We start from the raw sequence: 72,089 nt of genomic DNA on the forward strand, positions 1-72,089 counted from the left end.
TAGTGTATCTGCATACATAACGTTTAAACTGCTGCCGCCATCTATGAACACTCGAGATACATCGAATTCTACAATTACTGCTGGTAAGATGAGTGCTGACTGCCCTGGTCGAGGAACTTGCTGTGGATGATCAGCTATTGTGAAGCCAATATCTTGCCCTGACCAGTTAAGGTACTCGACTGTCGGTGGAGGCATCTTCTCTGCCATAAACACCTGTCGCGAGATTACTTTCTGAGCTCTATTGGATGGCCTGCCTTTCTGAATCATCGAGACCGCTCCGTTAGAGTTGGGATCAACATAAGGCGGTGGAGCAGGTGCTGCCGCTATTCTGAGCTGATGTCGATTTTCGTCCGTAATCGTGGGAGGAGGTGGCAAGTGAATCTCACTCCTGGGTCCTTGAGGATTTCTGTGCGCTGCCTGAGCATTAGCATGCCCTGCCCACCTTAACATTGCCTGTAAATTTCGGCAATCCTTTTGCAAGTGTCCTGACTGTCTTTTTCCATTATTGTCGAGATAAAAATGCATCTGACACGGCCCGTTCATCATCTCTTCAGGGGACACAAAAGGTCTCTGGAACCTTGACCCGGTATTTTGCCTGTTGTTTCGAGAGTCATCTCTATTGTCACCTCGCTGCTCGTTGCTCCTCTGGTAATCATCTATGTTGTTTCCTCCGGCGCTTGCTCGGAAGCCAGCCGAAATTTGCCCAGGAGCATCATAACTCGAGTACTGCCGAGGAAATCGTCGCCTACTTTGATAATTTCGGCCGCGGTCCTCCTCTGGTGACCTATGCCGTTTGTTGTGAACGGCATCTTCTCCATCTGCCCATCTGTTTGCTATCTCCATTAATGCGGATACTGTCTTTGGATTGGTCCTCCCCAAATCCTCGACAAAATCTCCTCGCCTGATTCCTGCGACAAACGCATCTATTGCTCTCTCGTCAGATATATTCTCTGCCGAGTTTTTAATGATATTCCATCTTTGGATGTATTTTCTCATTGGTTCATCTGGATTTTGTCGACACGCCCTCAATTCTTCTAGCGATGCAGGTTTTTTGCAGGTGGACCGGAAATTCTTGACGAATATGTCCTCGAAGCTATCCCAGCTGTCGATCGATCCTGGAGGAAGTTTTTTTATACAAGATCGCGCGGCTCCACTCAAATGCACCTGGATGCTTTGCATAGCTGTTGGTCTGGTCCCTCCTGTGAGCTTCACCGTGTCGAGGTAATCAACTAGCCAATCCTCTGGATCTTGTAGGCCATCGAATTTCTTGAAGTTATCAGGCAACTTAAATCCCGAAGGGACTCGAGTTTTTTGGACTCTTCTTGTGAAGCATGGCAAACTGCACATATCCTCGTCGTTTAGTTCCGGGGAATGCCGATGTTCCCTTCTACTTTCTCGTGCTCTGTCCACCCTTGCTTGTGCTGCTGTGTCTCTTGCTCCACTTGTTCCTTCAGGAGCTGCTGCTGCTGCTGCCGCAGGTCGTGGACTATTTTGCCTTGCTGTTCCTTCGGGAGGTGTTGATGCAAACGCCGTTCCCATGGCTCCGACTCCTGCCATTGCCATGTTGTACAGTGCCTCCCTTGGATCTCCTGGAGGTGGCCTGGATGCAAGGATAAAGGCCTGTGTCGCCATATACCCAGCTTCTGGTGTCTTGGGGATGATGTTCCCTCTCGTGTCTATTGACATAAAAGACATGTCGAAGTTTTGAACCAAGTGCTCTCTTTCTCCTTCAGGTATGTTTTGCAGCCTTGATCTTGCTCTGTTCCGAGCTTCCCTGTGGCTATCTCCCGAAGTTCCAGATTGTCGGCTTAACTCCGCTCTTCGCCTGCTTGATGCGGAGGCTGCCTCCTTTCTTCTGTTCAGAGCAGCTGTCTGTTTTTCCAACTCCCTTGCAGCTCGTGCGAGCCTATATTGATATGCTTGCAACTCTTCTGGCGTGGCTGTTGTGGCCATTGGTTCTGAGCCATCCATAGCTCTTGCGGCTCTATCCCATGCTGCTTGCGAGAGTTGAACTCTATCACGAGGCTCAGGTCCGACATATTTGTTGCCTAGACCTCGTCGTAAATCAGAGGGATCGACGTATGGATTTCCCAAATCGTCGAAAGCCTCAAATGTTTCCTCCTGATCATGGCTTGGCTCTCCGATGGCATAAATCTGATGGTATTTTGTATTCAGATATGTGCTATGTTTGGTGACACCATCATAAAGATTGGTGAAGACCTTGCCCACTGTAGTGGATTTGTCGATGAAGTTAAAGCTGTCGACACTGCTCGAGTCATCGCTTATATAGGAGTCCGCGGATGACTCGAAGGACATGTCGCTGAAGATCTTGGCGAGCTTTTCGCTTGCCCTGGTGCTGATGAAGCGTGGCGATGAAGTCTCCTCTTCGCCTGACTCGATTGACGATGTTGAGTTCAAAAAATCGGAATCGACCGCCGACAATCCCGACGAAATCAGAATTTCGAGACGATACGCTCCTTCTTTCTCGACGCGAAAGTGGAATCTTCCGAATGTCATCTCCATAGGCTCCTCCAGATACGCATATGCATCCAAACGGGAGGGCGGGTGAGGAACAAAATCGACAGGACCAGTTGCGATCTGTTTACCTCGATCCATTGCGTTGCTTGCAGTTGATGAAGTCGACGATCTTGAACGTGCCATCGAGATCAGATCCTTGAAGCCTCTAATTCCCACAGACGGCGCCAATTGACAAGGGATTAACTTATCAATGCCTACGGGTTGTAGACTAGGGTTTAGTTGGAAGTAGAGGGCAAGTAGATCTCGAAGGTTTCAGCCGAAAAGTACTCGACGATTATGAAAACTAGGGTTTGAGAGACAATGATTCGATGCTTTCTTTGTCCCTCGACTCCCCCTTATATAGGAGGTGGAGCCGAGGGATTCGTATTGTACAAGTTACAGAGTCCGGGAGGGTTTCCAACTCATCCCGCAAGATTACAAACATCATCTCCTAATACAACTCTAACTTTCCTTAATATCAACTTGGGCTTCCGATTCTTCTTATTCTTCGAGTCGTGGGCCTTCAGTAAACCCCGGGTACTATCTTCGGCAGGCCCATTGGGGATGCCTATGTCAACTAGTAATGTTCTATCCTTTCTCGAGATCGGTTCTTTTTTCCTCACCTCGATATCTTGCGCATCTATTTCCTATTCTGGGCGAAGGGGTGTCTTTCTGGTCACCCTCGCGCTGGGAGTGATTGATGGGGATGGGGGTGGGGGCGGGGGCTACCTTTGCTTGGATTGGGGTGTTCTTCCTTTATTTGTCGACATTTGCAACCCTTGTAGTCTCTGCTGATCCTCAATGTATCTTTTGTCAGCTTGTACAGGAAAGGGGAGACCTCGGTGGTGGTGGGGGGGCAATGGAGCGTAAGGCCACCACGCATGTGGGCAGTTGGCTGAGCCTGAGCTGCGTCCCCAGCCCTGCAAAGCAGGTACTCTGTTTGCTTATCCACTATGTCTGTCTGCATCCTCAATCTGTTCCTGTTCTGGAAAATGCTTAAAGTAGCATATGTCTTCAGCTGTTTGTGCGTAAAGCCTCTGTGACACCATGCTCTATATTCTCTGTATCAGGTTGGTACCTCCAGGTTCCGTGCTGAGACTATGGGGAACGATAGCGCCCCACCTGCTGCAGGAGCATGGCCAGATCTGAAGCACAAGAAGCGAAATGCCACTGCCGAGCTGGGCAGGGACCACCCAGGGGTAATTTTTTTACCAACTTACCATGATGTAGTTTGAATCTAATACTCCCTCAGATCCAAATTAATTGACTCAACTATCTGTAGATACAGATGTATCTAGATTTGTTTTAGCTCTAGATACTACTACCTCCATCCCAAAGCTTAGGGCTTATATTATTTTTAGAAAGTCAAACTATACCATATTTGACTAAGCTTTTACCAAAAATCATTAACATGCAAAATACAAAATTAATATCATTAAATAGGTTGTGAAATATATTTTCCTACGGTATCTACACAATATTATATTTGTTGATAGAATGTTCTAAAATTTTGGTCAAACTTTACTTGTTTTGATTTCTCAAAAATAAATAAGCCTTAAGCTTTGGGATGGAGGTATCTAGACAAAGCTGAGTCAACTAGTTTTTTTTGTCTGTCCATAGCTAGTGTTCATGGTGCAAAAGGCTAAGAGCATCCACTATATGCATCAGTCTATCTCATACAGTAATTAAATATCACTGCCTTTTGTTTTGCTATTCATATGCAGACTGAAACTTTAGGGCCTTTACTCAAAAGGAAGATCAAAACTGCGGCTGATCAGGCTGCCAGTATGTTGATGCCGCCCCCATCTTCTAAATTCCTCTACAAGCACAAGGCCACGCGCCCGCTTGGTGGTGATCTTTTAATGAATATGGTATATTTTCTTAATCCACAAAACATGCCTTGATTTTTCTCTGTTTATTGTCGTTTTTTTCTAATGCTTGCCAAAAGTTTACAACAACAACAACAACAACCAAGCCTTTCAGTCCCAAACAAGCTGGGGTAGGCTAGAGTTGAAGCCCATAAGATCTCGAAGCCAAAAGTTTAGAAACACCAAATTCGTTTGCTTACAATCATCATACAGTAATGTTCATCTACTCTCCAGTTCCCCTAACCCAACAAAAAATGATGTTAATTACGATTTTTAGATTAAAAGAGCACCATTAGGCGCTGTTAATTACTACTTTGAGATTAAATTGTCAATTGAAATTGCTAATTACAATTTTGAGACAAATGATTAGTTTAACCTCGATCTGTTCTGCTCTCCATTTTTCCCAACCGAAAAAATGTAACCATTCCATTCCTCTGAAATGGAACCATTCCATTCCATTCCACGCTGTTTCAGAACCGAACACACCCTTGCATTGTTGTGAACTGTTGTCCATACACAGCCATACCCTTCCACTTACATCCAGCACTATATGCATCAGTCTGTCTCAGAGTCATTCAATATCACTGCTTAGATCTGTTCCCATTCTTATGCAGGCTGAAACTTCTGCGCCTTTACTCAAGTGGATGCAAAATGAGGCTGATGAGGCTGCTGTGAGGATGATGGTGCTGGCACCATCATCCGAAAACCTCTACAAGCACGAGGCCATGGGCCAGCTGGGTGGTGACCTTTTAATGAATCTGGTATATTTTCTTAATCCACATACATGATTTTATTATTATCTGTTTAATTACTGTTGGCTTTGCCTAATGCTTACCAAAAGTTCAGAAACACTGCGTTTGCTTACAATCATCATACACTAATTTTTCACTTTTCAGTCTGTCTCATCCAGTATATAAACTGTTGAGTTCCGTTGGCTTCTTTTGGAATCATTTGCATGGTTGTCAACTGTTGTCTATGCACAACCCTATTTTTCCACTTACATCCCGCACTATTTGCATCAGTCTATCTCATAGATTTATTAAATATCAATGATGAGTTCTGTTGCTATTCATATGCAGGATAAAGCTTCCGTGCCTCTACTCAAATGGAAAAAATGATCCTGATGAGGCTGCTGTGAAGACGATGGTGCCGCCACCATCTTCTGAAAACCTCCTCAAGCACAAGGCCAGGGGCCAGCTGGGTGGTATCCTTTTCAATAAGCAGGTATATTTTCTTAATCCTCATACATGATTTGATTTTTCTGTTTATTACCGGCTTTGTCTAATGCTTACCAATAGTTCAGAAACACACACAACCCTATTCTTCCACTTACATCCAGCACTATATGCATCAGTGTCTCATAGATTCATTTCATATATCACTGCTGATGTCTGTTGCTCTTCAATTTTCATATCTGTTGAAACTGCTAAGCCTTCATTGGTCAAAAGGATTGCAACTGCTGCTGATGAGGCATCTGCAGAGGCTGCCACCAAGTTACTGTCAGCCCCACCTTCTGGATGCTTATATAAGCTTAAGTCCAAGGACCAGCCGGGCCGTAACCATCCAAGGGTTCGGGTATATTTTCTTAAGCCAGATATACATGCCATGATTTATGTCTGATATTATCACCGGCTCTGTCTAATGCTTTTTGGAATTCCGAAACGCCAAATTAGCATGCTTATATTCATCATACACTAAATTTTGACTGTTCAGTTTGTAACATAGTTTTATGCACTCGCTTGTCAACATTTGCATTGCTCTGAACTATGCACTTTACACAACCTAATTCTTCCACTTACATTCAGCGCTACGCACCAGTAGTACCTCCCATGTTTCCTTCACCATCCCGATGCCGAGCTTGCGGGAATATGGCAGGCCCATGTAGATACCCCGCATATAACACCTCCTATGGCTCTATCTACCTTTCTAATAACTCCTTCACAGAATTACAGGTATGTATTCTCAGTGGTTTAGCATGAATTGGCATATAGTAAAGTCTTGTTTTTAGTCTTCCTGCTTCTTACATTAGTATCAATTTTCACCTGCAGACTGTACCTTGTGAACTTCGTCCAATGATTAACCATATGTGTCTGCATGAAGGGTCTTTCACTATGCATGGCAATGGCAAATTGATGAACACCTACACGGTCTATGAGGTGTATGTCTACAAGACGCAGGCCATCACATATTTGTATGGACATGATTGGAGAAAGTTTGCTTTTGACTACGGTCTGAAGAAGGGCGACGAGCTGAGGATCAGAAACTCAAACGGGCAGATATACGTAACTGCTTACAGAGTTGGAGACACTTCCAAATATATAATATGTAACTTTTTTGTACTCATATCCTTTGATTACTGCATTCTGAGCAGTTGTTCTAAACCATTCCCTCTGTTCTAGCTTGCTGGGTTTAACATGATCAATGCTGCAGATCCCCTGATGGAACAGGAGCGGATGTCACAAAGGGCACCCACACCAGCACCGGCACCGGCTTCCCACTCTCCTGCATCAGCACCGGTTCATGTACCAGCTCTGTTTACTGCATCTACCCAGCAGGCCCCTACATCAGCATTGGTTTCTGTAGAGGCCCCATATACTACACCTGCCCAGCAGGCTCCTGCATCAGCACTGGTTCCTCTAGCTGCACCGCTTATTGCACTTGCCCAACAGTCTCCTGCATCAGCACCGGTTCCTCTAGAGGCACCGTTTATTGCACCTGCCCAACAGTCTCCTGCATCAGCACCAGCTCGTGTACCAGCCCAGGCTCCTGCACCTGCCCCAGCCAGATCACCGAGGTCTCAGCTCATTGCTGTGGCCACCCGTGTGGTGACCAGGACGCATCTGAAGGCTATGTTCGTGAGTATATGCCAGCATAACTGCTCTTATCTTGATGTCTTCTCTGCTCAAAGTCTCACATGGTTCAGTCTTCAGTGCATTGGTGCCATTGACTAATTTTTGGTGGTATCTCTTGCTTTGAATCAGAAATTGCCTAAAAGTATCTCCAAGGATCTCAATGCTGGCCGAAGGGGCAAGATTTCCCTCGTCATGGAGAGTGAAGGTCTCACCGTGGAGGGACGGTACTCCGTCGGTCCACAGAGATGGCCGCTTGGTTGTTACTTCCAGGTGGAAAAAGTTCATTGACGGTGCCAAACTTCGCATTGGATCAAAGTTGAAGGTCAAGATCTTTCGATGCCGCTGTGACATGCTGGTCATAAAGTTTGCGGTTGTCTAGTTCTGTTGTCCCATGAGCCCTTAGCAACTGCATTTGTAGTTATACTTATATAAGGTTATCTTATCTCAACTGCTAATTAATTGTATGGGTGGTAAAACTCTGGCAAGCTTTTGCTCTTAGCAAGTATGTATGTATGATCAGCTATTATGATAACTAATGTTTGTGTTCATCTTAATTTGCATTTCCGTTTTAGAAAAAAACTTAATTTCTATTTTGGCTGACCTGTTAGAGAACTATCAGATTGAATCCACAACATGATTCAAATAGATTCATTACACCGAGCCACATGTCTTGACCTTGCTATACACTAGTTCCATTAATCAGTGCAAGAAGGCTTACCTGAGCTGCCTGAACCACGGCAGATTCGAATCCACCTTAGCTATCTAGATAGAAATACAACCTTTGCAGAAAGAGGATTTGCAGTACAGGGAGGCTGCCATTGGGGACCCATGAGCCAGCAGCGTCGTCAACGTTTTAAAGGCGGCAGGAGATCGAAACAAAAAAAAAAGCCAAAAATCAGTTGGTAAACAAAATCCAAGAAATGAAACATTTACCTTTCTGAGAGGATGACATGTGAGACCCATGAGGCAGCAGCATCCTCAACTATTCCAAGGCGGCAGGGGATCAAAATAAAAAAAAGGAAATAGCCAGAAATTAATTAGGGTCAAAAATAAATCTATCAAAGGAAACCTTTATTGTTCATAGAGGATGACATGTGGGACCGACCTGCCAGCTGCGTCGTCATCGTTTCAAAGGGGGCAGGGGATCAAAAGAAAAATGCAAATAGCCAGAAATTAGGGGTAAAAAATAAATCCAACAAAGGAAACTTTTATTGTTCATAGAGGATGACATGCGGGACCCATGAGCCAGTAGCTTCCTCAACGTTTCAAAGTCGGCATGAGATTGAAAGAAAAAGGCAAGTGACCAAATATCAGGAGCCAAAAAAAATCCATCAAAAGAAATTTTATTATACATAGAGGATGACATGCGGGTCCCATTTTGCAGCAGCGGTCTCAACGTTTCCAAGGCGGCACAGGACCAAAAGAAAAATGAAGTAGCCAGAAATCAGGGGGTGAAAAAAATCCGAGAAAAGAAAGATTTCAATTGGGCTGCATCTGGACATCTGGGCCTTCGAACTATCCTGCTGGGCCTTTTGACTCGTACAATTTCAGCCCACTCCAAAATAGGAAAGTTCAGATTTTTCTAAAAAAAACAGGAAAGTCCTATGCTTCGCAAAAACACAAAACAAGGAGATTCAACATATAAGTTTGTTTATGTAAAAATAAAGATTTAATTTATCCGTTTGCAATAGCTCAGAGCGAAATACACTGTTTATTGTCCGCAAAATAATCAAGATATCACATGTTTCTTGTACGGGGAGGCTGACATCGGGGACCCATGAGCCAGCAGCGTCGTCAACGTTTTAAAGGCGGCAGGGGATAGAAAGAAAAAATAAACCAAAAATCTGTTGGTACAAAATCCAAGCAAAGAAACATTTTCGTTCTGAGAGGATGACATGCGGGACCCATGAGGCAGCAGCATCCTCAGCGTTTATTGTTCATAGAGGCTGACATGTGGGACCCGTGAGCCAGCATCATCCTCAACGTTTTAAAGGCTGCAGGAGATCGAAAGAAAAAATAAGCCAAAAATCATTTGGTCAACAAAATCCAAGAAAAGAAACATTTACCGTTCTAAGAGGATGACATGCGGGACCCATGAGGCAGCAGCATCCTCAATGATTCCAAGGCGGCAGGGGATCAAAAGAAAAAAAGGAAATATCCAGAAATTAATTAGGGGTTCAAAATAAATCGATCAAAGGAAAATTTTATTGTTCACAGAGGATGACATGTGGGACCGACCTGCCAACAGCGTCCTCATCGTTTGAGAGGGGGCAGGAGATCAAAAGAAAAAGGCAAATAGCCAGAAATTAGGGGTAAAAATAACTCCAAGAAAGGAAACTTTTATTGTTCATAGAGGATGACATGCGGGACCCATGAGCCAGCAGCTTACTCAATGTTTCAAAGGCGGCATGAGATCGAAAGAAAAAGGCAAGTAACAAAATATCAGGAGCCAAAGATAATCCAAGGAAAAAACTTTATTGTACATAGAGGATGACATGCGGGTCCCAATTAGCAGCAGCAGTCTCAACGTTTCAAATGCGGCTTGAGATCAAAAGAAAAAGAAAGTTGATTGTACATAGAGGATGACATGCGGGTCCCATGAGTCAGCAGCTTACTCAACTTTTCCAAGGCGGCAGGGGATCAAAAGAAAAAGGAAATAGCCAAAAATCAGAGGGTGAAAAAAAATCCAAGAAAATAAACTTTTATAGCACACAGAGGATGACATGCGGGTCCCATGAGCCAGCAGGTTCCTCAACGTTTCAAACGTGGCATGAGATCGAAATAAAAAGGCAAGTGACCAAATATCAGGATCCAAAAATAATTCAAGAAAAGAAACTTGATTGTACATAGAGGATGACATGCGGGTCCCATTTAGCAGCAGCGGCGGTATCACCGTTTGAGAAGCGGCAGGGGATCGAAAGAAAAAGGCAAGTGACCAAATATGAGGTGCCAAAAAAAAATCCAAGAAAAGAAAGTTTTATAGTACATAGAGGATGACATGCGGGTCCCATGAGCCTGCAGGTTCCTCAACGTTTCAAACGTGGCATGAGATCGTAAGAAAAAGGCAAGTGACCAAATATCAGAAGACAAAAATAATTCAAGAAAAGAAAGTTTTATAGTACATAGAGGATGACATGCGGGTCCCATTTAGCAGCAGCGGTCACAACGTTTGAGAGGCGGCACGGGATCGAAAGAAAAAGGCAAGTGACCAAATATGAGGTTCCAAAAAAATCCAAGAAAAGAAAGTTTTATAGTACATAGAGGATGACATGCAGGTCCCATTTAGCAGCAGCGGTATCACCGTTTGAGAGGCGGCAGGAGATCGAAAGAAAAAGGTAAGTGACCAAATATGAGGTGCCAAAAAAAATCCAAGAAAAGAAAGTTTTATAGTACATAGAGGATGACATGCGGGTCCCATTTAGCAGCAGCGGTATCACCGTTTGAGAGGCGGCAGGGGATCGAAAGAAAAAGGCAAGTGACCAAATTTGAGGTGCCAAAAAAATTACAAGAAAAGAAAGTTGATTGCTCATAGAGGATGACATGCGGGTCCCAATTAGCAGCAGCGGTCTCAACGTTTCCAAGGCGGCAAGGGATCAAAAGAAAAAGGAAGTAGCCAGAAATCAGGGGGTCAAAAAAAATCCATGAATAGAAATAATTTTGGTTCATAGAGATGACATGCGGGACCCATGATCCTGCATCGTAAACGGCTCGATCGGAGACCGTTGAACGAGATGGCGCGATCGAGAAAAAAAACCATGCCAGAGAGGGCCCTACATCCTTGGGCGGTGCGGATTTGTGTTGACTCGGCCGGCGAACCCGAGATTTCGAGATGCACCACGTCCCGGGCCACCATACGCGACGTTTTGGCTGTTTTCGTCGGGCTAGGTGGCCTCAAAAACGAGAAAAAAAAACGTTTTGACATGCACAACGGAGAGACCAAAAATCGTCGGCCATGGTACACCAGCAACCACGGCGCGACTTCAACTTCGTCGGCCATGGCAACTTTTCTTGTAGTGTTATAAGAAGGACCTCTTATACTCAATTGTACCACACAATTTGTGTTTGACTATTTTAAGTCATAGAGTGACTTTTGTATTATTACACATATGTTGCGATTTAATTTTGGATTTGGATTTATAAGTCTTAAGTACTTTAATATAGATATCCAAATTGAGTGACCCATATGATTATGTAATAACTACATCCATCAGCTATATGGATAGTTTATTTATAATTGCCAATAATATTAGTATCGAAACATAATTCCACTTATACCAATAAGGTATGTTACATCATATATAATTGATGTCGGGTTGATGGCGCGTGGTCGACACGTCCGTTGGGAACCCCAAGAGGAAGGTGTGATGCGCACAGCAATAAGTTCTCCCTCAGTAAGAAACCAAGGTCATCGAACCAGTAGGAGTCAAGGAACACGTGAAGGTTGTTGGTGGCGGAGTGTAGTGCGGCGCAACACCAGGGATTCCGGTGCCAACGTGGAACCTGCACAACACAATCAAAATACTTTGCCCCAACGTAACAGTGAGGTTGTCAATCTCACCGGCTTGCTGTAAACAAAGGATTAGATGTATAGTGTGGATGATGATGTTTGTTTGCGAAGAACAGTAACGAACAATTGCAGTAGATTGTATTTCAGATGTAAAGAATTGGACCGGGGTCCACAGTTCACTAGTGGTGTCTCTCCCATAAGATATAGCATGTTGGGTGAACAAATTACAGTTGGGCAATTGACAAATAAAGAAGGCATAACAATGCACATACATATATCATGATGAGTACTATGAGATTTAATCAGGGCATTACGACAAAGTACATAGACCGCTATCCAGCATGCATCTATGCCTAAAAAGTCCACCTTCAGGTTATCATCCGAACCCCTTCCAGTATTAAGTTGCAAACAACAGACAATTGCATTAAGTATGGTGCGTAATGTAATCAACACAAATATCCTTAGACAAAGCTTCGATGTTTTATCCCTAGTGGCAACATCACATCCACAACCTTAGAGGTTGCTATCACTCCCCCAGATTCAATGGAGGCATGAACCCACTATCGAGCATAAATACTCCCTCTTGGAGTCACAAGTATCAACTTGGCCAGAGCCTCTACTAGCAACGGAGAGCATGCAAGAACATAAACAACATATATGATAGATTGATAATCAACTTGACATAGTATTCAATATTCATCGGATCCCAACAAACACAACATGTAGGATTACAAATAGATGATCTTGATCATGATAGGCAGCTCACAAGATCTAACATGATAGCACAATGAGGAGAAGACAACCATCTAGCTACTGCTATGGACCCATAGTCCAGGGGTGAACTACTCACACATCGATCCGGAGGCGATCATGGTGATGAAGAGACCTCCGGGAGATGATTCCCCTCTCCGGCAGGGTGCCGGAGGCGATCATGGTGATGAAGTGACCTCCGGGAGATGATTCCCCTCTCCGGCAGGGTGCTGGAGGCGATCTCCTGAATCCCCCGAGATGGGATTGGCGGCGGCGGCGTCTCTGTAAGGTTTTCCGTATCGTGGCTCTCGGTACTAGGGTTTTCGCGACGAAGGCTTTAAGTAGGCGGAAGGGCAGAGTCGGGGGCGTCACGAGGGGCCCACACGCTAGGGCCGCGCGGCCAGGGCCTGGGCCGCGCCGCCCTAGTGTGGCGTCGCCTCGTGGCCCCACTTCGTATCTCCCTTGGTCTTCTGGAAGCTTCGTGGAAAAATAAGACCCTGGGCGTTGATTTTGTCCAATTCCGAGAATATTTCCTTTGTAGGATTTCTGAAACCAAAAACAGCAGAAAACAGCAACTGGCTCTTCGTCATCTCGTCAATAGGTTAGTGCCGGAAAATGCATAATAATGACATATAATGTGTATAAAACATGTGAGTATCATCAATAAAGTAGCATGGAACATAAGAAATTATAGATACGTTTGAGACGTATCAAGCATCCCCAAGCTTAGTTCCTACTCGCCCTCGAGTAGGTAAACGATAACAAAGATAGTTTCTTAAGTGACATGCTATCATAATCTTGATCAATACTATTGTAAAGCATATGAGATGAATGCAGCGATTCGAAGCAATGGTGAAGACAATGAGTAAACAAATGAATCATATAGCAAAGACTTTTCATGAATAATACTTTCAAGACAAGCATCAATAGGACTTGCATAAGAGTTACTCATAAAGCAATAAATTCAAAGTAAAGGCATTGAAGCAACACAAAGGAAGGTATAAGTTTCAGCAGTTTCTTTCAACTTCAACATATTTATCTCATGGATAATTGTCAACACAAAGTAATATAACTAGTGCAATAGGTAAACATGTAAGAATCAATGCACATAGTTGATACAAGTGTTTGCTTCTGAGATAGAAAGAATGGGTAAACTGACTCAACAATAAAGTAAAAGAATGGCCCTTCGCAGAGGGAAGCATGGATTTCTATATTTGTGCTAGAGATTTTCATTTTGAAAACAAGAAACAATTTTGTCAACGGTAGTAATAAATCATATGTGTTATGTATAAGATATCCTATAAGTTGCAAGCCTCATGCATAGTATACCAATAGTGCTCGCACCTTGTCCTAATTAGCTTGGATTAACATGGATTATCATTGCATAGCATATGTTTCAACCAAGTGTCACAAAGGGGTACCTCTATGCCGCCTGTACAAAGGTCTAAGGAGAAAGTTCGCATTGGATTTCTCACTTTTGATTATTCTCAACTTAGACATCCATACCGGGACAACATAGACAACAGATAATGGACTCCTCTTTAATGCATAAGCATTCAACAACAGTTAAAATTCTCATGAAGGACGTTATCTCTACCAGCAAGGTAAATCATCCCTCTTCTCTTATGTTTACACACGTACTTTAGTTTTATTATGGATGACACTCCCCCCAACCTTTGCTTACACAAGCCATGGCTAACCGAATCCTCGGGTGCCTTCCAACAATCTCATACCATGGAGGAAATTCTATTTGCAATTTAAGTTGCTTACTGATAAATCAGGGCAAAACATGTGAAGAGAATTATTAATGAAAGTTGATTAATTGGGGCTGGGAACCCCGTTGCCAGCTCTTTTTGCAAAATTATTGGATAAGCGAATGTGCCACTAGTCCATTATGAAAGTCTATCAGAAGTAAATGACAAGATTGAAAGATAAACACCACATATTTCCTCATGAGCTATAAAACATCGACACAAATTGAGGAGCATTTTGAAGGTTTAAAGGTAGCACATGAGAATTTACTTGGAATGGTTTGAAATTCCATGCATAGGTATTTATGGTGGACACTCTGGAATAACTTGGTTTTCAGGTGTTTGGAAGCACGAGCAGCGTTCCCGCTCAGTACAAGTGAAGGCTAGCAATAGACTGGGAAGCGACAATCAAGAGAGCAGTAACTGTCATAATCATGCTTGCGACAAAATAAATTAACGGAGGCATAAAAGTGATACAAGAACTCTGAGGTAAAGTAAATCATCGAGGCTTAATTGACTTCTTGTTCAGTCATATGCATGCGTGAGCATGTGCCAAGTTGATTCAAGAGAATTATTCAGAGGAGGATACCACAATGTCATACCAATCTATGAATAAAGCAATGCAAGCAAATATTTATGATATGCTACTCATATTAATAAATTGGAGCTAATCCTGAGAGATCATGAACTACTAGACTTTCTTAAATGACATACACCTCATATGAACCAACTAAGCATGCTCACATGGATGAGTATATGTACAAAAATGAAAACAAATAGAGTTCATACCAGCCTCTCACCACAATCGAATTGTCGTAGATCGTCATTATTGCCTTTTCACTTGTGTAGCTTGAATAATATGGAATAAAAACCACGCTCCAGCCACCGAAGACCATTGAACTCATAATGAACTTTACAAAACCAAAGAAGAACAACAAATATTTTTGGTGTTTTCGAATTGGAAACAAGGACAAAAGGAAGCAAGCAAACAAAGTAAAATATTTTTGGATTTTCTTATAGCAAACCAATGATAGCAAATAAAGCAAAATAAAAGCAAGAAACCAAAATAAACAAGTGGTGAAGAGAAACAACAGAAATATTTTTGGTCTTTTTGTGTTTTAGGAAAGAAACAAAGCAAAAACAAGAGAATGAAAACTAAAAGAGTCACATAAACACAAAGTAGCAGGAATTCATCAAACTTGACAGCAGTACAGTAATCGATTTTTAAGAAATTCTTCCGCTGCTCAGCTCGAAAAGTGTTCAACTAATAAAAGTTAGATAACAACCTGGGGAACATGCACAAAAATTGGCTTCGTAAAATAACGTACTGGCTGTTTTTGAGAGTTTTTGTAGTATCAGTCCAGAATCTGTTTTCAATCAGCACTTCCCCAAATATCATCTCCCTCTTATTAGAAAACCACTTCAAGAAACTAAACAAGTATGTACAAGTATCCAGAAACTATAATATGCAAAGAATGAGTGATGCCGGTATACCTCCCCCCAAGCTTAGGCTTTTGGCCTAAGTGGAGATCAACCCCAACGAGGGTCAGGATTCCACGCCGGTGGGTCATACATGGCGTAGTCATAATAAGGTCCCGGTGCAGAAGAAAAGGGTGAAGGCTCCTCATGCCCAACATGTTGATGTGAAGAACTTGCTGCATCGGATGATGAGTCGAGGCGTTCCTCGGCCTCCTCCGTGCCGTCTCTTGCATGATGGCTATCTCCCTCTATGTACGCATTCAGTTCACCTTCCGTGACTGACCAATCCTTCCTGGAATCAAGGTTAAATAGAACAGGTGCAGGCAATCCTACTAGTTTTTCAGTTTTCTTAGTTGTTCTCCAAGTTTTCTTGTAAAATGTTATCTTGTAAGACAGGTTACTCAAGTTAGACAAATCAGAAACAAATTCATGCTTAATCATGGAGACTATGTCAAGTTTCTCTATGGGGAGCTGAATATCAAGATGGTGAGGTTCTACACCATGCATAGCTAATAAACGAGAGGCGATGAGACCTCCACAAATTCCGCCCTTCTCACGGTTAGTAGCAAGTCTATAGGCTATTAAAGCACCCAAGTTGAAAGTCCTATCACCTTGTAATGCAGCAGCTAGAAAAGCTAAATCCTGGATAGATAACTTACTTGCATTCTTTCTAGCAAGAACGCACTTGGTGATAAAATAAGCAAAGTAGCGAATAGCTGGAAATTGAATACTAATGATTTTACCACTATCCTCTGAGAAGCTTCTTCCATGGCAAATCATCTTGTAGAGACTTAAGAGCTCCTGCGGCAGTCCCCTTATCTTTTCGCATGATCCCCATTGTGGCACTCTAATTGCTGCACAAAAATCATTGAATGGCAGGTTGTCAGTTTTATTATAAATTTTGTATCGAACCATGGGGTTAGATTGAGACCAATTGAATTCAAAATCCCGAACCACAGACATGGTCGATTTTGCATATTGGTATGGTTCACCAACAACAAAACTTTCCAACCCTGCATTGGAAATCAGTTTTTGAACATCTTGCAAGATTCCTGCGCTCCTCATAAAATCAACGCACGGGTAGTAAGAGGGGTATACTCCCTCTTCGCGGTTAACTCTCATAACTTGTTGCACCTCCAATTCTTGTTGGTTTAGTTGATGGCTATTCCACTCCATTTTCTGAAATTTTTCAACAAACAATATAAAATTTGATTTGGTGACATATAATTGAGGGGAACTACTATGGGACCGTGCTAGAGTACTAAACATGCATCAAAACTAGTTTTTACCACTTAGAACAAGCATGCAAGCTCACTAAACATGTTACCTACAGCAGCAAAATATTCAAGATATACTCAACCAAACAAAATTCTACTTGGATAATCGGAGGAGTCACATACCGGAGAGCAAATGTGCCAAATTTCAGACAGAAATCTGGGCTGAGCAAAGAGATCAAGAAATCTCGAGCTCTTGAGCAGAAACGCGATTGAGAGAAAGCTGGTGCGAGTTTTTTTGGGAGAGAGAAGAGAATGGGAGAAAAAGATGAAGTGGTGGGGCAAGGAGGGCCCCACACAACAGGGTGGCGCGCCCCCCTTCCAGGCCGCGCCGGCCTGTGGGGTGCCACCCTGAGGTGCCCCACTGGTCATCCCCAGGTGCTCCCAGGTGCTTCTTCGAAAAATAGGACCAATGGTATAATTTTTGTGAATTTTTGAAAACTTTGAAAAATGCACATTTCTGGGTGTCAAAATTATTATTACTGGGCAGAGAAAGATTTTTGAAATCTCTAATCAACTAAAGAACTTTGCAAAACAAAAGTGCTACAGCAAGTAAAACAAGTGGATGAAGAAAGAGATGTTGTTTAGCTCCTCTATGCATATAAAATGAATTTGTTAACAAGGTTGATCAAGTCTTGCCACCAAATAAATTTTACATAGCATAAGAAGAAATAAACCTCAAATCAATCATGTTACCTTGTATTGTATTGATATGGATCCAATCAAAAGAGTTTGATATTCTTCTTTAGGCTCATATATAGGACAATCAATAGTTCCCACTTTGATAGTTCTCACATTAGAAATTGTATTAACTCCACATGCTTTCTCAATCCTCTTGGGAAAATAAACGGTATGCTCCTTGTCATCGACATTGAAAGTAACTTTTCCTTTATTGCAATCAATAACAGCCCCTGCGGTGTTAAGAAAAGGTCTCCCAAGAATAAAGACATATTATCATCTTCAGGCATTTCCAACACAACAAAATCAGTTAATATCAAGCAGTTATTAGTAACTTGAACAGGAACATCCTCACATATACCAACAGGAATAGCAGTAGATTTATCAGCCATTTGCAAAGATATATCAGTCGGTATCGACTTATCTAAATAAAGTCCCTTATAAAGAGAGAAAGGCATAACACTAACACCCGCTCCCAAATCACATAGAGCAGTTCTAACATAATTATTCTTAATAGAACAAGGAATAGTCGGTATACCTGGGTCGCCAAGCTTCTTTGGAACCTTACCATTGAAAGAGTAATTAGCAAGCATAGTGGAAATCTCCTCATTAGGAATTTTCCTTTTGTTAGAGACAATATCTTTCATATACTTTGAATAAGGAGGCAATTTAATAGCATCAGTCAAAGGGATTTGCAGGAATAAAGGTTTCATCCAATCACAAAATTTGTTATAGTGTTCTTCTTCCTTTGATTTTAGTTTCTTAGCAGGAAAAGGCATTTGCTTTTGAACCCAAGGTTCCCTTTCATTACCATGTTTCTTAGCAATAAAATCTTCTTTAGTATACTTTTTATTTTTAACATGCTTTTCAGGTTCTTCTTCAACCTCTTCTTTATCAGAAGCATCATTCTTATCATTATCTTTATCATGTTCATTACCACTTTCAGTTTCAGCATCAGAAATAGAAATACTCTAAGGATCATTAATAGGCTCAGAGGATTCTACAACAGTTTTATGTTTCTTTTTCTTTTTCTTAGAAGGAGCACTAGTTTCAGTCCGTTGAGAATCTTGTTCAACTCTTTTGGGATGCCCTTCAGGATATAAAGGATCCTGGGTAGAAACAACGCCTCTAGTTGTTACTTCATAAGCATGTTTTTCTTTAGAATTATCTTTTAACAAGTCATTTTGCACTTTAGTGAGTTGATCAATTTGAGTTTGAACCATATGAAAATGTTTAACAAGCATCTTAACATCATTGGAGGTTCTCTCCACAATACCATGCAATTCACCAATAGCTCGATAATTTTCCATTAAATGATTCTCTACTCTCATATTGAAATTATTTTGCTTAACAATATAATTATCAAACTCATCTAAGCATTGAGCAGGAGGTTTTGAATACGGAATATCTTCCCTAGTAAAGCGTTCAAGAGAGTGTACCTCAATCATGGATGAAGGGGGAGTTATCTTGCATAAATCTTCTATGGGAGGTAAATTCTTCACATCTTCGGATTTAATACCCTTCTCTTTAAGAGATTTCTTGGCTTTCCTCATATCTTCATCATTTAATTTAATCATACCCCTTTTCTTCAATATTGGTGTCGGGGTTGGTTCAGGTGTAGACCAATCATCATGATTCCGGCCTATTCTAGCCAATAATTCTTCAGCGTTGTCTGGAGTTCTTTTCCTGAAAACACAACCAGCACAACTATCCAGGTATGCCCTAGACTCAATGGTTAGTCCACTATAAAATATATCAAGTAAATCATGCTTTTCCAAATCATGTTCAGTCCGAGCTCTAATAAGAGAGCAAAATCTAGCCCAAGCCTCAGGAAATTTCTCTCCATCTTCCTGATCAAAGTTATAAATTCTCTGCAAAGCAATATGTTGAGCACTAGCAGGAAAATATTTCCGGAAGAAAACATAGAGCAATTCTTTTGGGCTATTAATAGAATCAGGTGGCAAACTATTATACCAAGTTTTAGCATCATCCTTTAATGAGAAAGGGAAAATTTTAGCAACGAAATAAGTACGCTTCTTAACATCATCAGAAAACAAGCTACTAAGAGTAGATAGCTCAATCATGTGTTCTACAGCACTTTTTTTTTCAGTACCACAAAAAGGTGTTTTCTCAACAATAGATATATGAGATAGATCAAGAGAAAAATCATAGTCCTTATCCTTAATGTTTATAGGAGATGTGGCAAATTTGGGATCAGGAGACAGTTTATATCTAACAGTATGTTGTGCAAGCAACTTTTTAATTTTTCTTGCATCAGTAGTAGCATTGCATTTATCAATAAAATCATCATCAAGTTCTACATAATCTTCATCAAGATCATCACTAGAGTATTCAACAGACTCGGGTAAATTAATAGGTGTAGCAGCATTTTCATTAGGAGTTTCAGTACTTTCAATTTGTCTAGACCTAGCAATCGTAGCATCTAGAAAAGATCCCAATGAACCATCATTATCAAGCACAGCAGAAGCATCATCAAAATTATGAGAGGAATTTTCAGATCTAGCAGAAGTACCAGCATGTGAAGCTTATGGTGGTGAAACAAGTTTATCTATCACAGATGGTGAATTAAGAGCAGCAGAGGTACTCAGAGTTGTACCTTTTCTTGTAGTGGATGGTAATATAGCGACTTTAGGATCGCGAGGTTTACCCATGATGGAGAATTTGCAGCGAACAATATCAATCCAAGTGAACTTGCAAATAAAGCTATGCTCCCCGGCAACGGCGCCAGAAAATAGTCTTGATGACCCACAAGTATAGGGGATCGCATCAGTCTTCGAGGGAAGTAAAACCCAATTTATTGATTCGACACAAGGGGAGACAAAGAATACTTGTAAGCCTTAACAGCGGAGTTGTCAATTCAGCTGCACCTGGAAACAGACCTGCTCGCAAGAGTTTATCAGTAGTAACAGTTTTATAGCAGTAGCAGTGGTGAAATAACAGCAGCAGAGTAACAAAGACAGCAGTAGTGATTATAGTAAACAGCAGGATTAAAATACTGTAGGCACAGGGATGGATGAACGGGCGTTGCATGGATGAGAGAAACTCATGTAACAATCAAGGCAGGGCATTTGCAGATAATAATAAAACGGTATCCAAGTACTAATCAATCAATAGGCATGTGTTCCATATTTAGTCGTACGTGCTCGCAATGAGAAACTTGCACAACATCTTTTGTCCTACCAGCCGGTGGCAGCCGGGCCTCTAGGGAATCTACTGGAAATTAAGGTACTCCTTTTAATAGAGCACTGGAGCAAAGCATTAACACTCCGTGAACACATGTGATCCTCATATCACCGCCTTCCCCTTCGGTTGTCCCAATTTCTGTCACTATGGGGCCTCGGGTTCCGGACAACAATACGTGTATACAACTTGTAGGTAAGATCATAAAGCAATGAATATCATCATGAATTGATAACATGTTCAGATCTGAGATCATGGCACTCGGGCCCTAGTGACAAGCATTAAGCATAACAAGTTGCAACAATATCATAAAAGTACCAATTACGGACACTAGGCACTATGCCCTAATAATCTTATGCTATTACATGACCAATCTCATCCAATCCCTACCATCCCCTTCAGCCTACAGCGGGGGAATTACTCACACATGGATGGGGGAAACATGGCTGGTCGATGGAGACGCGTCGGTGGTGATGATGGCGATGATCTCCTCCAATTCCCCGTCCCGGCGGAGTGCCAGAACGGAGTTTCTGGTCCCGAGACGGAGTTTCGCGACGGTGGCGGCGTACTGGATGTCTTCTGGCGATTTCTTCTAACCCCCCGTGCGTTTTTAGGTCGAAGGCGTTAAGTAGTCCAGAGGAGGGCGTCGGAGGCCGGCCGAGGGGGCCACACAGTAGGGCGGCGCGGCCCCCTCCTGGGCCGCGCCGGCCTAGTTTGTGGGGGCCTCGGGCCTCCACCTGGCTTGCCCTTCTGGCTCCGTCAATCTTCTGGAAAAATAAGACCTTTGGCATAAATTCCGAGGATTTTCCTGAAAGTTTGATTTCTGCACAAAAACGAGACACCAGAGCAGTTCTGCTGAAAACAGCGTTAGTCCGTGTTAGTTGTATCCAAAATACACAAATTAGAGGCAAAACAATAGCAAAAGTGTTCGGAAAAGTAGATACGTTTTGGACGTATCACTTATGCATTCCTCGAGAGTTCCAACTTAGGAGTTTCATTGCGACCGGACAGACCCCTTGTTGGAGTCCGCCGATCCTCTAGAATTGTTTGATCTCACACCATCCTTCTTTGGCCTCTTTGTTCTGTCATTTTAAAGACCCCCTCCTACTCCTGGCTCCAGCGGTGGAGTATTATCCAGAGCCATTGCATTGGGATCCTCTGTCTGACCCTCCCTGGGAGGTAGTGAATCACCACTAGGAACTTCCTCCTCAAAAACTAAGCCTTTCTTTGCTGCCAAACCAGATTGATCCCCATGTTTAGCTAGAACACCTGTCTTGATCGGACTCGTCCCCGTGTCCTCCAATTCAGCATTAGTGTCTTTTGGGTTTTGCATTGCATTGAATCTCCAGCTGATGTTAGCATCACGGCCAATCATACCACGACCTCTGCCTAGCTGATCCCGTCCTCGTCCGCCTCCAAAACCCCCTCTGTTCCCATTCGAAGATCGGCCAAACCAAGTTTCAAAATCTGCGTTGATAAATTCCCCCCACTTGAAAGTACTCTCGTCATGCTCTCCAGTACCGCACTCAGTATGTATATGCCCAAACAAACCACAAACCCCACCGAATTTAGGGATCTTCTCGTATTTGACAGCATAAAATTCTCGTTGGCCATCACGAGATATAGTCACCACCCTTGCAAGTGGTTTCCGCACATCCAGGCGAACTCTGACTCTGACAAAGTTTCCAACGCCTTGTACCTTCAGTTCAATAGAGACGAACTTCCCAACTTTCTTCTCTACCAGGTTTTTAACCAACCCCTTATTCCTGTATCCGATCGGCAGTTTATGAATATGTATCCAAACTGTAATGAAGTTAAGATCAATAGAATCGATCGCCGCCAGGCCATCATAAGCTTCAATCGAAACCGCATTTTGTCGGAATAACCATGGGCCCCCTTGCTCAATCTTGATCCAATCGCCCAAGCAAGAACATTGTATGGACAAAAGCTTGTCCTCCAGGGGGTAAAGATGATCTCCTTCGCCGGGCTCCAAGCAACACGCATGTGTTGCTCGAAGGTTTGCGGGCTAAACGGATTTGCGGTATGAACCCTAGCTAAAGCTGTCCACTTCATACCTTCTTTTGGGACGTCGGTTGTATCCTCGAAGACTAGATCATCGATCTCCTCCTCATCAATACCCAAACGCATAAGCATGTCATCCAGGTTTCCTTGTTTCTGTGTCCCCAATCCCGATCCCGACGCGGGGGTCGTCGCACTTGCTTGAGGGGAAGCCATCATCCGGCTCTGAGAGAGAACGCCCTTGATCAGATCGCAGCAGAGGAGAAACTCCAGGCCAACGCAGAGCCGACGCAGAGGCACGATAACCCTAGTCTCCTTGCGATCGCCCGATCGCCAGACGTCTAGGTCAGAAAAAAAAGCAGAAAGAAATGTGACGCCCCAAAACCGGTACCATGAGGATCCCAGCGAATCCGCCGAAATCCGCACGATATCGATTTTAGGAGACGCACCACCAAGCGCCCCGTACACGCTGAAGCATGCACGCGATGCGGGTGGAATCAATCACGAGCAGTAACATTACAACAGGATTACAATAGAGCCCACAAGATACAGATATATTACAACAACGACTCCAACGAGTCAAAATACAAATAGATACATACAAAGATCCAAATCATACAGAAGATCAAATACATCCGAGTACGGACAAGATACAAATTGGACTAAGAGTCCTGAAGATAACCAAGTGGCGTCCATAACCCTGCCCAGGCCAAGCCGGAAGGGTAACCCTTGCTAACGTCGTCTTCATCGAACATATCTTCATACCTGCCCGGTTATATCCCGTAGAAGCAGCAATAAGTACGGGTTCGTACTTAACAAGACTTCAAGACGTATAAGCATTCGTCAACCAGTCGTCCTTTGTACTTGAGGCACGCAGGGGACTTAGAGGACGCAAGAGGAACGTCATAGGCAATATGGTGGGGTTAAGCGACAGCGCGCAAGCACTAAAAAAAACCTATAGAGACACTCTACAACATTCGTCTAAACAGAGAAGGTGAGAGAGCGTAACTAACAGTTCTATACTCTGCAAACATAACACAGCCAATGTGTTCCCCCTTCGCCAAGAAGTACTTGCAAAGGCACTCACACGGTTGTCAAGTTTTAACCAGTTATTATTAGAGTTGTGCTAACTTACTACACAAGTTATTATGATTGAAACAACAGGTGTAAGTTGTCTATGGTCGAGTCATACAGCTCCAAGTCGTCCATAACCGCGGACGCGGCTTATCGATAAGATTTTACCCTGCAGGGGTGCCCAAATGTGCCCACACGCACGATCAACCCACTTGCGATAGGTGGATATAACGACTCGCACTCTCCTTCACGACAACAATGTCCAGGAAGCCACCTAACCAAGTTGAACCCGAATCGAAGTCCGGCCGTATCTCCGAAACGGACCTAGCTATTGCGTGCACGGCTTCCGAGGGTCAAAACACACACAGGGGCGAATGACCCGCTTCAGCATGCGATAAACGCTCAGGCCGCAAACCTATACGTGCATACCAGAAACAAGGGATACAAGGCTCACTGGGCTTCCCAAAATAAATAAGTAACAGGCTGGCATGCACGCAAACAACAAATGGTGAAACATTGCAAACTAGTTGTGGCCACTGGACAAAGCTGTAGATTCCGGCAGTGGTCGAGGGGATACACAGAAACATACCCACGTGTGGTTAGAGCGCTCAGTCTCGGAACAGATAACAAGAACTCGGGGTCCTAAGATATTTAGGAAACACAAGTGAGCCGTCATAAAACGAGCAACTGACCCACCGATGCCTCCGCTAACAACTATTAACAAGTAACCATGATACCCTCAACAGATATATCCATAAACAATGTGTCATGATTCCCAACTGATAACCCGATAAGATAGCGGTAACGGTAACGAGGTATAAACAGCACTAGCATGCACTACGACTCGCAAGGCAGACCCGATAATCAAATAATAGCTGTAGGTGGTTGGTGGAGGCAATATAGGCTGCTTGAGGTAACAAGTGGAAGGGACACGTGACAAGAACGCAACTTAAAGCTAGCATAAGGAAGAAGGCAAAATAAAATAGGTGAGCGACTTCTGCAGGGGCAGAAGTATAGGGGAAATGCTTGCCTGTTAAAGCTTGCCGAGGAACATCCGGAGAACTTGTCGTATCTCACCACACCACTTCGTGATCCTATCCGGGAAGAAGCAAATGCTGGAACACACAACGGATGCAATTCTTACAACTACGGAGAAGAATCGGCATGCTCCAGATATGATATGCATGCATGACATGGCAAGGATGATGCGATGCACTTATCCAATTTAAGCGGAATCGGAATCCCGGACAAACAAATTAGGTTAGAGTTGCATTATCTACCGACAAAGTTAAAGGTTGTTTAACATGGCATAGCATGGCAGGGGTGAGCTACTTCAATATTAAGCGGAGCGGGGGAAACCTTAGGTGGATATCCGAAATACTCCGCATGTTATGTGAGGTGAAATGCACAAACTATCACATCACGACATGATGCAAGATGCACACAGGTGTATGGATGTCATATTCATGTTCCTCATATTATTCTAATAAAAATAGATATATCATTTGTTTTATTTGGATTTGTAGTTTGAGAGTTATGTGAATAACAGATTTATAAAAGAGTAAGGATTATAACAGTGATAAGAATGGGCTGATGCTGGACCTGCAACGTTGTTGGAGAGGAGCAACGAAACTGGGCCAGAACTTGGGCTGAAACAGCGACCGAGAGGCGCAGGCGATGGGCTGCATCGACGGATCGGAATGGCGAAAAAAAAAGTGCGCCCAGCTGGAATTGAACCCAGCACCTCATAGTGAATATTCAGCGACCCAAACCATCTGGGCAGTGCTGCTGATCTTGTACAGAATGGAAGCAGTCAGGGATTTGAATAAACGTCGCCGGAATACATGGATTAAGGAACAAAAAGGTGGAATTTGGTCCTGTAGGGATTCGAACCTGGGTCGATCTGGTTAAGGATGACGGAACCAGCCACTGAGCTAGATCGATGTTGCTGTTTAGGACGGGAAGCATCGGTACAAAATAAGGAGAAACAGGCAGACGAGCTTGCACGCGTCTGTCCATGGCGGAGACTCAGGTCAAGTTCGATCCGGCGATTCACAGCGAACTAGGACGGGGAAGTTGGCGTCGGGGATGCGCCTCAACGCGGGAATCTGATGGTGGCAGCGTGAAGTCCAGGGGACCCGTGGAGATCCGCCGGCGACGAGCTCTGCGGTGGTGGAGAGAGGTCAACGTGGGCAGAACAACTGAGAACGAATTGGAAGGAGATAAGGAGTCTCGGAGGTGCGCGTGGTTACCAGGAACATGTTGGTGATGTCGAGGTCGCCGGGGAAAGACTACGCCGGCCGGAATCGGAGAAGAAGCTCGGCGACCGACGCGGAGAATCGGCGACACTGCGCTCGAATTACAGGGTATTAGCTCGATTCCTTGCACCCAAAGATAGAGGACGACGAGGCGGTTCCAACGGTGGCGGCGGCGAGGCTTGGGGTGGACGGAGATGGCGGATCGGCGAGGAGGAAGGCGCGGTACTGTGGGGTTTCTCCTTCTCGTTTTGCTTGCAGGAAGGGAAAGAAAGGGGAGGGATGGAGGAGACGTGTGCCAGGAGGAGGTGCAGCTGGAGATGCCGTGGTCCAGGGATAAAGGCAAGGCCAAGGGGAGGTTCATCTGGTGAGAAGGGGAGCTCAGGCTCGCTGCGTGACGGGGAAGGCGACAAGGAAAAGAAAAGGAGGATGAGGTCGAAGCGTTACGAGCCAAGAAGAGGTGGCCTTGGGCCAGGCCAGAGGAAAAAATGGGAAGAGAGAGATGGGCCTCCAGCGAAGAAGAAAAAGGCTACAGCCTGAAGCAGGCCAGAGGAGGGAAAAAGGGGATGAGCCCGGGAAGGATAGCTGTTAGGGGTTTTACCTTTTCCTTTTAATTAACCATTTGAAATTAGATTCAATTCTGTTTTGAATATTGAGGAATAAGAGTGAGATTCAAAAACTAGTTTACAAAATATTTAATTTATTTGTAACCAAACCAAAACACATTATATTCAAGAACTTCTTTGTTGGAAAAATATTAATTATAAAATAGGTAATATGAGGGGAGGGAGATTAGGGTTTTATTTAAATTGAAAGATAAGGGAGGTTTTATAAAATAGTTTTATTTAATAAAAACATAGATGACATGATGCATGATGTCATGATGATGCATAAAAGAGAAAATAACAAACAAATCTAATAAGGGGGTTTTCCTGGGTCGCTACAATCGACACCACTAACAAGGAACCTCGCCCCGAGGTTCCACGTCAACCTAAGGGGGGAGTTGGTTAAACTATCGGGTCTTCATGCATCGTGTAGATCATCGCGACACCACTAACAAGAGTTCTTGCTCCATGTTGAACGGCGACACCACCAACAAGAAGTCGTTCTTCCGATGACGATGATTCGCTTCTGTCGGATCCTCCAAAGATCAGACCTAATAGGTGAGGGGCAAAGATCGTCCAACCCGCGTAGAGACCTAAGACTCAGAGAAGCCGATAAGAGAAGATTCAAAACTCGCAAAGGTAAGATGAGAAAGAATATAGATAAGGAGAAAAATTCAGAGCTAATCAGAACTATCAAACGATTTTTTTTTAAAATAGTTTTGACACTAGACACAAGAACGTCCGTTGGCAAGGTTAACCTACAGGCTGGACTAGTGGGGTACCGTCAACCTGAGGCTCTGATACCAACTTGTGACGCCCCAAAACCGGTACCATGAGGATCCCAGCGAATCCGCCGAAATCCGCACGATATCGATTTTAGGAGACGCACCACCAAGCGCCCCGTACACGCTGAAGCATGCACGCGATGCGGGTGGAATCAATCACGAGCAGTAACATTACAACAGGATTACAATAGAGCCCACAAGATACAGATATATTACAACAACGACTCCAACGAGTCAAAATACAAATAGATACATACAAAGATCCAAATCATACAGAAGATCAAATACATCCGAGTACGGACAAGATACAAATTGGACTAAGAGTCCTGAAGATAACCAAGTGGCGTCCATAACCCTGCCCAGGCCAAGCCGGAAGGGTAACCCTTGCTAACGTCGTCTTCATCGAACATATCTTCATACCTGCCCGGTTATATCCCGTAGAAGCAGCAATAAGTACGGGTTCGTACTTAACAAGACTTCAAGACGTATAAGCATTCGTCAACCAGTCGTCCTTTGTACTTGAGGCACGCAGGGGACTTAGAGGACGCAAGAGGAACGTCATAGGCAATATGGTGGGGTTAAGCGACAGCGCGCAAGCACTAAAAAAAACCTATAGAGACACTCTACAACATTCGTCTAAACAGAGAAGGTGAGAGAGCGTAACTAACAGTTCTATACTCTGCAAACATAACACAGCCAATGTGTTCCCCCTTCGCCAAGAAGTACTTGCAAAGGCACTCACACGGTTGTCAAGTTTTAACCAGTTATTATTAGAGTTGTGCTAACTTACTACACAAGTTATTATGATTGAAACAACAGGTGTAAGTTGTCTATGGTCGAGTCATACAGCTCCAAGTCGTCCATAACCGCGGACGCGGCTTATCGATAAGATTTTACCCTGCAGGGGTGCCCAAATGTGCCCACACGCACGATCAACCCACTTGCGATAGGTGGATATAACGACTCGCACTCTCCTTCACGACAACAATGTCCAGGAAGCCACCTAACCAAGTTGAACCCGAATCGAAGTCCGGCCGTATCTCCGAAACGGACCTAGCTATTGCGTGCACGGCTTCCGAGGGTCAAAACACACACAGGGGCGAATGACCCGCTTCAAGATGCGATAAACGCTCGGGCCGCAAACCTATACGTGCATACCGAAACAAGGGATACAAGGCTCTTTGGGCTTCCCAAAATAAATAAATGAGGTGGCATGCACGCAAACAACAAATGTTGAAACATTGCAAACTAGTTGTGGCCACCTTTGGACAAAGCTGTAGATTAAGAAAGGTGGTCGAGGGGAGACCCAGAAACATACCCACGTGTGGTTAGAGCGCTCAGTCTCGGAACAGATAACAAGAACTCGGGGTCCTAAGATATTTAGGAAACACAAGTGAGCCGTCATAAAACGAGCAACTGACCCACCGATGCCTCCGCTAACAACTATTAACAAGTAACCATGATACCCTCAACAGATATATCCATAAACAATGTGTCATGATTCCCAACTGATAACCCGATAAGATAGCGGTAACGGTAACGAGGTATAAACAGCACTAGCATGCACTACGACTCGCAAGGCAGACCCGATAATCAAATAATAGCTGTAGGTGGTTGGTGGAGGCAATATAGGCTGCTTGAGGTAACAAGTGGAAGGGACACGTGACAAGAACGCAACTTAAAGCTAGCATAAGGAAGAAGGCAAAATAAAATAGGTGAGCGACTTAGCGAGGGCGAGAAGTATAGGAAAATGCTTGCTGTTAAAGCTTGCTGAGGAACATAGGAGAACTTGTCGTATCTCACCACACCACTTCGTGATCCTATCCGGGAAGAAGCAAATGCTGGAACACACAACGGATGCAATTCTTACAACTACGGAGAAGAATCGGCATGCTCCAGATATGATATGCATGCATGACATGGCAAGGATGATGCGATGCACTTATCCAATTTAAGCGGAATCGGAATCCCGGACAAACAAATTAGGTTAGAGTTGCATTATCTACCGACAAAGTTAAAGGTTGTTTAACATGGCATAGCATGGCAGGGGTGAGCTACTTCAATATTAAGCGGAGCGGGGGAAACCTTAGGTGGATATCCGAAATACTCCGCATGTTATGTGAGGTGAAATGCACAAACTATCACATCACGACATGATGCAAGATGCAAACAGGTGTATGGATGTCATATTCATGTTCCTCATATTATTCTAATAAAAATAGATATATCATTTGTTTTATTTGGATTTGTAGTTTGAGAGTTATGTGAATAACAGATTTATAAAAGAGTAAGGATTATAACAGTGATAAGAATGGGCTGATGCTGGACCTGCAACGTTGTTGGAGAGGAGCAACGAAACTGGGCCAGAACTTGGGCTGAAACAGCGACCGAGAGGCGCAGGCGATGGGCTGCATCGACGGATCGGAATGGCGAAAAAAAAAGTGCGCCCAGCTGGAATTGAACCCAGCACCTCATAGTGAATATTCAGCGACCCAAACCATCTGGGCAGTGCTGCTGATCTTGTACAGAATGGAAGCAGTCAGGGATTTGAATAAACGTCGCCGGAATACATGGATTAAGGAACAAAAAGGTGGAATTTGGTCCTGTAGGGATTCGAACCTGGGTCGATCTGGTTAAGGATGACGGAACCAGCCACTGAGCTAGATCGATGTTGCTGTTTAGGACGGGAAGCATCGGTACAAAATAAGGAGAAACAGGCAGACGAGCTTGCACGCGTCTGTCCATGGCGGAGACTCAGGTCAAGTTCGATCCGGCGATTCACAGCGAACTAGGACGGGGAAGTTGGCGTCGGGGATGCGCCTCAACGCGGGGAATCTGATGGTGGCAGCGTGAAGTCCAGGGGACCGCCGGAGATCCGCCGGCGACGAGCTCCTGCGGTGGTGGAGAGAGGTCAACGTGGGCAGAACAACTGAGAACGAATTGGAAGGAGATAAGGAGTCTCGGAGGTGCGCGTGGTTACCAGGAACATGTTGGTGATGTCGAGGTCGCCGGGGAAAGACTACGCCGGCCGGAATCGGAGAAGAAGCTCGGCGACCGACGCGGAGAATCGGCGACACTGCGCTCGAATTACAGGGTATTAGCTCGATTCCTTGCACCCAAAGATAGAGGACGACGAGGCGGTTCCAACGGTGGCGGCGGCGAGGCTTGGGGTGGACGGAGATGGCGGATCGGCGAGGAGGAAGGCGCGGTACTGTGGGGTTTCTCCTTCTCGTTTTGCTTGCAGGAAGGGAAAGAAAGGGGAGGGATGGAGGAGACGTGTGCCAGGAGGAGGTGCAGCTGGAGATGCCGTGGTCCAGGGATAAAGGCAAGGCCAAGGGGAGGTTCATCTGGTGAGAAGGGGAGCTCAGGCTCGCTGCGTGACGGGGAAGGCGACAAGGAAAAGAAAAGGAGGATGAGGTCGAAGCGTTACGAGCCAAGAAGAGGTGGCCTTGGGCCAGGCCAGAGGAAAAAATGGGAAGAGAGAGATGGGCCTCCAGCGAAGAAGAAAAAGGCTACAGCCTGAAGCAGGCCAGAGGAGGGAAAAAGGGGATGAGCCCGGGAAGGATAGCTGTTAGGGGTTTTCTGCTTTTCCTTTTAATTAACCATTTGAAATTAGATTCAATTCTGTTTTGAATATTGAGGAATAAGAGTGAGATTCAAAAACTAGTTTACAAAATATTTAATTTATTTGTAACCAAACCAAAACACATTATATTCAAGAACTTCTTTGTTGGAAAAATATTAATTATAAAATAGGTAATATGAGGGGAGGGAGATTAGGGTTTTATTTAAATTGAAAGATAAGGGAGGTTTTATAAAATAGTTTTATTTAATAAAAACATAGATGACATGATGCATGATGTCATGATGATGCATAAAAGAGAAAATAACAAACAAATCTAATAAGGGGGTTTTCCTGGGTCGCTACAAGAAACAAGCAGCCGCCCGAGTACATCCGTGCACTAGTTGTCCATACAAGTGATAAGCAATACTAATTCTATGACCAACTCCAATATAATAGTAAAGTTGATGTGGTTTGATACGTCTCCAACGTATCTATAATTTCTTATGTTCCATGCTAGTTTTATGACAATAATTACATGTTTTATATACACTTTATATCATTTTTATGCATTTTCCGGGACTAACCTATTAACAAGATGCCGATGCGCCAGTTCTGTTTTCTGCTGTTTTTGGTTTCAGAAATTCTACACAAGAAATATTCTTGGAATTGGACCCCACGAAGACAGAAGTCAATATTTTGCCGAGACGGACCCAGAGAGCCAGAGAAGGGCTAGAGGGGGGCCAAGGGCCCCCCACCCCATAGGGCGGCGCGACTGGGTCCACTGTCGCGCCCAGGTGTGGGGAGCCCACCCCCTAGCTCCCCCGACGCTGCCTCTTCGCCTATATATTCGTTCGTATCGGAAAACCCTAGTACCGAGAGCCAAAATACGAGAAAACTTCCAGAGACGCCGCCGCCGTCAACCCCATCTAGGGGGGTTCTGAAGATCTCCTCCGGCACCCTGCCAGAGAGGGGAATCATCACCGGAGGGCTCTACATCACCATGCCCGCCTCCGGACTGATGCGTGAGTAGTTCATCCTTGGACTATGGGTCCATAGCAGTAGCTAGATGGTTGTCTTCTCCTATTGTGCCATCATGTTTAGATCTTGTGAGCTGCCTATTGATACGTCTCAAACGTATCTATAATTTCTTATGTTCCATGCTAGTTTTATGACAACTAGATTTAGATGTGCGCCTTGGCGCACGATCCCGTGAGACTCGTTCCATTGGAAAATGATAATAAATCTTCTTACATTTTACAATGTAAGAAACCACGCTAAATTACAAACAGAGAAACAAACATTTATATACAACCATGGAACGGGAGGAAAATACATTGTAGCAACTAAAATTTGTTGATTCTACTGCGAGAAACAAAAGCAAGGAACAAAGGCAATGTATTGTCACAGCATGGTCTTTAGAAATCACGGAACAAAGAAAATGTAAATCTAATTAGAGCTTGTATCACCAACAGTTAACACCGCTGCAAATAAAAAGATATATCAATGAATAGTCAATTGGGAATCGAGACAACACAAGTAAACACAAGTAAAAGACTAATTCATGTTCAAAACACATTAAAGCTACACATGTACCTTGGCGTTGCAATGTACTTGTGGCGTACCGGGTTCATCTCGCTGACACTATTTTCGTTTTTCAGTTGTCAGTCTTATCATATGGGAACTTTTGAAAGCTGAATCTGTTATGTTCTTATAAATTATTCAATTACATCTTCACTTATTAGATCTAATTACAAACATACAAATAGAATGATCTCCTTACAGACAACCTGTGGACATTTATCTGAGTGTGAATGCCAATAATTTTATAGTTAACAAAAATATTTAAACTATTCAACTACTGGAAATTGGGCAGTTCATGGCATGCCATACCATCTGTATTGAACAATGAAGTTACATGGCATCGACTAAGAAAATAGTGGCCATTCAATTAAGAATTGAAGTTATACTACTTACTGTCACTAATTACACATACATTTGAAATAACGGCTACTATCTTCTCCAAGGATGCATCATGCACAAACATTAATATGTTTTCTACACAACTAATGTGAAGAGAGACATTGTAATGCATGTAGTTGGTTGATAGTTATTTCTTCACCACTGTTAAAAATGGCTAACCCAAGCAAGGAAGACGATGCTGAAATTTGAATGAAACTATTATATCTAACTATTGCATCCAAAGCCTCTAAAATTCGAAACACGATTCGTTGATAGTTATTTGTTCAGCACCATTTAAAATGGCTAACCCAAGCAAGGAAGCTTTATAAGTTTTTGTAGTAAGAAACATTGTAATGCAGACTTTCCATATCTTCTCTACCAGGACATCGAGAAGATGCTCAGACAAAGCCTCTCTGTTTAGTGGTCATGAGAACAATTATATATTACAGTTCTTACAGTTTGTTATGGAGAATCAAAAAACACAATCATAGTGCTCTACTAATAGTCAAAATAGAACAAACAACGCCAATCAAATACATGTGGGATAATAGTCACTGAACTAAATTTGTATATAGGGTGTCAGCAGCACATCTCACATAATGTCATGCTCCATACAGGAAGTTCAGAGCAGATTGAAGGAATGATAAGTAGTGCACCCAATCTATTGAATTGGAATTTGAAGTGGAGGGTGCACAACATCAGGTCAGAACTACTAAAACATCTAAGCAGTGGTGTGACTACTGCATAATCAAGAACAAAAGTAATAAAAAAGCTAACCTCATTTAACTGACTTCCACCATACTCTGTTTTCTCATGGACCAAGATCTCTAAAAATGAAACCTATGATTTGAAATCATTGAAGCATCAATAACTCAAGTATAGCACCGAATAATATAGAGAGAAAAAACTACAGCGAATCAACAACGGGCTCACCCTGGGCAATAGGTATTCGTACACTGACAGCCGTGCACGACGGAGGCGGAAGAGCTCAGACCTGCATCTCTCCATAAACTGCAGGCAGTAGCAAGGAAGGAATGATGAGCTGGCTGAAAGTGCATACCAGATCAGATGCTGCTGCAAGTCAAAAATCGACATGGATTCACCATCAGGACAACCAAGTGTACCCGAGCAACAAGCAAACAAAGGGAGGATCAAGCTGGTTTGAGATTAGATGAGTAAGTAGGAATGCATCCCATATCTTAAAAAACAATGCCTAAAAAAATAAAATGATATTATGAACACCACATACTGGAAACAACTGGAGTCTAACACAGATAAACAAAGGTGTGGTCTGCATCATTAACAATCAATGATATCTCAATCCACAATGTAATATAAAATTCTTTCGTGCATAGTCCATGAAAAGATAAGAATCTGCAAGCATCATCGTTTTAAACATATACAATAAAATTAGGCTGCTATTATTTATGAATTAACATGGAGGAAGTATCCACTAATATAGAATATCCAATGATGTTGCAAAGACATGAAGAAATGGGAAAATGAAGAGAAATATCACTTGTGCTTACTGTAGTGCAAATTCTGGAAGCAATTGAAGCAAACAACTAATGTCGTTTATCCCAGGTACTTGTCAAGAACACTGTATCACGCCTACAAAATGCATACATAGAAGCAACCAACATATATACATATACAATGGCGAATTTACTCGATACAAATGTAATGACTCGCTTCATCTATAGCCCGAAAAAATTGAAAAGGTAAATCTAAGTCCAAAATAAATATTCACACCAATATTTCAAAGGACCTCAGTCAAATATATATCCAGCACTACCCTTGTCGCAATTATTTTGGTAATTGTTTGACCAAGAATTAGATTTAGTTTTATGGCACAGGGAAAACGATCTAGTTTTCGCTGAAAGTGGCCAAATAAACTTTACACAGAGAAGACACAAAAGCTATCTCCCATCTACAGGCATTCTGGTATACAGAACTTAGAATAAGCTCATGTATGTTGGTTCTCTTTTTTTTAGGCAAAACGACTGAAAAGTAACATAGCAATGTAAGAAGTGGGGAAGGCGGAATATCAACAGCTTTAGCTGTCAATAAGCATCATCCGATGGCTAATTTTTCTTCCAATGATTACAAGGCAATCTCAGGGAAAATCTTTCTAGAAAAAATGCTGAGAGTGGAGCACACATTATGGTGTGGCTTAAGGAGAAGGTAGGAAGAAAATAGTAGGAAGCACATGAGACATTTAGGTAGTTTAAATTACAAAACTTATTATTCTTTATCGTACACGCTGGAATGCCATACTAATATTTCTGTAGTCTAGATAGTACACATTGAATCCAGTATGATATGCAGAGTTACAGGCTACCTAAACTTTACTTCATATTTTGGCCTTCCATTTTATCCGCAGCTTAGGAATGTACATATTGGAGTCACAAAATATCCATGACAATACGGTACATGTATGAAAATACAGTACATTCAACCAATGTATATCCTAGAGAAACCAAATAATTCTACCACAGCGATCCAAATTATTCCACCTTGGGGATAGCAATGCTCGGTAATATTATCTAGAATTTTCCAGAAACCAACACAAAATGTCTAATCACACTGTTAAGTTAGTATTGCCTGATATCATTAGTACCTTGTAAAATAGCTTACAGTGTAATGGCTGATTAAAAAACTGCTATTTCAGCATCTGATGACAACATGCGTTTAGTTCATAGTAGAGAAGAGATAAGCATGTTGAGTAGGTTGAAGTCTATTAGTTTGTTAGGAACTTTTTTTATTCGGGGAAGTTTGTTGGGAACTTCTAAAGCCTAGTTTTTTGGGAACTTCTAAAGAGTGAAGGCATAGAGTGGTTTGCAGCAGGAACATAATGCCAAACCTTTAAAGGATGCAGAATAACCATAGTTCGAGAAGCTGTTTTGTTAAGTTCTTCTCTGATATTGCAGGTATGCTCATTTCGTCAACTTATGCACTATTGGAGGTACATGAAATTCTACATTTCGTAAGCACCAGCAAGGAAACTATAACAGATTTTAATTCTTCTGCGAAAAAACATGTAGTCATTTCTTCAATTGCTTATAGAAACAGAGTCCCTAAGTGTGTACCTGCTTTTAAATTGGTACATATCTTTAGTGATTGCCAATATATTACATCTGCTGAATAATGCAAGATAGAAATAGGGTAAACATATGGAGGTATCTCCGAAATGGCTATAGTTAGTGGCTTAGTGCTCGAATAGTAACCCATTAGCAAGAATATGAGATAGGTGAACTTTACTTTGATAACCAGCGCAAATATCTCAGAAGTGTTATCACCTCCATGCAACTAAGAACTTTAAATTCCGCAAAAAAAAAGCTAAGAACTTTAAATTAGATGGCACAAATGCATCATTTATAGATCAATTTCATAGAACAATATAGGGATTTTATTAAATGATATGCATAAAGGATAACTTAACCTTTCTCGATCATTTTTTCTTCTCCACATTAACAGATCTGTAGTGACGTAGGAAAGGTCAAAATAAAAGTAAGCGCGGGATAGTGTCATTGGCTGAATGGAAAAACATACGAAACAGTTACCTTGTCTTTTTTATTCCCTTGATAGATCAAGAAATGCAAAATCAGATGTGACAGACGGGGTATTCTTGGATTGCATACACACACTGAAATGTGCACACAAACATGGACACACGCAAATGGAAACTTTTTGTAAGATGAAAAGCATCTCATCTAGCTTATTTTCAATAGAAAGATAAACCCAAACCATAACAAAATAAGAGTATACCTGATGCAATAGTCCAAGACACGGAGACTGTTGTATTCACTCAATGAAAGAGATGTGGAGGCCTGAACCATTACAGAAAAACTATGTAAGCAACTAAGTATGGATACTGATATACTTTAATTAATTATCGGTTGGTATTATAAGATAATTAGAAAACAAAGTAGTTTTTTTTTGCGCATGATTCAATTATAACCCTCTATCATTCCTTCTTGGTAGCCAGAACATACTAAAAGCTAGGAAAATTTGGTGGTTGTTTCGACTGAGAAAAGAATGCACGGATCAGAAAAGCAAAATGTAGACACATGGGAGTAAGCTTTAAGTATTAGCATGATAAGTAAGAAAACATCACATTACGATTGTTGAGGACCCTTAACATTGTTTCCTTCATGGTGGAGCTACTCTTTGCTACTTGGTCAATGGACACGACACCGACCCCTCCCGCCATGTCGACGGACACTCGGCTAACACACATGATGTCGAGCACTTCCCTATCGTACTTTGCTGCAGAAAAAAAAGATCAAAGTGAATTGAGAGAATGAAACCTGCAATCCGGTAACCGGGCATACACACAGCTTGTAAATTTGATTGTTATCTTAATGAGATAATAAATTGTTACATAATCAGTTAAATGTCTCGTGCAAGCAAAACAAGTTAAAATTTGCACTCTACATCTCTTGACTGCATGCCAAAGTAGACATTATGTGGGGAGCCTCCTTTAAGTAAAGTTGAATCATATTTACATGCTAGCCTGACTACAGGTTAAGTCATAATTAGGAGGAGGGAGCCTCTTTCATGCATAACTTAATCAAATGTAGTATTCTGTTCTTATTGATTCCAGGCTTTAATCAACACAAAAACTGATATATGAGAAACATTCTTATAAATATATAAAATTTGGTTGTCTACTCAAGTAGATTAATGATACTCTCCAATAGTCAATATAAAAAACTAATGTGTTAAAGCGATGTGCAGCATATGCTACTTCTTCATGGAAATTGCTAAAAAAATGAACAAAGCATTAGTTTGATAGACACTATTACAGAGAAGAAAATGTTTTTTTAGAGATCAATAGGAGTTCAGAGAATGACATCACTTAAAGTTTACAGGTTTCTCCTTCATGGTGTCAATTTTCGGTTTGCTGACTGCTAATCTATGATGTTTAAAGACTCTAGTACCGAGAACAAGTTGGTAAGCATATCATGCGTGTCCATTCAAAATAAAGCAAGAGTAACATAAAACATGAATGAGAATCTGGCCTAGTCGAGCAACTTTTAAGAGTTTAATTGGACATATACGGCTACAACCAAAGTGGAGAAGTGTAATTGATGCCAATTTCCAAGTAAATAGCATTTGGCATTAGAGTCTTGCAAATATATTTCAAATTAGAAAGGACAAAAAGAGCAATCAAATAGGAATGCTTGTATGTTTTGCTGAAACAATACCATTGTGGTATCTTAGTTTCTTGAGTTCTGATCAACATAGCGCAGAAGGTTGCATCCAGTTCCACCATCCCGATAGATCTGAAAATTATATGTGCGTTACAAAATTGACATTTTCTCAAAGAATATATCTGTGTAGAATGGTAGACTCTAGTTTAACAGTGCAATTTAAAGAAGCAAATGCATAAACTTGCAGTAAAATATGTAGACAGATCTATAAAGGGTGTATTTGATATTTTCTCAAGGAACATATTTGTGTAGAATGATAGTCTCTAGTTTAACAGTGCAAATTGGAGTAGCAAATGCATAAACTTGCAGTAAAATATACAGACAAATCTAAAAGGGTGTTTCATGATTTGTCAAATGCTAGACCTGCATGGTAAGTACTGATATCAAGTATATGCTCGCAGATGTACCCATAAATGGATACTCATTGTCCGCCTAATTCTGTCGCTAATTCTCCTTTTGGAGAATCCTTTCAGTGAATTCACACCACACAGCAAGGATTAATACCAATAATAGACTATTCCTCCCTGGATTCTTTTGGCTGCATCAAAGTGGTATACATCAACTACATTAGAAACTCTATGCAGTAATCCTCCATGATCTAGAAGGCTACATTATTATGAGTAAAAAGAGGAACCAACTATGAGAAAATATGAGCCATGGCTATCCAAGAAAATGAATCTTGGAGAAAATATGAATGCACTTCAGCGCTGTAAGAGTAACCAATCTTCTATCTATTATATAATTAAAGTACAAGACAAACAACGGTGGGGATTAACCATTGCAAACACAAACGACCTAGATTAACCACGTCTCATAGATACGTAAAAAAAGGAAGAGGCTATATTAACCACTTCCTATAGATTAGGTACGTAATAAAATAGGAAGAGGAGACGTACAAAATGAGGATCGCTTGGAAAAACTGAATCGCTATATCTACGTGAACTATAAAAGCGATTTAAATATATCCCGACTTCAAAACTTTTCTCTGTTATATCTCCGGCCGATCAAAACTATACCTGATGCATGACATCCATCAATACGACCCGTCGCCTGAGGGGATGCATGGAGATGTCGAGGTGAGACTAAGATTCATACTCATGATCTCTCTTACATAGTATGGCCGCGTATTCTCTCAAATCCGTCAAATCGTCTGCTGATCGCGGGAGTATCTCTCCGTACCTCGGCGGCCACAGCCACATCCTTGACATGCTAATGTCCGGAAGAAATTGATGATGCCGCTGTCCGCGACCGTTTTCGAAATTGATCGATCCATTGTGTTAATCACGTCATGAATCACTTTTGGCAAGATGGAATCAGATAACACCGCTACTCTAATGGAGGTGGGAGGTTCCCCATGGCGCATGTGCGCTAATAAATGATAGAGATCATCACCGTGCAGAGAGATAGCAGCCATCCGCAATGAACTCCGGTATACCAAGGTAAGGTGGGATCAATCGAGCTTGAAGCCGTCTAGGTCGACATTGATGGAAAATATACGGCTCCCAAGAAGCTCCTCTCGGAAGATCGGACTTTTCTTGCTCCTCACAGCCTGCCTACCGTGAAGTTCCTGCTGTTGGTGAAACTGGAGCCCAACGACTCCAATTACACGCTCAGCCGGTCAGTACCTCATCCCATACTCCCAAGTCCATACAACTACATGGTAAATTTATATGTTCATGGGAGTTGAGATCTTCTTAAATCAACAGGCTGATTATTTCGAGTCCGACGTTTTTGCCACTAGGTCACAAGGGGCAGCTTCTACCGGTGTTTCAATTCTCAGATTGGATTTAGTACTGTGCTTCAATGCGCTTATGATTTGGAACAAAAAGACGTGTGATCGTGGACCTGAACTGCATAGAGAGGGACATAACAGCGGAGACATGTACAATAGTGAATAATGGAGTCAACTAAATCATCGTGAAGCTAAGCCTATATAGTTGTACTTGTGAGATACATTCATTGGTTTAACTCCACAGATAGGATATGGGATCAAAGTATATAATAGCTAGCCCGAAGTGTTGACCTTATTGAATACTAAAATTGTTTAGTACATGGAGGCCTCTTTGAGCCTCTATTTTTTTTAATTCAACTATTTTAATAAAAATATAGGAGATAGACAATATTGTAATCTACCAGTGTGTAAACGTTCAGAACAAAATATGTTATATTTTGGGCTCAGAAAATATGACAAATTGAGATTTTATCGTTGGTAACGGTATCTTGATTTTGTCATTTTGTGAGTTCTATATTTTTGCTGAGAGCTAAATAAAATATATTCCATGAAAATGTACACACTGTTAGGATATAACATTGTCCACAACAAGGTATTTTTTCAGAAGTCTTTTGAAACTATGAAATTAAAGGTTTTAAAGTTTAAACAAAAAGAGCTACATACAGGGGCGGAGCTACATGAGCGCACCATGATGCACAGGCATCAGGGTAAACTATATTTTTCTTTGTAACAATGCTGAAAATTCAGCATATGCATCACCCAATATCATGTAAGATGCACTTAGGTGCATCAGGGTAGATGTCACTCTGGCTCCGCCCCTGGCTACATATAGTATGGGCTACACTTCGGGTTTGCACTCTGTACGTTCTAATGAATTAGATCTTTATGAGAAAACATCCTAACACTAGAATGTGTGTGAAAGCAAAATAAAAACTAGAAATTTTATTTCCAATCAATCTCAGAAGATATGCATCAGCTGTCACTAGCTAAGTGTTGCGGCAAGAATTATTCGGCATAAACGGTGTGTGTAAGGTATGCATTCTATTGAGTGAGAATAATAATAGTCATGAATATTTATGGACATAGAATGTTTTCTCATAAAGATGATATACGCCCACTAATGCAATAAAAAGATGATTGTTTAATAGGAATAAATTAAATTGTTAAAAATGAAACTACATATATAAGACAAATAATTAGATGGAGCAAAAGGAGGTTACAGTCTAAATAAAAGTCTCCAGATAGTGCAGTTTGGATAGGAGCGAGCTTTCCGATATTTCTACATGTATGCCTAAGGCTTTGCAAACAATAAAAAATACATGATAAATAAATAAAATATAGTATATCTAGCCGCGCAAATGCACGGGTCATCCAGCTAGTTTGGAATTAAGATGCAGACATCAAAACGATGATCTGTTAACTGGCATATTTCCAAAGGGCGGCATCTACTATTCAGAAGTGAACCGAGTACATGTCATCAGCAAATAGAATCATACCTAGAGTTGTCCTAATAAATATACTACAGGAAAACACTCAAAAACAGATATAGTCATCCAAATAAGGGAATACATACATATTGAACGATACAAAGAAAGGCCATACCTCTCATTTCCTGTTGGGAAGGGATCATGAACCAAGCAGCATGAGATACAGAAATCCATATACTGATCAAGATTTACAACCAACTCATCTTATAGAATCTGCAACATATGTGATGTCACTTCTTTGAACAAATATATAGAAGAAATACATCCGAGTTAAAAAAAGAATTTGTACAAGAAAAAAGAACAAGTTGGAATAAGCGGAGCAAAAAAGATAAATAAGTACCTAAGCGGAGCAAATAAGTTAAATAAGTACCTAAGCTACAATATCAGAGGCTGCTTATTGGACAGAGAGAACCTGCAGATCCTTGCCGAAGAAGAGAGGCCGGGGAGGTAATACGGCATCTCTTGTCCTCCTATTGTCATCCTATCAATAGTCTTTTACACCTGACATTTATAGAAATAATTAGTGTGCTCATCTCCAGCCTCAAATCGAGAAACAATTTGACAAAACAAACTGCGTATAATTGGAGCTGAGTCTGTGATGATTCCTGCAGTGGACAACAACCTGCAATCTTTAGCTAATGCAAGAAATAATGAAAGAATAGCATATGCTGAATTGGAGAAAGCCCAACATTTCAGAGAAGGAGATGATTCATGGCCTGAACATGCATAAATTACCTAGGAAATTTACGAATCGAGCAGTTAAAGGCAGCAAATGGATGTCTACTCCTCCAACAGAGAGTATAAAATTTAGGGATAGACAAATTTAGAGTATACAGGAAACTAATAATCGCACACCCTGACAGCAATAATTTCCAACCAGATCTCACTAATCGCACGCCCGGACACTGCCGGAGCATAGAACAATTGAAGGCAGTGGAGTTTCCCTAAGCGTCGGGTTTAAGATTTGGGGGCATTGCAGCATGGACAGGAAGGCTGGCCCTGTTAGGCGGGGGACTGACTGCTCAGAGGCACCGGCCAGCACGACCAGGCCTCATCGCCGCCGATCCCAACTTCCAAGATGGCGCAGCCTTGGGTGCCACAATTGATGATGACGGTGGATCAATAGTTGGTGATCCCCAGAGTAATGACGCCAACGAGCACCACCAAGTCTCCAGGATTCCCAAAGGTTGTGATACGGAACAGAACAATCGCTCTATCCCTACTCTACTCCTAGGATCCTGTAATGTCCCAGGTTTAGAGACGATCGAGGGGTAGATTTTAGAAAGGGATGTGCATTGCATAGTAAATTCTGGGGAAATTTCGCGCTTTTAAACAAAAACTGCATCGAAGGGGGACAAGTTTCTCTCTCGACACCTTACAGGGTTAGGGTTTCGAGAGTGCGACAAACTTGTTTCTTACTTCACTAGTTTAGGGTTTTGAGATGAGAGAGGAGGGTTTACTTGATTGAATTCCAAATGATATGACATGGTTGAATTCAAACCAAGGTTGAATTTGAATTTCAAATTTAAACAGCATATGAATATCTCATAATTCAAAATTGAGGAAATTCATTAAACAAATATTAATAATCAAGAATATAAACATTACATTTATTTAGTAAAGCTCATTAAGGAAACTTTGAGCTTTATTGATCATCACACACATTACAATGTCATTACAATATCCATAAGTGAAATAAAAGAACAATACAACACATTACAAGAATTGAAAATAGAGAATGAAAATTACAAAGATATTGTAAATGGCTAAACTAGATAAGAAAATCTTCATGAATTTCTTGGACATCACTTGATTGAACTTCTTGATCATTTCCTTAAACCTGTATAGCAAGACAACAAAGACAAGAAAATAGGGATTATGCCAAGTGGTAAAACCACTTGGCAGGTTAGCAAATATGATCAAATTGAGTGGATAACTCAAACACCTGCCGGGTGTCAAGCCAAAGGACCAAGTCCCAACCTCGTGAAGCACACGGGCAGCTCACGAGGATAGCTGCATGCCTCACAGCACACACAAACCAGGGGAGAGTCACCAAAGTGACCAGACACAAGCTGTCGACCAGGGAGAGTACAGCAGCATCATATATAACCTTTTCAGTGCTCAAACCCTAGCCATTTGCTCATCCATCGACAGCAGCAGTAGTAAGAACACCAAGAACAGCCAAGAACACCAAGAACAGATGAACAGCTAGAGCTGTTTTATCTATTCCCAATCACCAGAAAATAAACCAAGCTTCACAAGCTCACCAGGAGGAGCAGGGCAAGCAACTCAACCATCAGATCAACACTGAAGAAAATCCTCTACACCAACACTCTATTTCTAGGAGCTGGAGTGAGGTATACAACTCAACATGAACAAACCAGATGGTTTTGTTCATAAATAAGCATATGCATCAAACACACAGAAGCAAAAGGGTGTGAGTACCCTGTTTGTGTCATCATCTGGCTACTAAGCCATATGGTGCAAGCAAGAGTAGATAGGCCACTGGTTAAGCATCTAAAGGGAACAACAGCCATGTAAATTAATGCATAACTGAAGAAATCCAGCAGACGAGATGAAGACACGACTAGCACTGGCCACATACTCAACACCTATAGCTATTGATTCCATCAGATCGATAGACAATATATGTCTATTTAAGTTTGTCAACAGACAAAGAGCCACTTTGGAAGTCCAAATCTGGATCAACCAAGTAAGCATCCGATTAATCACGGCAAGCCAACAAGATGTGGGAGCTTCTGAGCAGTCAAGAATGGCTGTTGAGGCAACCTCTACCACTTAAGCAATCAAACCATCAAACCAGCACATATATCATTACCCAGAAGGGTTCAAGTGAAGCTAGGGTTCCCAATATATGATTGGCATCCCTCTAGCTTAATTAAATTCATTTATAAGATCATTACTGCTAAACAGTTCACATCATTTATCCATCTAATAAAGCCAGGAAACACAGATAAATGAAACAGTCAAGTAATCCAAGCATCAGTTGATGCTTGAGCAAGCATCACCTGGCACCAGCACAAGATATGGTGTCACACAACTCAAAAACAAACACCAGAGAGGCACATACAGTAGATTAGCCAGTAACAATCAAGCAGCTGATGATCATAGGATCATCAGAGCTTGGCATGCTATGCAAGTGATTGTCAGAGACAAGCCTTGCATCCATTCATGAATTATATAAACCAAACAGTCACAGTTAAGCAACAATTGAATTACAGATAATTACATAAATCATTTTATGTTTGTATCCAGAAGAATATCAACAAGAAGTTAATGTATATGGATAACAATGAAGCAAGGCAGAGCCTACCATGAGCCATCAATATTTAATCATCACACAAACAACACTGGTTCTTGCTAAACAGCAAGAATCACTCACAGTAGTGAACCAGGGGAGCCAGAGCATAAGCATAGCACCAACAGGCAAGCCACAGCAGTGGTTAGGGATGCTCAATTGAGCATCTAGATAGATCATACCATGCATAACCACTAGGGTGAGCGAGTCGATGAGACAAAGGAAGCATACGCCACAGTAGGGTGAGCACACGCGTTTAGACTAGGGCAAGTAGAGTAGCAGCACAGCAGCGCAAACAGCAGCAGCACGCAAGCTTGCACAGCTAGCTAGACGGCGGCAGAGCATGGGCACGGCAGGCATCTCCACGGAATGGAGCAGCCATGGCCAGAGCTAGAGATGGAAGAAGGTCAGGCACAGGAGGGGAGCAGGAACGGAGGCGCACTTACCCGGAGTCGAGGAGAACAGCGCAGCCATGGTGGCCACGGCGGCACACGCCGGAGCGCGGCAGCGCCAGGCCAAGCCAGGCCATGGCAGCACCATAGCACCACGGCCTGGCACAGCAACACCGCAGCATCAGGGGCGCCGGCAGGCGGCGCATCGCCATGAATCCATGCGGCCAGGGTTGCAGGCGAGTTGGGGCCGCATGGTAGCGTGGATGAAATCCAGATCGACGCGGACCACCGTGTCCGCCGTCGAAAGGCGGATCAGATCCATCTGATCTCGCCGGTGGCGGCGGCCTGAGTTGGCCGGAGAAATTCCGAGAAGACGGCGGCGACATGCGTCGCCAGAGCTCAAGGATTAGGGTTCGCGAGGGAGAGAGAAGGGAAGTGAGGGCGACCGAGTGGGCCGGACCAGGCCAACTGGGTTGAGCCCAACCCACTCGGATTCACCCTGACAGGTGGGCCCGAGGGCAATTTGGGCATTTCCAAAATACCATTTAAGTAAGAATTTCAAAGAATTTTATAAAATAGAATATGGCTCTAAAAAAATAATTAAAAATATGAAAATCAATCAGCATAAAATTCTCTATCCAAATAAAATATCAAAGAGGATTTTTGAAGATAATTATGATTAAGTCTTAATTTGATGATTTAAATAATGATTTAAATCACACATATTATTTTCAATAAAGAAAATAAGTCCATTAATGTATTTGGACTTCAAAAACACCTTGACAACATTTCAAGGTTGTATTTTACTTTAAATCAGGTATTCCCAAATTATTCTTAGTATTACCCTCTTACATGAAATAATAACGATATCGGAAGGGGGGAACAAACCCTAAAAATGGAATCATGCATAATTGCTTCTTTAACCATTGCCCTTATCGGACAATGATGCTATTTTTCAGAACAAGAGGACAAGGGTCAGTCCATACCTACCAACTGCAGAACTTTGCAGTGTTCAGGCAAGTTCATCCCTTGCTCATGTCATTTGAGTATTTCTATCAAATTACTTGCAAAGTATTATGGTTATCACTATTGCATAAAAATCAAAACCACTACTTTCATAACTATGAATATGACTATGTGGTGGGCAATGGAACCATGGATTGTGTTGAAATGGTGGAGGTTCCATTGCGCGGGCTTATATCCATCTAGGATTAAACAACAAATGTCGCCAGTGATTCTTGTGCCGTAATATCCGTGTTAACCATAAGATCCGGAGTGGGACGGAATAGTCAAAAGTGTTTCCACCTCTCGTTCATCAACGGATGCGCTTTACCGTAGACACTTGTATGTCGGGGCAAGCGGTGGGCTGGGGAAGCCTAAAGTCCCCACGGCATAGTCCGTAGACACTTGTCGCTCGAAGTGCAAGCGGTGGGCTGGGGAAGCCTAAAGTCCCCACGGTATCGCGGTCTATGATGGGTTGCAGCTACCGGCAAAGGAGTTTGGTTAACGAGTCCCAAACTGTTGTCGTGGTCGGGGTCCATCCTTAAGTGGTATAAGAGGACCGACGAGGACCCAGGGTCGGGGTATGCAACAAAGGGTGGGTGTTCGAGGTAGCGGAGGAACATGATTGGCTAGACCTTATACCGGGCCTCACACCTAAGGAAGTGTGGACGGGAAAGCTGCCCGGTTGGCACCAAGGTTAAGATCTCTTATGGGTAAAGCAACACACCTCTGCAGTGTAAAGAAGCGTGACCTGTCACTCCCTGTTCCGGGATTGAGGAACTGCGAACGCGGCCGGAAAGGAGCTCCATGAAGTTCTAGTAAACCGGTGAAGGCTGACGGACATAGCTCTTTGAAATAAAAGCAATCTCTTGAAGAAATGTTTATCAAAACTTGCATTGGTATTAGACTTTCTGGTCTAATATCGTAGCTAGTGCATTAAACACCTCTTATCTATAATGAACTTGTTGAGTACGCTCGTACTCATACCACTCTTAAACCCCATGCTTAGATTGTCTGAACCGTCTGGAGGAGGAGGACTACGACAGCAATGATGGAGCCGAGATCATCGGCTACGAGGAACCAGACCTCTCAGGAGGAGTGGAAGGCGTAGACTACATCATCGTCTACGGATCCGGGGAGGCTTCCGGAGGAGAACAAGCCTAGAGATCTCTGAGGAGTAGTAGTAGCCAAGCAGCACAAACTCTTACTACCGAGCTGCTTGATTAAATAAATGTTTAGTTTAATGAGACAATGGTATTGTAAGTTAAGTTGGGTTCGCCTCGAACCCAGGAGTTATCCTCTTAGGACCCAAGAGGAGCTCCGAGACGATTTGTGTATGATGATTGTAATAATATGTGAATGAGTTATGGACCTTGCTATGTTCTGTTGTACTACTCTGAGGGATGTAATATTTGCGGAATGGTACTTCGCGAATGTTATATCAACGACTGGCATACTACAACATGCAGTGGTATGCAGGGTCACCACAGTTGGTATCAGAGCAAAAGCTTTGACCTTAGGTTGGAACCTAGTAAATGGGACTAAACGTTAGGAGTCTAATAGGATTAGTAAAGAATTCTCTAAAAATATGGTGTATATTCAATTGAGAATACCACAATCATATCTTTTAGTGCGATAATTCTTTATTATCTCTATTATGATGCATTATTACTAATCTTATAATCTTTCTATTTCTACAGCCAACATGGCAAGTGCACGACCTGGAAGAAACGTGAAAGTTATGGATTCCACACTGAACGAATACCAAGGAGGACTTGCTGATATCCTACGATCCATGTTGCTGGAATTTGGGTGTGATCCCCAGATTCCGGTAAAGAAGTACATGTTCTATGATGGACCGGTGTTGGCCAAGTGCAGAGTAGGACTGCGACTTCCCGAATCTTTGGGAATGAGCGTAGTCATGCAAGCTGGAGAAGCTAGGACAACCAACACAGCCTATCATATAGCTGTTATGAGAGCCATAACCGACATACGGGAACATAAGACAAAAGAGCTTATGGATTCCGAGTTCTCCCATATTCCTCAGAATCAGGAGGAGGAAGATCCCTTGCTCAACCACTACAAATACGCCAAACGCAAACCCATAGCAGCGGCAAAATATATGGATAATAGCCGTAACTTCATATCATTACTCTTTCAGCTGAATCATCATCTGATAGGAGCTATTGATACGATGCTAGAGGAATTTACCGAACCCAAGGAGGAGAGTAGGGGGAAAGAACCTATGGAGAATGTAGTGCACACACCAGTTTATTCAGCTGGTGACTACATCAGCTTTGATCCACTTGCACGTGAACCTACACCTGCTACACCTGGGAACTACCTGAATAGTTCCTATGGGGGATACGAAGGCGGAGCGGAATCCGGAAACAACCAGCGTTCCGAGACTCCGATCGAGAATTCTAGGGGTTGGCGTTGGGGTAGTGATACTGGAACCCATAGTACTACTGAGTATTATGATGGAGAGATGAACGATGATGCAACAACCCGTAACTGTAACTATCCTAGTAATGAAGGAGTGGATGGAGGATATCCGACACAGGCTGAGTCGGGTATGGGTTTTGGTAACCCTTATGGTGGGGCTACAGGAGAGTACACCCGATGGGTGGACTATGATGCACTCAACGATCAGTTTGTGAACACTGATTTCTCCTTAGGGTCATCATCGGATTCGGACTACAAGCCAACGGGGAGACCTTATGTTCCAGGGTCTATCAGGAGGACGACACGTTCGACCGGATGGAAGCCTGGAATGTACCGGGAGTGAAGACCGATTAGAAGTCCACCAAGGGAGGCGTGGCTATAATACACAAGTACCACGTGTATTATAGTTTGTAATATTTGTAGAAAATTGTACATATACTTTAATAAGTGAGTTTGCATACTCACATCGAGTTGAGTATTGTAATAAGACCACTTATGTATGTATATACAGGGTATATGTTTTGTATGATTTGGATTTGCTTCTTGATTTCCATTGCGTGACTAGTTCTGTGCACAAAGTTGAGCTCAGAAAACTTGCGCATGGAGTAATTATGAGTATCATCTTGTGTTGCAGAACTAGGGGGATATGTCGGGAACGTTAGGAAACGAGACGGAAGCACAGCGTATGGAGCGCGAAGCAAAGGAAAAGGAAGAGGCTGAGGGTGCAGCTAGAGATCAGTTTCCACCACCACCACCACCCATGACGCAGCAAAACTTTATCCAGTACATGCAGCTGGCGGAAGAGAGGCAGCGTGTAACACTGGAGCTGCAGAACAAATTCCTTCAGGATCTGATGCAGCAGAATAGGGTGGAGAGACCTGAGAACCAGGGAGTCACATTAGCAGACTTCCAAAACACCAAGCCGATATCTTTCGCATACGCGCCAGAGCCTATGGACGCGGAAGATTGGCTGATGGATACCGAGCGTAAGCTCAACACTGTTGGATGCAATGACCAAGAGAAGGTTCGATATGCTACCCATCTGCTATGTGGACCTGCCGCATCATGGTGGGACAATATTGTAGCCGTGTATCCGGCAGGAAAGGTATTTACCTGGGAGGAGTTCGCAAGGAAGTTCAGGGAATCTAATGTCCCTGAAAGTATCGTGGAACTGAAGCGTCGAGAGTTCGAGAGTCTCGAGCAGAAGGATAAGGCAATCCTGACTTATGTCAGGGAGTTTTCAAAGCTGTCCCGGTATGCGGTTGAGGAAGTCAATACCGAGGACAAGAAGAAGAAGAGATTTCTGATGGGGTTAATTCCACAGTTTAAGGTGCAGCTACGGATGATGAGAGCAACGGAATTCCAAGAGTTGGTGGATGCAGCCATCACTCTTGAAGATGACTTCAAACAACTGCAAGAAGAGAAGAGGAAGAAGGCCAAGTATGAGCCTAAGAGGTTTGTTAGTAACAAGCCCAATACCAGCTTGAGTTTCAAGCCACGGTATAACAACAACAACAACAACAACAACAACAGCAATCAGAGGAGGAACCAAGGATATCAGTCTGCAAATCAGATTATATGCCATTCCTGTGGTTTAAAAGGACATGTCATGAAGGATTGTAAGAAACCAAGGATTATATGCTTTGGTTGTCGTCAGGAGGGGCACATGCTGAAGGACTGCCCCAAGAAGAATAGTGGAGGAGGAGGAAATCGAGGAAACACCGGAGGGAATTGGAAGAATAAGAAGCCCTTCGGCAAGCTGAACTGCCGATCTGGAGGAGGTGGTCAACTCGACCAAGCGGTGATAGGTACGCTCAGTATACTCACTCATCCTGGCAAAGTACTTTTTGATACTGGTGCAACTACATCATTCATTTCTCAACAATTCATCATCAAACATGGGATTAGTTGCACTAAGTTAGATACACCCATAACTATACTTTCTGCGGGGGGAACGATATTAGTAACCCATGCCAAACAAAAACAAGTCATTATGATCAATAAGTGCGCGTTTGACGCGGACCTGTTCATTTTACCGATGAAGGACATTGATGTCATTCTTGGTATGAACTGGTTAGAAGCTAATGGAGCATTGATCGACTGTGTAAGCAAGACGGTGTCATTGAAAAGTCCCGATGGAAGTAGAATGATCTACCAAGGCGACAAACATACTCAGATTGAAGTGGAGCTACAGCTGAATAGCATGAAGGAGGTGAAGTTAGAAGATATACCTGTAGTAAATGAATTCCAGGATGTGTTTCCTGCGGAATTACCCGGTATGCCACCAGGATAGGGAGATAGAATTCACTATCGACCTAATTCCAGGAAACGACTCCGATTGCTAAAGCACCATATAAAATGGGGCCTAAGGAATTGAGAGAACTGAAGGAGCAATTGGATGACTTGGAACAAAAGGGATTCATTCAAGAGAGTGTTTCACCATGGGGATCACCTGTGATCTTCGTGGATAAAAGGGATGGAGGAAGAAGGATGTGCGGAGACTACAGGAATCTGAACAACGTCACAATCAAGAACAAGTATCCACTTCCAAGAATACAAGATCTATTTGATCAGGTTAGAGGAGCGGGAGTCTTTTCCAAAATTGATCTAAGATCGGGTTATCACCAGATAAAGATCAAGAAGGAAGACGTTCCGAAAACGGCTTTTGTCTCAAGGTATGGACACCATGAATACCTTGTAGTACCTTTTGGATTAACCAATGCCCCAGCAATATTCATGAATCTCATGAATAAGATTTTCATGCCATATCTAGACAAGTTTGTCATCGTATTTATCGATGATATCCTGATATATTCCAAGAACAAAGCTGAACATGCTGAACATTTGAGGTTAGTGTTGCAAACACTAAGGGAACATCAACTCTATGCCAAACTTAGTAAGTGTGAATTTTGGCTAGATCAAGTGGAATTTCTGGGTCATGTCATTAGCAAAGATGGAATTGCTGTCAACCCGAGTAAGGTAGCAGCAGTTCTAGAATGGGAAGCACCCAAGACTGTCAAGGAAATCCGAGGATTCCTAGGAATGGCAGGATACTATCGGAGATTCATTGAAGGATTCTCTAAGATAGCAGGACCTATGACAAAGTTGCTAAGGAAGAATACACCATTCGTGTGGTCAGAGGAGTGTGAGAAGAGTTTTCAAACTCTGAAAGAGAAACTCACCACAGCACCGGTGTTAGCAGTTCCGGAAGTTGGCAAAGATTACACCGTGTACTGTGACGCATCCAAACATGGATTGGGTTGCGTACTCATGCAAGATCGGAAAGTGATATCCTATGGATCGAGGCAACTCAGACCTCATGAAGTAAACTATCCAACGCATGACTTGGAATTAGCAGCGGTCGTATTCGCACTTAAAACATGGAGACATTTTCTCTATGGAGCTAAGTGTGAGCTCTATACAGACCATAAAAGCCTCAAATATTTCTTCACTCAGAAGGAACTCAACATGAGGCAGAAAAGATGGCTAGAATTGATTAAGGATTATGATCTGACAATCAATTACACACCAGGGAAGGCTAATGTTGTAGCAGACGCCCTGAGTAGGAAGAGTACCGGAGGAGTGGAACAAGAAATATCACCGGAGTTGAGGAAGGAAATAAGCCAAGCCCAAATACAACTTTGGGAGAAGGAAGCCCATGAAGGATTATCGGCGTTGCAAGTAGCCGATGAGTTGAATGTCAACTTGAAGAATGAGATAATGATGGGTCAGATGGACGATCCATTCATTGTAGAAGAGATGAGGAGAATAGATGAGGGAAGACCATCAGAATTTCACCGTGGAGAATCTAGATCTTTGTGGTTCCAGAAGAGGATTTGCGTTCCGGATATTGCTGAAATCAAGGAAGTAATACTCCGGGAAGCTTATCAAACACCATATTCCATACATCCGGGAAGCACAAAGATGTACATGGATTTAAAGGAACTATTTTGGTGGAATAACATGAAGAGGGAGATAGCACAGTATGTGGCAGAATGCCATACCTGCCAGCGAGTGAAGGCTGAACATCAGAGTCCGGCAGGGAAGTTACAACCTCTACCTATTCCGGAGTGGAAATGGGAGGAGATAGGGATGGATTTCATCACCGGACTACCCATGACCAATAAAAAGAAGGACATGATATGGGTAATCGTGGACCGGTTGACGAAAAGTGCACACTTTTTAGCGGTAAACCAGCAGGATAAAGGAGAGAAACTTATCGATCTTTACATCAAAGAGATCGTGAGTAAGCATGGAGTGCCTAAGAAGATAGTGTCGGATCGAGGATCCGTGTTCACATCAGCATTCTGGAAGCAACTTCACGAAGCTCTAGGATCCAAGTTGGATTATAGTACCGCGTATCACCCACAAACAGGCGGACAAACTGAGAGAACCAATCAGATCTTAGAAGATATGCTTAGGGCTTGTGCCCTAGACTTCGGAGGATCATGGGAGGAGCATCTACCTTTAGCAGAGTTTTCATACAACAATAGTTACCAAAGCAGCATCAAGATGGCACCATTTGAAGCTCTGTATGGAAGGAAGTGTAGATCACCCATATGTTGGTATGAAGCCGGAGCTAGCAAAGAGTTCAATCCTGATTATGTCAAAGAAAAACAACAAATCATTGACATTATCAGAGACAGGCTCAAAATAGCCCAGAGTCGGCAAAAGAGTTATGCCGATCAGAAGAGAAGGACATGGGAGCCACAAGTTGGAGACATGGTTTATCTTAAGGTAAGCCCGATGAAAGGACTTCAGAGATTCGGAGTAAAAGGAAAGTTGAGCCCTAGATACATAGGACCTTTCAAGATACTGAGTCAGAATCGAGGTTTAGCCTTTGAGTTGGATCTACCGGGAAGGTTAGCTCAAGTTCATAATGTATTCCATGTGTCACAACTTCGGAAATGTTTGAAGACTCCAGATGAACCAATATCACATGAGGAGCTTGAGTTACAACCAGACTTGACATACATCGAGAAGCCAGCCAAGATTCTCGAGGAAAGCTGGAAACAACTCAGAAATAAGGCAATCAAGTATTGCAAGATACAATGGAAGCACCACCCCGAGAGGGAAGCCACCTGGGAAAAAGAGGAAGATCTGAGGAAAACATACCCCGAGCTGTTCAGGTATTACAACCACAACTTCGGGACGAAGTTTTCTTTAAGGGGGAAAGGCTGTAATGTCCCAGGTTTAGAGACGATCGAGGGGTAGATTTTAGAAAGGGATGTGCATTGCATAGTAAATTCTGGGGAAATTTCGCGCTTTTAAACAAAAACTGCATCGAAGGGGGACAAGTTTCTCTCTCGACACCTTACAGGGTTAGGGTTTCGAGAGTGCGACAAACTTGTTTCTTACTTCACTAGTTTAGGGTTTTGAGATGAGAGAGGAGGGTTTACTTGATTGAATTCCAAATGATATGACATGGTTGAATTCAAACCAAGGTTGAATTTGAATTTCAAATTTAAACAGCATATGAATATCTCATAATTCAAAATTGAGGAAATTCATTAAACAAATATTAATAATCAAGAATATAAACATTACATTTATTTAGTAAAGCTCATTAAGGAAACTTTGAGCTTTATTGATCATCACACACATTACAATGTCATTACAATATCCATAAGTGAAATAAAAGAACAATACAACACATTACAAGAATTGAAAATAGAGAATGAAAATTACAAAGATATTGTAAATGGCTAAACTAGATAAGAAAATCTTCATGAATTTCTTGGACATCACTTGATTGAACTTCTTGATCATTTCCTTAAACCTGTATAGCAAGACAACAAAGACAAGAAAATAGGGATTATGCCAAGTGGTAAAACCACTTGGCAGGTTAGCAAATATGATCAAATTGAGTGGATAACTCAAACACTGCCGGGGTGTCAAGCCAAAGGACCAAGTCCCAACCTGTGAAGCACACAGGCAGCTCACAGGGATAGCTGCATGCCTCACAGCACACACAAACCAGGGGAGAGTCACCAAAGTGACCAGACACAAGCTGTCGACCAGGGAGAGTACAGCAGCATCATATATAACCTTTTCAGTGCTCAAACCCTAGCCATTTGCTCATCCATCGACAGCAGCAGTAGTAAGAACACCAAGAACAGCCAAGAACACCAAGAACAGATGAACAGCTAGAGCTGTTTTATCTATTCCCAATCACCAGAAAATAAACCAAGCTTCACAAGCTCACCAGGAGGAGCAGGGCAAGCAACTCAACCATCAGATCAACACTGAAGAAAATCCTCTACACCAACACTCTATTTCTAGGAGCTGGAGTGAGGTATACAACTCAACATGAACAAACCAGATGGTTTTGTTCATAAATAAGCATATGCATCAAACACACAGAAGCAAAAGGGTGTGAGTACCCTGTTTGTGTCATCATCTGGCTACTAAGCCATATGGTGCAAGCAAGAGTAGATAGGCCACTGGTTAAGCATCTAAAGGGAACAACAGCCATGTAAATTAATGCATAACTGAAGAAATCCAGCAGCAGATGAAGACACAGCTAGCCTGGCCACATACTCAACACCTATAGCTATTGATTCCATCAGACTGATAGACAATATATGTCTATTTAAGTTTGTCAACAGCAAAGAGCCACTGGAAGTCCAAATCTGGATCAACCAGTAAGCATCCAAAGAATCACGACAAGCCAACAAGATGTGGGAGCTTCCTGAACAGTCAAGAATGGCTGTTGAGGCAACCTCTACCACTTAAGCAATCAAACCATCAAACCAGCACATATATCATTACCCAGAAGGGTTCAAGTGAAGCTAGGGTTCCCAATATATGATTGGCATCCCTCTAGCTTAATTAAATTCATTTATAAGATCATTACTGCTAAACAGTTCACATCATTTATCCATCTAATAAAGCCAGGAAACACAGATAAATGAAACAGTCAAGTAATCCAAGCATCAGTTGATGCTTGAGCAAGCATCACCTGGCACCAGCACAAGATATGGTGTCACACAACTCAAAAACAAACACCAGAGAGGCACATACAGTAGATTAGCCAGCAACAATCAAGCGGTGATGATCATAGGATCATCGAGCTTGGCATGCTATGCAAGTGATTGTCGAGACAAGCCTTGCATCCATTCATGAATTATATAAACCAAACGATCACGAGTTAAGCAACAATTGAATTACAGAGATAATTACATAAATCATTTTATGTTTGTATCCAAGCATATCAACAAGAAGTTAATGTATATGGATAACAATGAAGCAAGGCAGAGCCTACCATGAGCCATCAATATTTAATCATCACACAAACAACACTGGTTCTTGCTAAACAGCAAGAATCACTCACAGTAGTGAACCAGGGGAGCCAGAGCATAAGCATAGCACCAACAGGCAAGCCACAGCAGTGGTTAGGGATGCTCAATTGAGCATCTAGATAGATCATACCATGCATAACCACTAGGGTGAGCAGAGTCGATGAACAAAGGAAGCATACGCCACGGTAGGGTGAGCACACGCGTTGAGACTAGGGCAAGTAGAGTAGCGACACGACAGCGCAAACAGCGGCGACACGCAAGCTTGCACAGCTAGCTAGACGGCGGCAGAGCATGGGCACGGCAGGCATCTCCACGGAATGGAGCAGCCGTGGCCAGAGCTAGAGATGGAAGAAGGTCAGGCACAGGAGGGGAGCAGGAACGGAGGCGCACTTACCCGGAGTCGAGGAGAACAGCGCAGCCATGGTGGCCACGGCGGCACACGCCGGAGCGCGGCAGCGCCAGGCCAAGCCAGGCCATGGCAGCACCATAGCACCACGGCCTGGCACAAAGAACACCGCAAGATCGTGGGCGCCGGCAGGCGGCGCATCGCCATGAATCCATGCGGCCAGGGTTGCAGGCGAGTTGGGGCCGCATGGTAGCGTGGATGAAATCCAGATCGACGCGGACCACCGTGTCCGCCGTCGAAAGGCGGATCAGATCCATCTGATCTCGCCGGTGGCGTGGCCTTTGAGTTGGCCGGAGAAATTCCGAGAAGACGGCGGCGACATGCGTCGCCAGAGCTCAGGGATTAGGGTTCGCGAGGGAGAGAGAAGGGAAGTGAGGGCGACCGAGTGGGCCGGACCAGGCCAACTGGGTTGAGCCCAACCCACTCGGATTCACCCTGACAGGTGGGCCCGAGGGCAATTTGGGCATTTCCAAAATACCATTTAAGTAAGAATTTCAAAGAATTTTATAAAATAGAATATGGCTCTAAACAAATAATTAAAAATATGAAAATCAATCAGCATAAAATTCTCTATCCAAATAAAATATCAAAGAGGATTTTTGAAGATAATTATGAATAAGTCTTAATTTGATGATTTAAATAATGATTTAAATCACACATATTATTTTCAATAAAGAAAATAAGTCCATTAATGTATTTGGACTTCAAAAACACCTTGACAACATTTCAAGGTTGTATTTTACTTTAAATCAGGTATTCCCAAATTATTCTTAGTATTACCCTCTTACATGAAATAATAACGATATCGGAAGGGGGGAACAAACCCTAAAAATGGAATCATGCATAATTGCTTCTTTAACCATTGCCCTTATCGGACAATGATGCTATTTTTCAGAACAAGAGGACAAGGGTCAGTCCATACCTACCAACTGCAGAACTTTGCAGTGTTCAGGCAAGTTCATCCCTTGCTCATGTCATTTGAGTATTTCTATCAAATTACTTGCAAAGTATTATGGTTATCACTATTGCATAAAAATCAAAACCACTACTTTCATAACTATGAATATGACTATGTGGTGGGCAATGGAACCATGGATTGTGTTGAAATGGTGGAGGTTCCATTGCGCGGGCTTATATCCATCTAGGATTAAACAACAAATGTCGCCAGTGATTCTTGTGCCGTAATATCCGTGTTAACCATAAGATCCGGAGTGGGACGGAATAGTCAAAAGTGTTTCCACCTCTCGTTCATCAACGGATGCGCTTTACCGTAGACACTTGTATCTGTCAGGGCAAGCGGTGGGCTGGGGAAGCCTAAAGTCCCCACGGCATAGTCCGTAGACACTTGTCGCTCGAAGTGCAAGCGGTGGGCTGGGGAAGCCTAAAGTCCCCACGGTATCGCGGTCTATGATGGGTTGCAGCTACCGGCGAAGGAGTTTGGTTAACGAGTCCCAAACTGTTGTCGTGGTCGGGGTCCATCCTTAAGTGGTATAAGAGGACCGACGAGGACCCAGGGTCGGGGTATGCAACAAAGGGTGGGTGTTCGAGGTAGCGGAGGAACATGATTGGCTAGACCTTATACCGGGCCTCACACCTAAGGAAGTGTGGACGGGAAAGCTGCCCGGTTGGCACCAAGGTTAAGATCTCTTATGGGTAAAGCAACACACCTCTGCAGAGTGTAAAGAACTGTGACTGTCACTCCCTGTTCGGGATTGAGGAACTGCGAACGCGGCCGGAAAGGAGCTCCATGAAGTTCTAGTAAACCGGTGAAGGCTGACGGACATAGCTCTTTGAAATAAAAGCAATCTCTTGAAGAAATGTTTATCAAAACTTGCATTGGTATTAGACTTTCTGGTCTAATATCGTAGCTAGTGCATTAAACACCTCTTATCTATAATGAACTTGTTGAGTACGCTCGTACTCATACCACTCTTAAACCCCATGCTTAGATTGTCTGAACCGTCTGGAGGAGGAGGACTACGACAGCAATGATGGAGCCGAGATCATCGGCTACGAGGAACCAGACCTCTCAGGAGGAGTGGAAGGCGTAGACTACATCATCGTCTACGGATCCGGGAGGCTTAGGAGGAGAACAAGCCTAGAGATCTCTGAGGAGTAGTAGTAGCCAAGCAGCACAAACTCTTACTACCGAGCTGCTTGATTAAATAAATGTTTAGTTTAATGAGACAATGGTATTGTAAGTTAAGTTGGGTTCGCCTCGAACCCAGGAGTTATCCTCTTAGGACCCAAGAGGAGCTCCGAGACGATTTGTGTATGATGATTGTAATAATATGTGAATGAGTTATGGACCTTGCTATGTTCTGTTGTACTACTCTGAGGGATGTAATATTTGCGGAATGGTACTTCGCGAATGTTATATCAACGACTGGCATACTACAACATGCAGTGGTATGCAGGGTCACCACAGATCCCCAGCGCCAAACTTGCTAGTCGGAGGCGGCCCCCTAGGAGGTGGGATCTGGATCCGGCGACCAGCCAAACCCTCGGTCTGGTCAGAGTTCGCACAAACACACACGCACAGACATACACGCACCTACTGCGAGTGAGAGAGAGAAGGGAGTAAGGGTACCAAATCGAATCATGGCAGAAACGAAGTGGACGAACGGCTCAGATCTACGGCTCAGACCCAGCCTCCGCCGCGCGGTGCCCAGAGCCCCCTACCGCCGCATCCAGCGCTGACGACGCCGCGGCGGCTGCCCGTGCAGGGCCTCCATGCCGGTGGCGCCGCGGCGCGGACGGACAGGAGGGCTGGCCCCACGGGACGCGGCCGCCGGTCGGAGGCACGGAGCTGCGCCAAGGGCCGGGCCTCCTCATCGCCGCCGTTTTCCGAGTGGCCGCGGTCTCCGGTTGCGCAGCTGGAGAGGAGGCGGCGAATCGGCAGTCGTCGTGCGCGGGGAAGAAGGCGAAGGTGAGAGGAGGCACGACAGGGTGCCGTCTCCGCGGAGGGCGCCGGCGGCGGATCGAGAGGAGATGAGGGGCAGGTGAGATGCGGGAGGGGATTGGGAGGAGAGACACGGAGGGGTGAAATACCGGAAGTACCCCTGCGGGTGGAGATGCAATGCCCGATGTGCCAATACGTACCGACAGAGATCGTAGCCACGGTGGCTGACGTGCGGGGCCCGCAAAGGTGGGCCCACATGCAGCCGGAGGCGGGTAGCACACGGCCATTGCATGGCTTTATCTAGTGGGAGGAGAGGCAAAAACGAACGGACGAGATGCGCTGATGAAATGATCCGACGGCTCACGTGCTGTGATCGCTGTGAAGCCCCCTATGGGGGGCATCGTTTATACCTTTAGATACTCACATGTTTTATATACACTTTATATCATTTTGATGCATTTTCCGGCACTAACCTATTAACAAGATGCTGAAGCGCCAGTTCCTGTTTTCTGCTGTTTTTGGTTTCAGAAACCCTACACAGGAAATATTCTCGGAATTGGACGAAACAAAAGCCCACGGTCTTATTTTCCACGGAGCCTTCCAGAAGTCCGAAGAGGAGACGAAGAGGGGACGCGAGGCGGCCAAACCCTAGGGGGGCGCGGCCCCACCCCTGGCCGCGCCGCCCTATGGAGTGGGCCCCTCGGGCGCCCCTCGACTCTGCCCCTTCGCCTATTTATTCTCTCTGTCGCGAAAATCCTATTACCGAGAGCCACGATACGAGAAAAGTTCCAGAGACGCCGCCGCCGCCAATCCCATCTCGGGGGATTCAGGAGATCGCCTCTGGCACCCTGCTGGAGAGGGGAATCATCACCGGAGGACTCTACATCACCATGCCAACCTCCGTACTGATGCGTGAGTAGTTCATCCTTGGACTATGGGTCCATAGCAGTAGCTAGATGGTTTTCTTCTCCTCTTGTGCTATCATGTTTACATCTTGTGAGCTACCTATCATGATCAAGATCATCTATTTGTAATGCTACATGTTGTGTTTGTTGGGATCCGATGAATATGGAATACTATGTCAAGTTGATTATTGATCTATCATATATGTGTTGTTTATGATCTTGCATGCTCTCCGTTACTAGTAGAGGCTCTGGCCAAGTTGATATTTGTAACTCCAAGAGGGAGTATTTATGCTCGATAGTGGGTTCATGCCTCCATTGAATCTGGGACAGTGACAGAAAGTTCTAAGGTTATGGATGTGATGTTGCCACAAGGGATAAAACATCAATGCTTTGTCTAAGGATATTTGTGTTGATTACATTACGCACAGTACTTAATGCAATTGTCTGTTGTTTGCAACTTAATACTGGAAGGGGTGCGGATGCTAACCCGAAGGTGGACTTTTTAGGCATAGATGCATGCTGGATAGCGGTCTATGTTCTTTGTCGTAATGCCCTAAGTAAATCTCATATTAGTCATCATGATATGTATGTGCATGGCTATGCTCTCTCTATTTGTCAATTGCCCAACTGTAATTTGTTCACCCAACATGCTATTTATCTTATTGGAGAGACACCACTAGTGAACTGTGGACCCCGGTCCATTCTTTTACATCTGAAATACAATCTACTGCAATCATTGTTCTCTGCTGTTCTTTGCAAACAAACATCATTCTCCACACCATACGTTTAATCCTTTGTTTACAGCAAGCCGGTGAGATTGACAACCTCACTGTTAAGTTGGGGAAAAGTATTTTGATTGTGTTGTGTAGGTTCCACGTTGGCGCCGGAATCCTTGGTGTTGCGCCGCACTACACTCCTCCACCAACAACCTTCTGTTATCACCAGAATTTGACCGGATCAGAGGTGGGCCGCGATTGAAGATGGGTTTGAAGAATATACATAGAAGGAATACATGAATCGGCCTTGTATACCAAGTTTGGGCTAGTTTGCCCATGTATCTGTAACATAGTAGGATACGTGTCGTTTAGAAGTTAGAGTTTAACTCGTGCACGGTTAGGTGCACGCCTGAATTAGAAAGTCCCCCGGACTATAAATATGTATCTAGGGTTTATGAAATAAACAACAATCACGTTCACCACAAACCAATCTCGGCGCATCGCCAACTCCCCCGTCTCGAGGGTTTCTTCCGGGTAAGCACCATGCTGCCTAGATCGCATCTCGCGATCTAGGCAGCACACGCGTTTATTCGTCGTTCATGCGTTGCTCGTACTGAAGCCTTTTTGATGGCGAGCAACGTAGTTATCATAGATGTTTTAGGGTTAGCATTGTTCTTCGTATCATATGCTATCGTCGTGCAACCCTTAGGCATCTAGCCGCCCTTACGCCTATCTTGGGTGTAAGGGCGGCACCCCGCTTGATCATTGTTTAGTAGATCCGATCCGTTATGATTGCTCCTTGTTCTTCAAGGATTAGTTTAATATCTGCATCGTTAGGCCTTACAAACGGGTCGAAGGATCCAGTGGCGCGTAGGGTGTAGTTTGCTAGCCCTAGACAGGATGTTCCGAGGGTCAACTTCGTGTTGGTTTTTAGGCCTTGTCTAGGGTCGGTTTACGATCACCGTGCGTGGCCGCCAGGCTCGATCACGAGTAGGATGTTCCGATTATGTGGTGAAAACCCCAAATCGTAGTAGATCGTTTTAGCTTCATCTTGATCAAGCAGGACCACCATCTGATCGTACACCTCGTACGTATCATGGGTGGATCGGCTCTTTGAGCCGATTCACAGGACAACCTGAGAGCCGATCGAGGCTCGTATTTAACGTTTACGTGTATGCCATGCAGGAAACTAAGCGAGGCATCATCCAACACCTTCCTGACCAGGTATAGGTCAGGTGGCACGCCCTTGCATCAGCATCGGACGTGCGTGCAGAAGGCTTTGCGGGCCGTCGCTCGGAGGGACCAGGGCCAGCCGCAGTCCTGGGAGATTCCCGGCTCTACGGTGTTGCCCGTCGCTGCCCGCCGGTGGGTGATACGTCTCCGACGTATCGATAATTTCTTATGTTCTATGCCATATTATTGATGATACCTACATGTTTTATGCACACTTTATGTCATATTCGTGCATTTTCTGGAACTAACCTATTAACAAGATGCCGAAGTGCCAGTTGCTATTTTCTGCTGTTTTTGGTTTCAGAAATCCTAGTAACGAAATATTCTCGGAATTGGACGAAATCAAGACCCAGGGGCCTATTTCGCCACGAACCTTCCAGAAGACCGAAGAGCATACGAAGTGGGGCCACGAGGTGGCCAAACCACAAGGCGGCGCGGCCAAGGAGGGGCCCGCGCCGCCCTGTGGTGTGGGCCCCTCGTCAGCCCCCCGACTCTGCCCTTCCGCCTACTTAAAGCCTCCGTCGCGAAACCCCTGATGGCGAAAAACCACGATACGGAAAACCTTCCAGAGACGCCGCCGCCGCCAATCCCATCTCGGGGGATTCTGGAGATCTCCTCCGGCACCCTGCCGGAGAGGGGATTCATCTCCCGGAGGACTCTACACCGCCATGGTCGCCTCCGGAGTGATGAGTGAGTAGTTCACCCCTGGACTATGGGTCCATAGCAGTAGCTAGATGGTTGTCTTCTCCTCATTGTGCTTCATTGTTGGATCTTGTGAGCTGCCTAACATGATCAAGATCATCTATCTGTAATACTCTATGTTGTGTTTGTCGGGATCCGATGGATAGAGAATACCATGTTTTGTTAATTATCAAGTTATTGCATATGTGTTGTTTATGATCTTGCATGCTCTCCGTTATTAGTAGAGGCTCTGGCCAAGTTGATGCTAGTAACTCCAAGAGGGAGTATTTATGCTCGATAGTGGGTTCATGCCTGCATTGACACAGGACGATGTGACAGAAAGTTCTAAGGTTGTGTTGTCTTTGTTGCCACTAGGGATAAAACATTGATGCTAAGTTCGAGGATGTAGTTATTGATTACATTACGCACCATAGTTAATGAAATTGTCTGTTGGTTTGCAACTTAATACAGGAAGTGGTTCGGACGATAACATGAAGTTGGCCTTGTTAGTCATAGATGCAGTTGGATGGCGGTCTATGTACTTTGTCGTAATGCCCAATTAAATCTCACTGTACTTATCATGACATGTATGTGCATTGTTATGCCCTCTCTATTTGTCAATTGCCCGACTGTAATTTGTTCACCCAACATGCTTTTATCTTATGGGAGAGACACCTCTAGTGAACTGTGGACCCCGGTCCATTCTTTTATACTGAAATACAAATCTGCTGCAATACTTGTTTTACTGTTTTCTCTGCAAACAATCATCTTCCGCACAATACGTTTAATCCTTTGTTACAGCAAGCCGGTGAGATTGACAACCTCACTGTTTCGTTGGGGCAAAGTACTTTGGTTGTGTTGTGCAGGTTCCACGTTGGCGCCGGAATCCCTGGTGTTGCGCCGCACTACACTTCGCCGGCATCAACCTTCAACGTGCTTCTTGGCTCCTCCTGGTTCGATAAACCTTGGTTTCTTTCTGAGGGAAAACTTGCTGCTGTGCGCATCATACCATCCTCTTGGGGTTGCCCAACGAACGTGTGAAATACACGCCATCAAGCTCTTTTTCTGGCGCCGTTGCCGGGGAGATCAAGACACGCTGCAAGGGGAGTCTCCACTTCTCAATCTCTTTACTTTGTTTTTGTCTTGCTTTATTTTATTTACTACTTTGTTTGCTGCATTATATCAAAACACAAAAAATTAGTTGCTAGCTTTACTTTATTTACTGTCTTGTTTGCTATATCAAAAACACAAAAAAATTAGTTTACTTGCATTTACTGTATCTGGTTTGCTTTGTTTACTACTGCTAAAATGGCCACCCCTGAAAATACTAAGTTGTGTGACTTCACTAGCACAAATAATAATGATTTCTTATGCACACCTATTGCTCCACCTGCTACTACAACGGAATTCTTTGAAATTAAACCTGCTTTACTGAATCTTGTCATGCGAGAGCAATTTTCTGGTGTTAGTTCTGATGATGCTGCTGCCCATCTCAATAATTTTGTTGAACTATGTGAAATGCAAAAGTATAAAGATGTAGATGGTGATATTATAAAATTAAAATTGTTTCCTTTCTCATTAAGAGGAAGAGCTAAAGATTGGTTGCTATCTCTGCCTAAGAATAGTATTGATTCATGGACTAAATGCAAGGATGCTTTTATTGGTAGATATTATCCCCCTGCTAAAATTATATCTTTGAGGAGTAGCATAATGAATTTTAAACAATTGGATAATGAACATGTTGCTCAAGCTTGGGAAAGAATGAAATCTTTGGTTAAAAATTGCCCAACCCATGGACTGACTACTTGGATGATCATCCAAACCTTCTATGCAGGACTAAATTTTTCTTCGCGGAATTTATTGGATTCAGCTGCTGGAGGTACCTTTATGTCCATCACTCTTGGTGAAGCAACAAAGCTTCTTGATAATATGATGGTTAATTACTCTGAATGGCACACGGAAAGAGCTCCACAAGGTAAGAAGGTAAATTCTGTTGAAGAATCCTCTTCCTTGAATGATAAGGTTGATGCTATTATGTCTATGCTTGTGAATGATAGGACTAATGTTGATCCTAATAATGTTCCGTTAGCTTCATTGGTTGCCCAAGAAGAACATGTTGATGTAAACTTCATTAAAAATAATAATTTCAACAACAATGCTTATCGGAACAATTCTAGTAATAACTATAGGCCATATCCTTATAATAATGGTAACGGTTATGCTAATTCTTATGGGAATTCTTACAACAATAATAGGAATACACCCCCTGGACTTGAAGCTATGCTTAAAGAATTTATTAGTACACAAACTGCCTTTAACAAATCTGTTGAGGAAAAGCTCAATAAAATTGATATTCTTGTTTCTAGAGTTGATAGTCTTGCCTCTGATGTTGATCTTTTGAAATCGAAAGTTATGCCTAATATGGATATTGAAAATAAAATTGTTACTACAGCAAATGCCATCCAAGTTAGAATTAATGAGAATATAAGACTAATGGCTGAACTGCGTGCTAGGTGGGATAGAGAAGAAAATGAAAAACTAGCTAAAGAGGAAAATGTAGCTAAAGTTTGGACTATTACCACCACTAGCAATGCTAATGATTCACATGTTGCTGCACCTCCTACTATCAATGGTAAAATAATTGGTGTTGGCAATGTTTCTACTCCTAGTGCAAAGCGCGCAAAATTACACAAACTGCTAAAGCTATTTAAAAGCCTGTGATAAAACTGCTGAAATTTTTTCCAACCTTGGGGATGATAATCCCATTGCTTTAGATTGTAATGATTTAGATTTTGATGATTGCCACATCTCTGAAGTTATAAAGTTCTTACAAAAACTTGCTAAGAGTCCCAATGCTAGCGCTGTAAACTTGGCTTTCACAAAACATATTACAAATGCTCTCATAAAAGCTAGAGAAGAGAAACTAAAACTTGAAACTTCTATTCCTAGAAAGCTAGAGGATGGTTGGGAGCCCATCATTAAAATGAGAGTCAAAGATTTTGATTGTAATGCTTTATGTGATCTTGGTGCAAGTATTTCTGTTATGCCTAAAAAAGTCTATGATATGCTTGACTTGCCACCATTGAAAAACTGTTATCTGGATGTTAATCTCGCTGATAATGCTAAAAAGAAACCTTTGGGGAGAGTTGATAATGTTCATATTATGGTTAACAATAACCTTGTCCCCGTTGATTTTGTTGTCTTGGATATTGAATGCAATGCATCTTGCCCCATTATATTGGGAAGACCTTTTCTTCGAACCGTTGGTGCTACTATTGATATGAAGGAAGGTAATATTAAATATCAATTTCCTCTCAAGAAAGGTATGGAACACTTCCCTAGAAAGAGAATGAAGTTACCTTATGATTCTATTATTAGAACAAATTATGATGTTGATGCTTCGTCTCTTGATGTTACTTGAGTTACACTTTCTGCGCCTAGCTGAAAGGCGTTAAAGAAAAGCGCTTATGGGAGACAACCCATGTTTTTACTACAGTATTTTTGTTTTATATTTGAGTCTTGGAAGTTGTTTACTACTGTAGCAACCTCTCCTTATCTTAGTTTTATGTTTTGTTGTGCCAAGTAAAGTCTTTGATAGTAAAGTAAGTACTAGATTTGGATTACTGCGCAGTTCCAGATTTCTTTGCTGTCACGAATCTGGGTCTACCTCCCTGCAGGTAGCTCAGAAAATTAAGCCAATTTACGTGCATGATCCTCAGATATGTACGCAACTTTCATTCAATTTGAGCATTTTCATTTGAGCAAGTCTGGTGGCCTAATAAAATCCATCTTTACGAACTGTTCTGTTTTGACAGATTCTGCCTTTTATTTTGCATTGCCTCTTTTGCTATGTTGGATGAATTTCTTTGATCCATTAATGTTCAGTAGCTTTATGCAATGTCCAGAAGTGTTAAGAATGATTGTGTCACCTCTGAACATGTGAATTTTTATTGTGCACTAACCCTCTAATGAGTTGTTTCGAGTTTGGTGTGGAGGAAGTTTTCAAGGATCAAGAGAGGAGTATGATGCAATATGATCAAGGAGAGTGAAAGCTCTAAGCTTGGGGATGCCCCGGTGGTTCACCCCTGCATATTCTAAGAAGACTCAAGCGTCTAAGCTTGGGGATGCCCAAGGCATCCCCTTCTTCATCGACAACATTATCAGGTTCCTCCCCTGAAACTATATTTTTATTCCGTCACATCTTATGCACTTTGCTTGGAGCGTCGGTTTGTTTTTGTTTTTTGTTTTGTTTGAATAAAATGGATCCTAGCATTCACTTTATGGGAAAGAGACACGCTCCGCTGTAGCATATGGACAAGTATGTCCTTAGGCTCTACTCATAGTATTCATGGCGAAGTTTCTTCTTCGTTAAATTGTTATATGGTTGGAATTGGAAAATGCTACCTGTAGTAACTCTAAAATGTCTTGGGTAATTTGATACTTGGCAATTGTTGTGCTCATGTTTAAGCTCTTGCATCATATACTTTGCACCCATTAATGAAGAAATGCTTAGAGCTTGCTAATTTGGTTTGCATATTTGGTTTCTCTAGAGTCTAGATAACATCTAGTATTGAGTTTTGAACAACAAGGAAGACGGTGTAGAGTCTTATAATGTTTACAATATGTCTTTTATGTGAGTTTTGCTACACCATTCATCCTTGTGTTTGTTTCAAATAACTTTGCTAGCCTAAACCTTGTATCGAGAGGGAATACTTCTCATGCATCCAAAATACTTGAGCCAACCACTATGCCATTTGTGTCCACCATACCTACCTACTACATGGTATTTATCCGCCATTCCAAAGTAAATTGCTTGAGTGCTACCTTTAAAATTCCATCATTCGCCTTTACAATATATAGCTCATGGGACAAATAGCTTAAAAACTATTGTGGTATTGAATATGTACTTATGCACTTTATCTCTTATTAAGTTGCTTGTTGTGCGATAACCATGCTTCTGGGGACGCCATCAACTATTCTTTGTTGAATATCATGTGAGTTGCTATGCATGTCCGTCTTGTCTGAAGTAAGAGAGATCTACCACCTTCATGGTTGGAGCATGCATATTGTTAGAGAAGAACATTGGGCCGCTAACTAAAGCCATGATTCATGGTGGAAGTTTCAGTTTTGGACACATATCCTCAATCTCATTCGAGAATAATAATTGTTGCCACATACTTATGCATTAAAGAGGAGTCCATTATCTGTTGTCCATGTTGTCCCGGTATGGATGTCTAAGTTGAGAATAATCAAAAGCGAGAAATCCAAAATGCGAGCTTTCTCCTTAGACCTTTGTACAGGCGGCATGGAGGTACCCCATTGTGACACTTGGTTAAAACATGTGCATTGCAAAGATCCGGTAGTCCAAGCTAATTAGGACAAGGTGCGGGCACTATTAGTATACTATGCATGAGACTTGCAACTTGTAAGATATAATTTACATAACTCATATGCTTTATTACTACCGTTGACAAAATTGTTTCATGTTTTCAAAATAAAAGCTCTAGCACAAATATAGCAATCGATGCTTTCCTCTTTGAAGGAACATTCTTTTTACTTTTATGTTGAGTCAGTTCACCTATCTCTCTCCACCTCAAGAAGCAAACACTTGTGTGAACTGTGCATTGATTCCTACATACTTGCATATTGTACTTGTTATATTACTCTATGTTGACAATTATCCATGAGATATACATGTTACAAGTTGAAAGCAACCGCTGAAACTTAATCTTCCTTTGTGTTGCTTCAATACCTTTACTTTGATTTATTGCTTTATGAGTTAACTCTTATGCAAGACTTATTGATGTTTGTCTTGAAGTACTATTCATGAAAAGTCTTTGCTTTATGATTCACTTGTTTACTCATGACATTACCATTGTTTTGATCGCTGCATCCACTACATATGTTTACAAATAGTATGATCAAGGTTATGATGGCATGTCACTTCAGAAATTATCTTTGTTATCGTTTTACCTGCTCAGGACGAGCAGAACTAAGCTTGGGGATGCTTGATACGTCTCCGACGTATCGATAATTTCTTATGTTCTATGCCATATTATTGATGATACCTACATGTTTTATGCACACTTTATGTCATATTCGTGCATTTTCTGGAACTAACCTATTAACAAGATGCCGAAGTGCCAGTTGCTGTTTTCTGCTGTTTTTGGTTTCAGAAATCCTAGTAACGAAATATTCTCGGAATTGGACGAAATCAAGACCCAGGGGCCTATTTCGCCACGAACCTTCCAGAAGACCGAAGAGCATACGAAGTGGGGCCACGAGGTGGCCAAACCACAAGGCGGCGCGGCCAAGGAGGGGCCCGCGCCGCCCTGTGGTGTGGGCCCTTCGTCAGCCCCCTGACTCTGCCCTTCCGCCTACTTAAAGCCTCCGTCGCGAAACCCCTGATGGCGAAAAACCACGATACGGAAAACCTTCCAGAGACGCCGCCGCCGATCCCATCTCGGGGGATTCTGGAGATCTCCTCCGGCACCCTGCCGGAGAGGGGATTCATCTCCCGGAGGACTCTACACCGCCATGGTCGCCTCCGGAGTGATGAGTGAGTAGTTCACCCCTGGACTATGGGTCCATAGCAGTAGCTAGATGGTTGTCTTCTCCTCATTGTGCTTCATTGTTGGATCTTGTGAGCTGCCTAACATGATCAAGATCATCTATCTGTAATACTCTATGTTGTGTTTGTCGGGATCCGATGGATAGAGAATACCATGTTATGTTAATTATCAAGTTATTGCATATGTGTTGTTTATGATCTTGCATGCTCTCCGTTATTAGTAGAGGCTCTGGCCAAGTTGATGCTAGTAACTCCAAGAGGGAGTATTTATGCTCGATAGTGGGTTCATGCCTGCATTGACACAGGACAAAGATGACAGAAAGTTCTAAGGTTGTGTTGTGCTGTTGCCACTAGGGATAAAACATTGATGCTATGTCCGAGGATGTAGTTATTGATTACATTACGCACCATACTTAATGCAATTGTCTGTTGCTTTGCAACTTAATACTGGAAGGGGTTCGGACGATAACCTGAAGGTGGACTTTTTAGGCATAGATGCAGTTGGATGGCGGTCTATGTACTTTGTCGTAATGCCCAATTAAATCTCACTGTACTTATCATGACATGTATGTGCATTGTTATGCCCTCTCTATTTGTCAATTGCCCGACAGTAATTTGTTCACCCAACATGCTTTTATCTTATGGGAGAGACACCTCTAGTGAACTGTGGACCCCGGTCCATTCTTTTATACTGAAATACAAATCTGCTGCAATACTTGTTTTACTGTTTTCTCTGCAAACAATCATCTTTCGCACAATACGTTTAATCCTTTGTTACAGCAAGCCGGTGAGATTGACAACCTCACTGTTTCGTTGGGGCAAAGTACTTTGGTTGTGTTGTGCAGGTTCCACGTTGGCGCCGGAATCCCTGGTGTTGCGCCGCACTACATCCCGCCGCCATCAACCTTCAACGTGCTTCTTGGCTCCTCCTGGTTCGATAAACCTTGGTTTCTTTCTGAGGGAAAACTTGCTGCTGTGCGCATCATACCTTCCTCTTGGGGTTGCCCAACGAACGTGTGAAATACACGCCATCAGTGGGTTTCTGACCGCAACACATTCTGGCACGCCCGGTGGGACAATCTTCGACATCCACCACATCGCCATCTACATCCGAAATGGCGGAAGGCACTCCGGTCAAGTACGAGGATCTGACTGAGGAGCTCAAGAAGAAGCATGACGAGATCAAAGCAGTCCTCGAAGCCGACCTCATCGGCTCTTTCCACAGAACCCGCTCACATGGCATCAGGTGGAAAGGGTTCTCACCTGAAGGCGCGCTCGATGGAGTGGACCTGTCCTCCCCGTCAGAAGAACGCACCAGGTCGCTGCGTCAGGAGATCAACTTCATGGTGGCTCATTCGCTGCACCGCCATTCTGAGAGCCTGGTGAACACTTTGGAGCGTGTCGCTCTGCGCGTGATCCAGGAAATCATGAGCCATCAGTACTCTCCGTCAGGACCAGCTCTGGGGACTTACCAAGGAGAGATGCCACTCCAGTCCCGTCCACCGCTGCCGTTCACGTTGGCATCACCAGAAGTGCCAAGTTCATCGGCATACGTCGTCTACAAGATTGGTGGTGACCCTAGTGACTACCAATTCTTACATGAGGCGCCCAAGGAGATCCCCCACGGATACACGTGCGCATACGTGCCAGACTGCAGTAACTGGGCACTCTCGAACCAGGCTGCAACAGCAGGGACTTCTGGGACAGCAGGAGGAGCTTCGGGAACAGATCTTGAGAAGCAGACGTGGCTAGCTAAGTACGCCACTCCGACAAACCTCCAGAGCTCAGATCCTGCAGTTGGCTCAGAGCTGGAAAAGCAAGCATGGCTGGCTAAGTATGCCACCCCGGCGAATCTTCAGAGTTCGACGCCTGCAGCCATCACCGCGGATCAGATTTGTACAATTCTGAAAGACCAGTTCGGCATGATGCCGAAAAGGAGGACAATCGGCTATTCCAAGCCGTACCCCAACGAGTACGAGTTGATCCCGCTACCACCCAAATATCGGCTCCCTGACTTCACAAAGTTTAATGGATCAGATGGTTCCAGCTCCATCGAGCATGTGAGCCGATATTTGGCACAGCTGGGCACGATCTCAGCATCAGACGAGCTGCGTGTGAGGTTCTTCGCACAGTCCCTCACAGGATCGGCTTTCGGGTGGTACACATCACTGCCACCAAACTCAATCCGGACTTGGAAGCAGTTGGAAGAACAGTTCCACGTGCAGTATCACTTAGAGGCTTCCGAGGCTGGCATTGCCGATCTAGCACAAGTACGACAGAAGCGCGGGGAAACAGTGGCAGAATACGTCCAGCGCTTCAGGACCGTTAGGAACCGATGCTATTCGGTTCATGTAAGTGAAAAAGAAGCAGTCGAGTTGGCGGTGGTGGGTCTCTCATCATCGATTAAGGACGTGGCCTCCCAAGCAGACTACCCTTCACTGGCGCACATAGTGCAGAAGCTGTCAGCATATGAACAGCGCCACCCAGATGTTTACCAGGATAAATTCAAGCGTGCGGTGGTCCTGGTTGAGGCAGATGAAGATGAAGGTGCTGCGGGAGATCAAGAGGTAGCAGTGGCTGAATGGACTCGGGGGGCAAGCCCCGTGTCCTGTAAGTGGGTTAAGCCACAAGGTCCTCCAAAA

General features: G+C 43.2%; 4 long non-coding RNA genes across 5 annotated transcripts; all 4 read right to left on the bottom strand.

Moving 5' to 3' along the window:
* Positions 1–23,412: 23,412 nt before the first annotated feature.
* Positions 23,413–26,068, bottom strand: LOC139838417 (uncharacterized). The gene is made up of 3 exons (XR_011754888.1): positions 25,864–26,068; positions 25,573–25,758; positions 23,413–25,085 (listed from the first exon to the last, which is right to left on the bottom strand). It is a non-coding gene; the product is annotated as an uncharacterized lncRNA (long non-coding RNA).
* Positions 26,069–29,397: 3,329 nt separating this feature from the next.
* On the bottom strand, positions 29,398–31,287 carry LOC139829964 (uncharacterized). The gene is made up of 4 exons (XR_011754006.1): positions 30,596–31,287; positions 30,235–30,507; positions 29,944–30,129; positions 29,398–29,456 (listed from the first exon to the last, which is right to left on the bottom strand). It is a non-coding gene; the product is annotated as an uncharacterized lncRNA (long non-coding RNA).
* Positions 31,288–32,564: 1,277 nt separating this feature from the next.
* On the bottom strand, positions 32,565–36,657 carry LOC139838418 (uncharacterized). The gene is made up of 3 exons (XR_011754889.1): positions 34,073–36,657; positions 32,774–33,979; positions 32,565–32,661 (listed from the first exon to the last, which is right to left on the bottom strand). It is a non-coding gene; the product is annotated as an uncharacterized lncRNA (long non-coding RNA).
* Positions 36,658–36,907: 250 nt separating this feature from the next.
* LOC127341302 (uncharacterized) lies at positions 36,908–59,081 on the bottom strand. Of its 2 annotated transcripts, none has more exons than XR_011754007.1 (6): positions 59,030–59,081; positions 41,987–42,075; positions 41,690–41,787; positions 38,350–38,427; positions 37,257–37,408; positions 36,908–36,969 (listed from the first exon to the last, which is right to left on the bottom strand). It is a non-coding gene; the product is annotated as an uncharacterized lncRNA (long non-coding RNA). The 2 variants fall into 2 exon arrangements; XR_007875409.2 differs by having other exon boundaries at positions 41,945–42,075.
* Between the last annotated feature and the right edge of the window lie 13,008 nt (positions 59,082–72,089).

Source organism: Lolium perenne, chromosome 3 (genome assembly GCF_019359855.2).
Source record: "Lolium perenne isolate Kyuss_39 chromosome 3, Kyuss_2.0, whole genome shotgun sequence".
Lineage (NCBI taxonomy): Eukaryota > Viridiplantae > Streptophyta > Magnoliopsida > Poales > Poaceae > Lolium > Lolium perenne.